The 72,089-nt window shown below is 46.1% G+C and overlaps 2 protein-coding genes across 2 annotated transcripts in view; one reads left to right on the forward strand and one right to left on the reverse strand.

Annotated features, from left to right (window-relative positions):
* Positions 1 to 15,243: 15,243 nt before the first annotated feature.
* Positions 15,244 to 55,665, reverse strand: TBC1D10A (TBC1 domain family member 10A). The gene is made up of 9 exons (XM_056859602.1): positions 55,427 to 55,665; positions 33,907 to 34,006; positions 27,996 to 28,103; positions 26,376 to 26,482; positions 24,692 to 24,806; positions 21,991 to 22,056; positions 19,824 to 20,013; positions 17,456 to 17,610; positions 15,244 to 15,652 (listed from the first exon to the last, which is right to left on the reverse strand). The coding sequence occupies exons 1-9, from the start codon at positions 55,663 to 55,665 to the stop codon at positions 15,260 to 15,262; spliced, it is 1,473 nt and encodes a 490-aa protein (XP_056715580.1). The 3' UTR covers positions 15,244 to 15,259.
* A 9,488-nt stretch (positions 55,666 to 65,153) lies between these two features.
* The window catches only part of TMEM233 (transmembrane protein 233), a 16,847-nt gene continuing 9,911 nt past the window's right edge, over positions 65,154 to 72,089 (forward strand). Inside the window, exon 1 of the mRNA XM_056859741.1 lies at positions 65,154 to 65,354. Coding sequence (XP_056715719.1) covers positions 65,154 to 65,354 — 201 coding nt within the window. The remainder of the gene's footprint in view (positions 65,355 to 72,089) is intronic.

Genomic DNA, 72,089 nt, shown 5'->3' on the forward strand with positions numbered 1-72,089 from the left:
CTAGGCATATATTTTCCGTATCCTAAATGCAGGTGGATGTTCAATGGATGTTCATATTACTGAAGAACAAGATGAAATGCTGGGATACAATCGTTTCGGAGTCTTCTTCAGTCCCACATATTTCACCATAAGTGTATGTGTTCACTTCAATGAAGAAGCTGTGCACCTGGTCTGCTTTAAAATTCTTAAGACTACTGTACTACAGATCTTTATGAAAATTGAATATAGCAAGACCATGTATTCTTATGAGGAACTGTTTAATCTTCATTGAAGTGAACACATACACTTATGGTGAAATATGTGGGACTGAAGAAGACTCCGAAACGATCTTTTTTCAGCATTCCATCTTGTTCTTCAGTAATATGAACATCCATTGAACATCTACCTGCATTTAGGATATGAAAAATATATGCCGAGATTGCTGTATATGCTTATGGCAATTTATGTACATAGCACTTCACTGATGTGATTTGTCACTTCTGTATATAGCACTTTGCTGTTATTGTTTGTTTGGTTTTCCAATACAAACTGTTTTTGCAGATATCTCAGCATGTTCTTGTACTAATTTCCTAACCTCCAGGTCCTGGCTGGAGATCTCCTGCTATTACAACTGATCTCCAGCCGATAGAGATCAGTTCCCCTGGAGGAAATGGCCGCTTTGGCAACTGGACTCTATGATAATGAAGTCCCTCCCCAAACCCCGCCCTCCTCAGGCTCCGCTTCTAAAACCTCCCACCGGTTGCAAAGAGGGACCTGGCAACCCTATATACTAGTCATGATGCATACTTATTCTCTCCAGGATCGGAGGAGCATGCCAAATATATTAAGCGCTGTGGAACACAGGCAGGACGGTGCTGCTGCAGTCGTCTTGTTTGTGGGCTTCCTAGAGGCACCTGGTTGGCCTCTGTGTGAACAGACTGCTGGACTTGATGGGCCTTGGTCTGATCCAGCAGGGCTTTTCTTATGTTCTTAATGCACTTTCCGCATGATTCCACTGGATCAGAGCAAAGAGCCGCCTAATCCAGTGTCCAGTTTCCCGAGGGGCTGTGGCTCAGTGGTAGAGCATCTGCTTGGCATGCAGAAGGCCCCAGGTTCAATCCCTGGCATCTCCAGTTAAATAAAGGGTGTAGGCAAGGAGGTGATGTGAAAGACCCCTGCCTGAGACCCTGGAGAGCCGCTGCTGGGCTGAGTAGACAGTACTGACTTCGATGGACCAAGGGGTCTGATTCAGTAGAAGGCAGCTTCGTGTGTTCATGAGAGTGGCCAACCACATGATCCAGGAAAGGCGAGATTGCCTCCGCCCAGCAACTGGCATATGGTGGGTACACTGCCTCTGGACATGGAAGTTCCATTCAACCATTGTGGCTAAAAGCTATCGATGCCCCTGTCGAGCAAATATTAGGCTGTGATCCTGTGCAACTCTTTCTTGGGATTAAGCTCAACTGAATTAAATAAGACTTGACATCTTTGTAAACAGGGTCCAGCGGCTGCGTTGTTAGTCCCGTTTCATTACTTTATTTTTATTTACATTATAGTCTGGGATTCAAGACAGATTACACCGAAAAGGCAATACAATCAACAAGCTGGGAAATCCAACAGTCAATGCAGTAGGATTTCACTGTTAGAAATTGACACGTCTGGGTTTTAAACCCAGGTATACTAGTGGCCTCTACATCTTGTGGCATCTAATTCCATAAGTGTATTATTCATTGCATGAATGTTTGTTTGTTTGTATATAAAGCCCATTGGCAAAGTTGTGTTAAAGAGAGCAATTTCTTTTTAAGCCCCCTAAGGGCATAGGAAGGCACTGGCAAACCACCTCTGTTAGTCTCTTGCCATGAAAACCCCAAAAAGGGGTCGCCATAAGTCAGCTGCGACTTGACGGCACTTTACACATACACGCAAGGGCATAGTGCTTCTGAATATGTACTGTTTTATTCTGATGGGATGCAATTGTTTTTTGTGTAAGCCACCATGAAAATGCTGAAGCTTTGAGCATGTGTAGAGTGCTTTTTTACCAACATCTTTTTATAGAATGTAGGGCAATGCCAAGGAAAATACTGAATAGCTGTGTGTGTGTGTGTGTGTGTGTGTGTGTGCGTGTGCCTTTTACGTCTTACTTCCTGTTTTGGCAGCTGATGTAAGAGGATGAAATTTTCATCCACCCTGTAAGATTCTGGCCAGAAGACAATCTGTTATGATTAGGAATGAGTTGGAATTATTACTGGACATGGAGAAAGAATCCTGTATATGGTCAGGGTTTAAATCCTAGTATTTAGGAGTGCAGCCTCAAACTAAGGCCCCGTGTTGGCAAGCTTACCAGCTGGCCAGACTCTTACTGGTGGAATCAACATGCCATCCTTTCAAGCCGGCTGCCAAAACTGGAGGCTGTTGAGGCAGAAACAAACATTTGTCTTCAGTAATTTTATTGTGATAAGATGCATTTAAAAACAAGGAGAGGATTCCTTCCCTTTGGATCAGACCATTTCCCCCTGGCCTATGTGAAGCTATTTAGCCTATATGAGAATTCCATTGTAAGGTATGGTGTTTGGATGGAACCTCCACTAGCAGAGGCAGAATACCTTGAAATACTAGATGCTAGGGACAAGCAACAAGGGGAAACTATCCATCTTCATGTCCCCCTTGCAGGTACCTAAGAAGCAGGATGTTGGACTTTACAAACCTTCATCAGATCAGTTCTTGTTCTGACACCTAGAAGGAGGTACAGCACCCCGGTATGCCTTGGAACAAGTCCCATGGGAAAGGAAGGCCTGTTTTTCCCAGAAAGTCTTGGCAGAAGTGACAGGGAGTCAGTTGGGGACAGGATAGAACATGCTCTGCAGGGGAGATAGAGTAGAAGGCCTGCACATTGGAGTCATGTGGATGTTCACTCTGATCCACATTCCTGGTCTCATTTGCACAAGCCAACTCTGGGTGCCTCTGACTTTTTCTAACTAGCAAGGTTCTCAAGTAATTCACTCTCGGGATGTTTCCTTTGAAGCACAAACTTGAGAGGCAACTGATTACAAATGCCGCAGCAGTTCTGAAAATGGTAACAGCATATGTTCCTGTCCCACCACTAAAATGCACAGCAGCGTGACCCATAAAATATATTTTTCTGTTCCTCTTTCCCCTGTTAAATGATCAGATCTGGCCTTGATCGTGCACCAGCGGAGACTGTTATCTACAGAGACTCTTGGCAGCTTCTCCTATCCCCCTTCCTCTCCCTCCCTTTTTGTTTCAATAAATCATGTTTACAAGACTTGTTGCTATGCTGCAGGGATCTAGTTTTGTTCACGTCATCAGATATGTATACCCTGAAAGTGCACTGGTAGAAGAAAATCACAGTGAATTATGCTCATGGGTGGTCAGTGTAGAACAAGTCCCATGGGAAAGGAAGGCCTGTTTTTCCAAGAAAGTCCTGGCAGAAGTGACAGCTTCCAAAGCTTCCAAAGAAGTGCACAGTAGCCATATAGTAAAATCAAATAATATAAATAATGATGGGTAGCCATGTTCGTCTGTCACTAGCAGTAGAAAAGAGCAAGAGTCCAGTGTGTGTGTGTGTGTGTGTGTAAAGTGCCGTCAAGTCACAGCTGACTTATGGCGACCCCTTTTTTGGGGTTTTCATGGCAAGAGGTGGTTTGCCAGTGCCTTCCTCTGCACAGCAACCCTGGTATTTCTTGGTGGTCTCCCATCCAAATACTAACCAGGGCTGACCCTGCTTAGCTTCTGAGATCTGATGAGATCAGGCTAGCCTGGGCCATCCAGGTCAAGGCAAGAGTCCAATAGCACACCTTAAAGACTAACAAAATTTCTGGCAGGGTACCAGCTTTCATGCACTGAAATTTTGTTAGTCTTTAAGGTGCTACTGGACTCTTGCTCTTTCCTGCTAATAATATAAAAGAGAGTACCGTAGTTTCAGATGTTCTGTTCTGTATACAACTGCCAGCTAGCTCTCGGCTTCTCAAGACTGCATCTCCAGATTAAACAAGCGTCTTGTGGCCCATTCAAAACTCACAGATTTATTGCAACATGCGCTTTCCTGGACTGGAACCCACTTAATCAGATGTGTGCATGCTCTGGTTCAGCCACAAAAGCCTCTCATGCCACAACAAATCTCTCAGTCTTTATGACACACCATAAAACTACTTATAGGCTTCACTGCAGCAGTTATCCCTGCGGTATCTGTCATCTGCCGATGTTTCCATTGCAAGAGAGGGAGAAGATTGTAAAGTAGAGGATAATCCCAATGGCGATCAATTTTTTTTTGTACAGGTTGAGACCACTGGATCGACTCTGCAAGTGAGTGTCACCCACTGAGGCTGTCTAGTCACACACTGCTTTAACTCCTGTGTAAAACTGGTACATCTCATACAAAAAGCCACCTTGTTATGTGGCCGGAGAGCTTGGAAAATTTCTGCCACGCAGCAGTATTTTGTGGAAAATTACAGACAGCTATAACCAGGTACTCATAAAGAGTTGTGCAATTGTGTTTCTAAGTACTACTATCTGTTGTCATCTCAGTTAATTCAGGTTTTAGGTTTATAAAAGAATCTGCAAGTACCATTTGCTCCCGAGTTAACGATCACAACAATCTTTTACAACCAGATCTTCAGCACAGCTCTCCACCAGTTCATATCTACATTTAAACGTATACCAGGGTCTTTGACTCACATTAACTACCTAGGGTTGCCATCTCTGGGCGGGGAAATACCTAGAGATTTTGGGGGTGAAGCCCAGGAATGGGGAGGGTCCTCACCAGGGTACAAAACTATACAGTCCATCATCCAAAGCAGCCGTTTTCTCCAGGAGAACTGATCTCTGTCATCTGAAGATCAACCCTAATAATGGGAGGTCTCCAGGCCCCACCTGGAGGTTGGCAACTCTAATTGCTCCCTCAAAGAATCTTGGGATTTGTAGTTTGGTGAGTATGTTGAAAGATTTGTTAGAAACCCATCGTGTCCTTCAAGGAACCTTTGTCTGCTTATTATATTTATCCTAATCTTTCTCCAAGGAGGTTACACCCGAGTTTGAGGTTGCAATCATGAGGACACATTCCTGAGAGTAAGCCCCAATGAATAACATGGGACTTACTTCTGAGTAGACCTACCTTGGCTTGTTGCCTAAACCTAGTGTTTTCATACCCTGAAAGCAATGATATTAAGCATCAATTTGTCAAACACTTTTAATAGGGCTCTAAGATGCTACATATCAATGTATTTATTTAAAATATTTATATTCTACTTCTTCAATGCACAAAATGGCTTATAAAAATCACGTGTTAGTCTGTTGCTGCAAAATAAAATTAAACTCCGCTGGCACCTTCAAGACTAACAGTCTATTCTAGGATAAACTTTCATGAGTCAAATTTTGTTAGTCTTTAAAATGCCACTGGATTTCTGTTTTATTTCAAAGGAAAAAAACATACTTTCCTATTTTTTACCCATAGGTCACAGAAGACATGTACGGGCATGTCTATTTAAGTGTTGGGAAAGGAAGCTTTTTCTACAATGATGCGTCCCACCTCACAATTAGCGCAGGTATCTCCTGCCTATTAATCAAGGCACCTTTTAGGGTTGCCAACAACCTGGAGGGGAAAAAATGTCCTGCCCCTTTAATGTGTGAAATGGGCCACTGAACCCTCACCTGGTAAATATCATACCATTAAGCCTCTGTTAAAAGGGCAGGACATATTTTTTCCAAGTAGTTGGCAACCCTAGCATCTTTCAATGGATTGTTTTAGCCAGTTAATCAATTAACATCACAGACTAATGCTGCAATCCTAAAAACACTTTCCTGGGAGTAAATCTCTTGGAGTAGATCCCGGTTAGGGTGGCATAGCAGTTTTTTTCTTTTAATTCTCCTTACCCCAAGCCTCTAAATCCTCCAGCATCCATTATTTGGAATAGAAACAAAAATTCACATCAAAGTTTATAAGTAAATGTTTGCACGCCTGCTGAAGTGAGGAGGAAGCACGTTGTCTATGTGGGTTATGCAACTCATTTGTTATTTATTATCTTATCTCCTCCCTTGAATTACTGAATCAGTAATTTGCTAGAGCTGTTGTTGCTGGAATGTTTCCAGCTGTTCTGTATTTATTTATCCATTGCCTTTATTTCCTGGCCTTTCTCATAGCGGTTCAGGGAGGCTTAAACCCATTTGTTCCTCAAGACTGATTAGGAGACAGGTTAAAGAGAGACAGCTGCTTGCTCAAGGCTTCCCAGTAAGAATGATAGCTAAGTAGGGGTCTGAACCCAGCCTACCCCAGTGCAGGTCACCCTCAGCCAATAGTAGGGTTGCCAGATCCCTCTTTGCCACCAGCAGGAGGTTTTGGGGGTGGGGTTTGGAGAGGGGAGGGACTTCAACGCCATAGAGTCCAGTTGCCAAAGCGGCCATTTTCTCCAGAGGAACTGATCTGTATTGGCTGGAGAGCAGCTGTAATAGCAGGAGATCTCCAGCTACTACCTGGAGGTTGGCAACCCTAGCCAATAGTCCCAAAGGGTTACCGACTTCTCAACAAGCCTCTGTGGGTATAGGCGCCCCTGCACGTCATATCTTGATCTGCAGCAGTAAGGAGGTGGCAAAACTAAAAACAAACGCCGTTTTATTTTTGACCAACCCAAACCATACAAAGCATGATGCAAGCTTCTAAGTTCTGCAGAACTCTTCATCAGACTGGGAGAGGGGTCTTAAGGCTTTTTTTTACTGTAAGTGGAAAATGTGGAACAGGTATGCAGATTTATTCCCTGACCTGGATAACCCCAGGCTAGCCTGATCTCCTCAGATCTCAGAAGCTAAGCAAGGTTGGCACTGGTTAGTATTTGGATGAGCAACCTTCAAGGAACACCAGGGTTGAGGCGGAGGCAGGAAGTGCCAAACCACCTCCAAATGTCTCTTGCCTTGAAAAATCTATGGAGTCACCATGAGTCAGCTGTGACTTGACAGCACCAAAAAAAAAGCAGATATATAATGGTGCTGGGATCAGGCTGTATCCTTGACCTTCCCAGAGAAAGAGGAAGGGAAAGGGAAGAGCAGCCCATTGAAAATATGAAAACAAGCAGCTGATCAAAGGTTTCTCTAGCACTAGGCAGGAAACACATCCCTCAGTAGGCTAAGAACAGAGAGAAGATGTTGGCATGCCTATCCAGTATATGAGACTGGCTTGCAATGCCAGTGAGCTCTGGTGTTTCCTAAGCATTGCTACTGCTCTGCAACTTGGCAGAGGGGACTTGGGTGTGTCCACACTGGCACCCTATGCAACATGTACTTACCAGAAGTAAGCTCCAATGAACACAGTGGGACTTACTTCAGAGCAAATACACATACGATCAGACTGAAAACTTTGCACTAAGGAAATCTTAGGAAAACTGAATTACACCATCAGAATGCTACATATTTTGCATGTCTTATTTTGCATATTTTGCCTAACATTCTGGCCCTGCTAGTCATAGGGAGGGGCAGAGATCTATATATGGGGTGCTGAAGGTCCTCTTCTGGCTACTGGAAATCTTATTTAGGGTCCCACTTGATTTTCGGGATTCTCCATGAGTTTTAGGATGTTCAAGCACTTTATTTATTTGCATCATCTATAGTCTACCTTTCTGACTGGGACTAAAGGAGGATTGCACAGAGTAGAGTCAAGGGCTTGGGAGTTCAATTTTAAAAAAGAAAAAGCTAAAATACTCAGGAAATAGGATTCTACACTCAGTTGCACATTACGTGCTTCTCTGTATTCCTGTGGTTTTATGGCACATGCATAGCCATTCTCACAGAAAGGAATGTCAACTTTCCCTCTAAAGTCTAGTTTCTGCATCTTTAAGAATTGTGTAACAAGAGGATGTTCTTCCAGGAAAACTTCCTCCATCACTCCATGCCAAGAAAAATATGCACACATTGAATTTAGTTTAAAGGCACAGAAGCCTTCTAGAAGAAAAAAACCCTTGGCAATCTTACAAAACAAAACAAAAAACACAGTGCCAGCTTATTGTATAGCATCTTAACTGGGACAAACCTTCTAACCTCATTGTATTAATGAATGGATTCTTTGAATGGATTTTCTGCAACTGTATATAAGAATCCCAGGCAAGATATAGCCCACACCATAGAAATCCAGGGTTCAGAGTTCTGGGACACCCACAAACACCTGTCTTCCATCTCCCTATCAGGACTGAAATCCAAGCACAGTTCAAACAGCTAGTCCAGACTTAAGAAACTTTAAACTAATTATTTAAGAAACAAATGGAAAGGAAGACAACCTTGATTGTAAAGTGACCCCCCCCCCTCAAAAAAAATTGCTGTGCACAGAAAGTTTCTAAAATTTACTGTCCACTGGAGAGCCAGTGTAGTGTAGCAATTCGTGTCGGACTAGGATCTGGGAGAACCAGGTTTGAATCCCCACTCCGCCATGGAAACTCACTGGGTGACCTTGGGACAGTCACATACTCTCAGCCTAACCTACCCTCACATGGTTGCTGTTGTGAGAATAGAGAGGAGAGCTATATAAGTTACCTTAGGACTCCATTGGGGAGAAAGGTGGGCTTTAAATGAAGTAAATAAATAAAGTAAAATACACACTTGTAACTTTTATTTGAATGTAAGACTACCCCCCTCTTTGTCTTGATGGCACACCTGGAAAACCTAGTCTTCCTTCTAGGTAAACACAGCAGCAATCTAAATGAACTAGTGCTTGGAATGTTTTCTTTACTATGTTTGAACCTAGTTGGGGGGAATAAATAGGGGGGTATGACAGATTTCCTTAAAATTATGAATGGTATGGAGAAAGCAGATAAAGATAAACGTGTTGCCCTGTCTCATAAAGCTAGTCTCACCCAGTGCAAGTGACTGGCAGTAGGTTCAGGGAAGTCAGAAGAACATACTTCACAGAATGTATAACCAATCTGGGGAACACTCTAGCACAAGATGAGATAATGGCCATGGCTTTGAGGATTAAAAAAAAATAGATATTTATGCAATGTAGTTCTATCAAGTTATTCACTCTTTCAGCTTACCGGAACCTCCATGTACAGAGGCAGTATACCTCCCAAAACTAACAGATTCTGTGGTGGAACAAGGGAGAACTGTTGGATTTGTGCTCAGCTTCCCAAAGCTGTTGGACTGGTCACTGTTGGAAACAGCATGCTGGATCCTTGGTCTAATCAGCAGGGTTATTCCTAGGACCTGGCTTTCAGGTAGTAACCATGGTAACACCACGTTGACACTGAGAACAAAGTTTCTCCTAGCCCACATTCTTGGATTTGTCTTGTTCTCTAATTCCTGCCAATCATTAATCAGCTGGTGTAGGGGGTCAAACCAAGAGGAGTTACTTATTGGTTTTTCATGTCTTTTTTTGCGTTATCCTTTTCTGTGATTAACTTTCTGCTTTTTGATTGCTGTCATCATCTTGCATTCAGTCTACAACCATGTCAGAACAAACCCTGGCCCATACATGAAAGAGAATAAGGGGAAGAATGGATTGCGCCACTTTAGGATGCAGTTTTGGGACTCTGGTTTGGCATGTTCCTGCACATTTAAAAAACAAACACTCCCTGCAAATAAGCATAACATGGAAAGTAACTTTGGGGGTTACTGCACTTTGTATTCCCAGCAATGTATTAAGAGTTTGAAAATGTTGTAAAAAACATCGCTTTAAAAGGGTTTTTGGATACCACGGCTAATAAATGGTTGGAAGACGTCTTCACAGCTAAAGGGGCCAAACGAAGTGCGAACAGTATTCAAACTCTTAATACATTGGTGGGAATACCTACAAAGTGCGAACAGTATTTTTTATAACATTTTCAAACTCTTAATACATCGCTGGGAATACAAGTGCGGTAACAGCCTTTGTTTAGGATCACTCACATCTAGGGGTTGCCAGCCTCCTGCGTTGGTCCTGGAAATCTTCCAAATTACAGCTGATGTCGACTACAGAGACCTGTACCCCACAGAAAATGGCTGCTTTGGTTGTGAACTCTAGGGAGTTATTCCCTACTGAGGTCCCGCCTCAAGATACACCCCCAAATCTCCAGGAGTTTCCCCACCTGGAGATGGCAGCACTAGTCACGCCTTCAGTATAACCTAATAGGACTTCCGTACAGGAAATGGGATCATCCCATTTGAGTCCTGAGTTCCTTGGATGAAAGGCTGGAGACAAATATGAGAAATCAAGCAGGCCAGACTGACCTATTCACTTAGTGGAACCTTTCCTGGTAGGACACCATTCTACAGACATTAAACTCCTGGGTTACTTGGCTTAGATCTGGTGAGCTGTGACAATAGTGAACATTGGCAGCATAGTGGGAGTCTCATCTTGGCTTGCTGTTAAGCTATATTAGCTTCAGAATCTGCTCCTGTTCTGAATTGTGGAATTTCCATTCTCAACAAGAGAAGGGCATCAAATGAGAGCAAATGAATCAGGAGCTGCCTGCAGCATGCGAACAAAGGAGAAGCAAAATTAGTTGACACAGATGTCACTTGAGTATGCCGATGACCACATTCCCACTAGTAACTTGTTGCAGCGGGCAAAAAATTGCTTGCATAGTGGCTTGTCTGTAGCAGTTATTTCCCACCCACCCCCATCCAGCCGTTGCCAAATGGAAATCTAAGAAAAAACTTGGGTGGGGGGGAGTGACACAATTCTTTATCAAATGAACAACATATGCTGCAGATTTGGTTAGCAAACGTAATCGCTCAACACAGAACGCCGCAGTCATTTGCAGACTTTCTTCCTTTGAGGACCATTTTTGTGTTGGCTTGCCAAAGAATTCCTACATGTTGCTGAAGATTCTGGAGAACTTCCTAAGCTGCTGGGCCTCACCACTGCAAAATGAGAGTACTGTGGCTTCAGAGGGGAAGTGCCATAGGCTAAGATATATTTTTCCCTCAGGAAAGGTGACCTGTCTTCTTGATAACATATGAGAAACCCCAGGGTTTCAGAAACCACCGGTACAAAAACCATGGGGTCGACTGAAAGCTGACCACTGATTACACTAAGAAAATAACATAAAGACACTGAATTCTTTCTCACTGGGGTAACTAGAGACTTAGCAACCCAAACTGTAAAGCTTTGAGACTGGAAGGTAAGTGCTTTTTAAGTTATTGACTATGCTGTAATTTAATTGCTGTTGTATCTGTAACCCCGTTTCACTTTGTATCCAGAGCCTTCTATTCTATCTAGTTTGTCAGCTCTGAACATTAACCCGTTTTCCGTGTCAAAGCTTCTGGCAACAGATGCATGCTGAGCTCTACCGAGGTCTAACACCTGGAATTTTCCACCACAAATGTGCTGCAGCAAAGCTATAGCTCAGGACTCACAAGGCTGCAAAGAACCTCAAAGGCCATCTCGCCAATGGAAAAGTCCATCAACAGTATTTGCTTTTAGCTTACATCTTGGACTTTGCAAGGCTCATTTGCGACTGAAAATCACAAAGCACCTGGAAGCCTAGTGAACTTTTCTTGCGAGGCACAGCCTACTTTAGGAGATGCATGAAGTGTTCTCCACAGCTGGCAAAAAGACCAATATAGTATGCATGAGTACAGAGAAAGGCAGGGTGGGGTGTATGTGATTACCAAGCGAGGCCAGAAGCACAAGGAATTTAAGAGAGAGATGTGTTGCATTGCGCTGCAGAGCAAGGCCAAAAGGATAAGAGATCCCATCAGAATAGGTGTGACCCACTGCCAACTGGCAAAGCGAGATAAATAACACATATGAACACTTAAAGAAATAACTTTTTGTACTGAGCCAGCCACTCCTTGGTTACTTCTCTAGGGATGTTTTGCTTTGCCTTGGATTTCCTACTGCAGTACTGCTGTAGGGAATAGCTGCATGATGGCATTCTTCCATGTACCCTCTCACTTTGGTGCGATCTTTCCTAAACCTGGTGTACAGCATGGTGTAGTGGATCGGAGAGACCCAAGGTTCAAATCCCCTCTGCCGGAGAAGCTTGCCGGGTGATTTTGGCCCAGTCACTCACTCTCAATCTAATTTACCTCACAGGGTCATTTTGAGGGTAAAACGGGAGGGGAGAATGTTGGACGCCATTTGGGTCCCCGACTGGGGAGAAAAGCAGGTTATAAATGCAGTTCAAGTTGTCAGACCTGGAAGCATCTGCTCAAAGGCAGGAGCCAGCCACGGCCTCCCTCCCGGGTCAGGCAGGACAATCTATCAACCTACGGAGAGTGACAACAGAAAGCTGGACAGGTTACCCCTTGACAAGCAGGCCTTGTTTTAAGCAGCCTGAAGGAAAGAGGCAGATGTTAATATGGGCAGTTCATTATACTATTACAGTTCTGTTTTAGTAAAACATAATTTGAGTTGGTAAGTTGTGACTGCTTTAATTTTTGTTTCTATGTTTGAATCTGTAGGTTGTCCTAAGGGCCCAAAGGAACCAGACTATGAATCTACACTGAAAAATGGCCAACTCCTTGGCAATGCCATTGCTCCGGACTTGCACCACAAACAGCTTTAAACTTCTTTGCAAGGTTATTTTAAAAAATTCACTTGCCACAGGGGCATCTTGCGAGGGCCGTGGCTCAGTGGCAGAGCATCTGCTTGGCATGCAGAAGGTCTCAGGTTCAATCCCAGGCATCTCCAGTTAAAGGGACTAGGCAGGAAGGTGATGTGAAAGACTTCTGCCTGAGACCCTGGAAAGCCGCTGCCCGTCTGGGTAGACAATACTGACTTTGGTGGATCAAGGGCTGATTCAGTATAAGGCAGCTTCCTGTGTTCTGTGAGGTGCTGAGACTATGCTGCTATGCTGTCTGTCTAAAGAATTTTCCCCAGCATGGCCCATCCAGAGGTATGTGAACTTTATATTTTTATTGTAATTTTTACTGATCAGATTCTGCTAAAATTCTGTTAATATTTTGTTGGATGTTTCATACAATGTAACGTTTAAATATTCTGAGGTTAGCAATAAAAAGAGTCTAAATGATTCAATTAGATTGCCTCATCACTTTGGGTGGCTATTCCTAACAAGTGAGGTATAAATCCTATAGATTTAGTCACTGATAACAGTAACTGAGCTGCTTCAAGTTCTATATCTGCAAAGAAGTCAGTCAGTGACTTTCATCCCAGGGATGCTCCAAGGAGAAACATGCTGAGGGAAGTTAGTAGTGCTACACAGATTATTAGGAAATCTTCACGATGGATTCTTTGATAGCAAGGGAGGGTCACACACAGGGAGTAGTTGTCACAAAAGGCATCGCTTCAACCACAGAATTGTAATTATTCAAAGGAACCAGTTCAAGGCTAGCTAGGCTTCAGCCAACATCTGCCTCCTCACTGAGAAGACAGTAAAAACCCTTCAAGACAGGCCATTCAGAAACCACACGCTGCTTACATAATTCTCGTTTATTTCGCCTTTTGTACAAAACTATTACAGCTATTGATTTGTCTTTTTAAAAAGAACCTGAACACAGACACCCCACCTGTCAGTCACGACCTGGCAACAGGTAGAGAAAGAACAGTCTCCCGCCTCCTTTTCGTTCCCTGTGTCAAGAGTGCAGCAGTCAGAAACCGCAACAGCGAGCAATACTGTACCCCACCCCGGTTCTGGATATTCATTCCAGCCATGAACAGGGGCCGGGGAGGAGGAGAACCAATCTCCCTGAGCCTCCTTAATACACCTCAAAAAAGGATCCCAAGACTTCGCTCAATATATTTGGGATGTAAATGTTGGCTACCGCTGCCATCGCAAAAACAACGGGGAAATCCTAACCTGAGCCTGCAGTGGGCTAGAGGGAAGGTGGATTGCAGCAAAGCATTACATTCAGCAGCCTGCAGCTTTAGTTAACAAGCACAGCTTCACAAGCTGCAACAAGGGGTGTCGTTTCCCTCCGGCCTGTCAGGGTTTGGATTTACATTTATCAAGGATGTGATTTGGGGGGGGGGGAGAGGGTCAACTCAATACTGCTGCTGCCTTCTGAAGACTGGAAGAGCAGAACCTTGCAGTGGATTGGCAAAGGAAGTTACATTAGTGTCCTATAAATGGGCTGTCCTATTCCTGGAGAAATCCTAGAAATCCTGGAGAAATGGGCTGTCCTATTTCTGGAGAAAATCTAGCACCGGATGTAGAGTTGAAGCCAAGGTTACGTCAAGTATGCCTTGCCCCGACTCAAAAATCACCCGTAACGTGGTACACGTATCAGATTCCTGCGACAATTATTTTTACAAAGGAAACGGGTCTGTGCGGGGCTCATGGATCCAGCATCTGAAGTCTAATACAGCAGGGCTCACTCAAGACTTCAGGCAAGAAAGCCAGGCTAGACAGCGGTGCCGCTAATCCGTTCTCTCAACTCCGCCGTCAGCTGAAATAAACCAGCTGGTTCCTTGTCTAAGAGACGAGGATCTTAATTGGTTGTTTTGGCAAAAATAAGGGAGGAAGACATCAAACAGCACAAATATTCCTATGTGTAGGGCAGAAATGCCTAAGTAGCTGAGGAAATGAAGGAGCCTCCAGGCCCGATGGATTCCAACTAAGAGCAAGGAATATAAAACATACCGGTAAGACAAAGGAAGGGCATTACTGGCTCACCTGGAGAGTCTAAAAAGGAAGAAAAGAGCCAGCAGGAAATCTCACCTGTGTGGTACCAGGAGAATAAGAACAGCAACAGAGAGCAGCACGGCTGCCCTTGGACTCGGGATAGGAATGCAAGAACAAGAGTTCCATCAGCAGCCCTGATTCCTCTAACTAAAGGACCTTCAATGGCAAACCAGCCCAGAGGTCAAGGAATGGATGTGGTCTGTCCAACTGAGAAGCGGACCTACCGTTAGTGGAGACGGCCCACAATTCGACCTCTGCCGGTTCCCAGAATTCCTTGTGGAATGTGCATTAAATACTCTCGCCATTCAGACTGGGCTAAGCAGGACTGGGCTAAGCAGGACTTCCAAAGGTGGTAGGGTGGGTATGCGGCAAACAAAAAAAAAAAAGTGCTGTATCTGCATGATTCATGCCGATCAAACCCTGGACTACCACCAGTGAAGACAATGGAAGGGGGCGGCCGCAAGGTTCTCTCTTACTAACGAAATATCAAAAGCCTGTTTGGCCCTTGCCTGTTGGCCCCTGGGGTGCAAAGCTGCACAAAATTAAGACCCGTGGAATGGGAGCCCTTAGCTTACCTTACCCCCAAGTGGCCCTCAAGGCACTGCCTGCCCCCCACTTCCCAGTCACCCACCCACTACCTTGGCTGAGAAGCCTGGCTGCAGGGGCCACTCAGACCCAGCTGCTTTGGACCAGGAGGCCGGAATGTGCAGCCGTCATGTTTACAGGTAGGTGTCCTCGCTCTCCTGCGAACTGAGGCTCTCCTTGGACTGGTGGAGGGAAGAGGGCTCCGGCTCCAGGGAACTCTGAGTCCCGTTCTCTTCAGGGATGGGCCCGTTGGCCAGGTGGCCCTTTCCTCGGTCCCGTTTCTTGTCTCCCTTTGGCAATTTGCTCTTGCGGCCCTTGGGCAAGGGCACGGAGTCAGGGGGGAGGATGATGGAGGGAGAGGGCTCCAAGGCCTTGCGGGGGTAAGGCTCCGAGTCACTGATGGCTTTGGCGCCGTGGAAACGCGGAGGGGATTTGCACTGCAAATCCCCGTGGGTCTCCTTCCATTTCTTCAGCTGGATAAGGTGCTCTCGCTCTATGTGGCGCTCAGTCACTGGCAACTCTATGATCTGAAAGAGTAGGAGTAAAAAAAACCAATGTACTTTCCCTAAGGAACTCCAAAACAAGGTACACTATAATGTGATCAGGATATCCATGTCCTCAAACTTAAGGGCATTTATTCTTCCTCTGCCTCGCTCCCCCCAAAACCGACTGGTTCAGCTTTTGCCCCAAGGCCCAGTCAAGACATCCAGACCCACTTGCTTTCATTTGAAAACCACGGGCTTTGACTGCTGCTCTGAGAAGAGAGCAAACAACCAGATTTGGTCAAAGAAGTGTATGAACTGCTACTCTTGAACCGCTTGTTTTTGTGAACGTGCTTTACCCCACACTCCTGCTTTCTCGTATTTCATTGTAGAGAGAGCAACTCCTCCTCCCAATGCAGAAATTCCGCAATCGCATAGATTGACCTGATTCACACAGTGTCTGTGTACAATGCATGAGCTAGCAGCACTATACTCAGGGAATTCAGATGACAGACATCTGAAATTAAACAAGAGTGTTTTAAAGGATGAAGCGGGTTAAAGCCACCCAAGTGCTTTGCCTCCAGAAAGTGCCGGTTTAACTCTCTAATATCGCCAGCGAAAGGAATTAAGGCAGCAAGCGATGGGAAAGACCCTTCTCTGCCTGAGATCCTTGAGAGCCATTGGCAACCCAAGACAACAATATTGATCAAGCTGCACCAGTGGCCCGATCCTGTGTAAGGCAGCTTTGCAGATTCATAAGCTGTTTTTCAAAATATTTCCCAGGGCACGGCTTCACTGTGTCTTTGTCCTGGGAACACAGGTTAATACTGCACAATAATTAAGCCAAAATCTACAACCATCTTGTAGTGCAGAGACAACCAGGAAAGGTTTATTATTACTTTGTATTCAGAACTAGGGCACATGTGAACATTGACCAAATATTTTTAGCATGCTTGTTATGCAAAGGCAATGCCAGCAGAGGGAAGCATTGAACTGAACCAAGCAAATTTTCCCCTCCTCCCTGTCCTTTTCTCCTCTTCTTTGTTCCCATTCCCCAGAGAATGTGGGATTCTCTGGGTCAATGTTGGTCTCTTGAGAATCATCTTAGACCATCCTCACTATTGAGGAAAATTATTTTATGAGGTAGGTCATGGAGTTAGGATGTCATCTGTTAACTTACATTGGATAATTGGTTTTAAATTGTATGTTTTAATCTCATATTGTAATATATTGTTATCTATTATGTTGGAAGCATCTGTCTTTGAACTTTATATCACCAAAATCTCAATATGGATTTTAAAAAAAGAGATCTCCAGCCCAATACCTCACAGTTAGAAGGATTTTAGCACTTGCGTTTTCCTTCCCTACTATACAAGAACACACAAGATGTAAAATAGTTTAAAGTCAGCATGCTCCAAATTTGCAGAGTTGTGGATTTGACCTTGCCAATTAAAATGAAGCCCTGTCACCCAATGCTTAATGTTACTAATTAAGCCTGTGCTTCAAGCTGGCAGCCCAGCCCTAAAAGAAGACAACACACATCGACAGAAACAGCCAACTCCCATTCTTAATGGGTCAGAGAGCACCAGTGAATGAAGCAAGCTGCACTTGAACACATGAAGCTGCCTTATACTGAATCAGACCCTTGGTCCATCAATGTCAGTATTGTCTACTTGGACTGGCAGCGGCTCTCCAGGATCTCAGGCAGAGGAGGTCTTTCACATCACCCACTTGCCTGGTCCCTTTAACTGGAGATGCTGGGAATTGAACCTGGGATCTTCTGCATGCCAAGCAGATGCTCTACCACTGAGCCATGGCCCCTCTGCTGCACACACACACCCATTTTACCTCTTGCACAAGGAAGGCCTCCTGCATGATCTTGGGGTTCAGTGCCCGCAGCCGCTCCATAGTCTCATACTGCCCCTGACACGATTTGAGCTCCTCAGAAGAACCCAGAGTGTGTTTCAGCAGCACGAGGCCCACCCGGAAAACGATCTTAACCCCTGGAAGAGCAAAGGGGGCAGAGGCAAAGTAGAGCAGGAGACGATTCGCAAGTCAGCCAGCCCGGAGTTTCTCAACTGGGACGACATTTATAAATCTATTACAATATTTATAACGAACTTTGGGGGAAGAAATTCCGTTATTGTGGGACAGATGGGCCAATTGTAGTTTCAGCTCAAGACCTGGGTTAAATTCTTGTTCAGCGACAAAACTCATCAGAGCCAATCTTGAGCCAGTCACACTCTCACAACCTACTCTGTTCCACATGGCTGTTGGAGAAAAAAAATGAGCCCTGAGATGCAGAGGTTACAGCATCAGTAGGTTTGCCAACCTCTAGGTACTAGCTGGAGATCTCCTGATATTACAACTGGTCTTCAGCTGATAGAGATCAGTTCACCTGGAGAAAATGGCCGCTTTGGCAACTGGACTCTATGGCATTGAAATCCCTCCCCTCCCCAAACCCCGTCCTCCTCAGGCTCTGCCCCAAAAACCTCCTGCTGGTGGCGAAGAAGGACCAAGCAACCCTAAGCATCAGACTGGTATCCAGGGGAACCAGGCCTGAATCCCCACTCTGCCAAGGAAGCTTGCTGTGTGACCTTGGGCCCGTCACACACTCTCAGCCTAACCTACCTCATTTTGTTATTGTTTCGGTTTTTTTTTTTTGCCATCAAGTCACAGCTAACTTATGGAAACCCTGTATAGTTTTCAAAGCCAGAGAAGTTCAGAGGTGGTTTGTCATTGTCCACCTCTGAACTGCAACCCTGGACTTCACTGGTGCTCTGCCATCCAAATACTAACCAGGGCTGACGCTGCTTAGCTTCCAAACTCTGATGAGATCGGGCTGTCCTGGGCTAAGCAAGTGAGAGCACGGTAAGAGGTATAAATACCTAAATAAATTCAATATGTTTTAAAATGTGTCTTACATCCCAGGTTAGACGAGAAGATACGATGCTTGTCACTAGGTGGCAGCCTTTAGGCATGAAAGGCTCACCCCAACCCAAAATGGAGGAGGAACTCCCACATCCTGCATCAACAGCAGCATGTCCAACATCTGCTGTCACAAGGGCCTCAGTGCTTATATGACCTACCAAATGGTTTACCATGCTGTTGGCTAAGCAGAGAAGCACCCCAGCACTTACTAGAGGAAGGCTATCAGCCTAACCTATTTTACAAGGATAAAAGGTTTAAGACACAGAAGAGTTCCAGATGTCAGAGTCACAGAGGGGCCCCTTGGAAGGACTCTGCAGCTGCACTGACTCATTCACAAAGCAGGGAAAAATGGGGGGGGGAAGGAACATTGCCAGCCCCTCTCACTTTCAGGGAAAGGAACACCGCAGCTTCTGGGCCCCTGATTAAAAGCCCTGCCTCCTCCTTCTTGCACTGGGCTTCTGGGAAGCAGCGAAGCTTTCCCTTATGCTTCGTCTCCCTCCAGCCAGAGGATGCAGCAACAGGTCACCAGCATGGAGAGCAGAAGACTTTTCCTCTCAAGCAGGGAACAAAGAAGCCGGAGTCAGGCTAGGTCTGCCAGAGGACTTACACACTCCAAAAGATTGAGCTAGAGAGGAGGGCAGGAGGGCCCTGACCATGGCATTCCTCTCTCCAACTCATCAGGTCCCCAAAGAGTTTGTAGCATGATGTTATTATGGGATTATAGAATCACAGAGGTGAAAGGGACCACACGGGTCATTTGGTCCAACCCCCTGCACAATGCAGGAAATTCATAGCTACCTACCCCCCACACCCCCAGTGACCCCTACTCCATGCCCAGAAAATGGGGGGGGGGGGGAGAATGCCAGAATCCTTGGCTGATCTGGCCTGGAGGGAAATTGCTTCCTGACCCTGAAGTGGCAATCAGAGATGCCAGTGAGATGCAGCAAAGGGATTCCAGGACAAAGGCAACCTTTCTTTGGGAGCATCAGCTACTTCCCATGCTTCCATGGGGGGCTAAGTCAGACCAAGGACAGGAGAAGCACAACAGCACCAGGGGGATACGGATCCTGGGATTGGAAGCGCCTTGAGGGGACACAAACACTTCCCTTGTGGACACCAACGGAGGCTAATTCCCTGCCTGGCACTGCTGGGGAATTGAAAGCACAAAGTCCCTGGAGTTGGGCCCTCCAGATGAAGCCTGCGTGCATTTCTTCAATTACAGCCATCTGTTCACAGCCACTAAGCAACACTTGTTCAAGCCAGAGGCAGAAGGGCCAGCCCCTACCTTCACAGAAAAACATATCCCAGACACGTAACACAGAGCTCCACGGCAAGGTCCTGGAGAACGCACACATGAACCACTCTGTCATGTACAGGATGGGGTCGATCTTCTGCTTGCTCAGGTGTTTGTAAGCCATAGGTGAGACCCTGTTCAGCAGTGAGAAGAGGATCTCCCCGTCCAGCTGGATAGCCTCCTGCATGGAGAGGGGGAAGGAAACTGGTCAGGCTGGGAGGGGGGGCGGGGAGAGAGGCAGCAAGGCAGCCAGGGATTCTTTGGCTTCCAGGCCCTATTCCAGCAGGGGGGATTTCTTTCTTTTATCCCTTAGAAGCTCCTTGATCTTGAGCAGCGTAATTTTAAATCTAATGTTTGAGGGATAAAAGAACTGAAATAAATCTTGCCACTGACAATGTAGCCTTGGGATCCCTGTCACTTCATAAAAAAGCCATTATGTCAGACACAGAGGCATTAGACTTATATGTTAAAAGGGGAGAGAGATAACGTGATCTAAATTCCTCATAAAAGCGGCATGTAGGGGGGGATTCCCTTCACCTCTTGCCTTTATCAAGGTGGAGTTGCCTCTCCACTATTCACATAATCGAGAAGGAAGTAGAATTTTTTCTCTATTTCCATAGTCATGGTGGCACAATTTGGATGACTTCTACTGCCCAAATCTGATTCATCCCATGTAATGTGTAGTTTGGCCCTGAGTATAAAAGAAACACCAAAGCCAGGGCTTTGCTCCCTCCAGCACTCTTCCCAAAAAAGAGATTACCCCAGAGACCCTTGAGATGTTGTGGGGGCTTCGAGGTGGAGAAGGGCACTCATTTCCTGGAGGGGGGGCATGACCAGAGGTAGTAGGGCATACAGTCCTCTTGATTGGCTTCCTCACTATGGCCAGGCATTTATCATGATTGGAGATGGACCCGGCGACTCCAAGCTGTAGGCCTCAGCAGGTGCACCCCCATTCCGGTTCTTGATAACAGCTCTGCCTACTACAGTCAACTGTGGAGAGTACCTTCTTTCTCCCAGTTTCACCCACCGTGCTTGTCCAGGGGCACATGGCTCAGACTCTGAAGCAGTAGAGGGGGACTGAGCAGGCTGGCAGGCAGCTTAAGCAACTGGTGGAGCTGCGAGTCACCAGGGGGATTTTTTGTCATGATCATAGGCTCCCGTATGATCTGTGGCTCTTTTGCCCTCATTACTGAAGGAATGTGCTTGAGACAGAAGGATCACTCCCTCCTCCACCCAGTTAAATCAGGGAGAAAAGCGAGTTTATTTTGCTCATGATCATTTGGTCTTGGCAGCCAGAAATTAGGATCTGGTGCTGGATTGGTTCACCAACTAAATTACTGCTTTCAGGGGCAGGATAGGTTAAAATTCCAGTTCTCTCTCTTTCTCTCTCACAAACAAGGAACAAACTGCTTGAAAGCTTTCCTCAGGGATTCTTTGATAGAACTGTGGGCCTTGGTGTGACTGAGCAGGCCACTTACATTCTTATTGTCTATATCACTTAAATTCATTCAGTGTCTTTACTTCTGCTTAAGAATATATGTCTTCACTGTTGACTTTGCAAATTTTATACATATCAATGGATGAGAGATTTCAATAAAAATAGATCACACAGTTCTGCCCACGTTGGAGTTAGAATACATGAAGTACACGGCTGATCATTAAAGAGCTGCAGCTCTTGGCCCATCAATACAATTTTATCACTTAATGCATATCTTAGCTGCTGTCAGTCACTGTAGCAGCTACAGGCAAAGATCTCCCTTTAATTCCTTTCCTTGCTCCACATTACAGACAAGGAGATCAGGGCTGTGTTTTTCTGTCTGTATATTCACTCTGTTTTTAATTGTTTTAATGATGTGTGTTGGGAGTGATGATTTTAATGGTTTTAAAGTGTGGTTTTATCATGCATGTTTTACATTGTTAGCCACCTTGGTCATCCTTGTAAGGGTAGAAAGGCAGGATACAAATTTTGAAGAATTTTTTTTTGAAGCAGGGCTTGGGGGCCCCACATCTCCAAGACCTCTCTGTAAATGCCAGTTGTAAGAGGCCCATCACCAAAAGAATTTCATTCCCAGTCCACAGAGAAAGAGTATTTACAGCCTATCCTAAAGGAAAAGAAAGAGCCCCCGTGACTCAACATCCTTGAGTTCCGGTCACTTACCAACTTCTCGCTGTAGTAGCCAGGAAGATACTTCTCGCAGATCTGCACAAGGCACCAGAAAGCTTGCTGAAAGGAGGAGGAAGAGATGGAAGTCACTGTATGAGAAGGAACTGAACGAAGCAGCGTGGTTGGATTGTGCATTTATGGCGATTGTTGTGCAGACATGTTTCTTCTTCCAGGAAAGAGAAACAAATGGAGAAACTCTTACAGAAGCTACTCTAACAACTGGAATCAAAATGGTTCATAATGGCCATTTTTGCATGGTAATTAGCAGCAAGTTCCAGGCTGAATTGCCCCAAATTTTTCACGCTGAACCGTCATTCTGGAAGTGACTGCGAAGCCGACGCATACCTGCTTCGCATTACTAAAGAGCCCATTTAATGCGACCTTTGGTGTTTGCTGCGAAGAATCCCCCTGAAGGAACCATGCAAAATAACAGTGGCGGTTTAGCTGTGCACATGCTAATGGCTATACAAACAGGAACAAAGGAGCAGGCGAGTGGGGTGTGTGTGGAATTTCTCCTTTTGCATCGGGACTGTGAATAGGCATTTTTAAAGTCACATTTTAAAAAAAGAGCTTTGAGGGAGCATCAAAATTGACCATGCAAAAATGGCCAATGATTCTTCCCACTGCCTGCCCAGATTGTATCTGATGCTCAGAAGTGTGACAGTTCCAAGAACTTGGTGCACTGAAATCTCAGCAAACAGGAACAAAACGCATCTACAAACCCCAGTTTCTTCCCATCCCCTCAACAGTAAAAGCTGCAGAAAAGAGCAAGAGTCTAGTAGCACCTTAAAGACTAACACAATTTCTGGCAGGGTATGAGGCTTTCGTGAGCCACAGCTCACTTCTTCAGTAAAAGCTGTAACAGACGGATTTTTCCTTCTATACAGTTCCCCAGAGACATTATAGATATTTGTTTTCTTGCAAGGAACATACTTCCAATCAGGCAACAGCATGAAGCCTCAGGACTGTCACATGTGTATATATACATATATTGGGGAGCTGCACCCATTAATGAAAAACCGGCTCTACACACAGCTGGAGCTATTTTAACCACACCCTGGCACATAAGAAATGCACAGGGAACCACTTCAGCTTGCTTTGTAGGACTGTCTCTATGCACCAGATATTCTGCCCATTCTCTGGGAGCTCCACCCAGCGCATTCAATACAACCACCGGCCAAGCCCAGGTAAGGGTTGCAGTTCAGACATCCTCTGAAGACGGCGCCCAGATAAAGAGGGCATATAAGGACTCGGCTGGCTGAGGAACACAAACACAGCACTCAGGAACAGTTTAAGTAAAGGATTGAGAAAGAAACACGGCTCATAGAAAGAGCTACCAAAAAGGACTCGAAACTCAAGAACAGATGGGAACAACCGTATTGGAATCACTGCACGATTGGGATCTTTCCAACTCCCGATACAACTCTGGCACTTTTTGTACAGCTTACACCTGGATCCAATACTGGTAAAAACATTGTGACCTTTATTATTCTGCTTTTCTTCCATCATGGAAATTCAGGGGGCATAAGTGTCCCTAAGAGATCTCCCATCCAACTACTGACCAGAACCACTTAGCTTCAGCATAAATTAACGTGGAAGCCTGCTACATTAAAGTTAGTGGAACTTATTTCCAAGTAACGCAACTCGGAGAATGATCTCCCCTTACAGAGCAAAATATGATGAGGGAAGAGTATGTAGAGTGGTCTCAAAGGCCCCACCTTAAGGAAGGTCCTATAGCCTTGGTGAAAAAAGTCAGCTTTACAAAGGTAACACTGCTAGGGCTAACAAGAAAACGTATACTAGCTGCCTACCAAGGAGATATTTTATGACAGCAGATAGAACGCCCGTGTCCAGCAAATTCAACAAGTAATGCCCTGAGGCAACCATGAGCAGTCACATTTCAGCGCACAGAAGAAGAGGAAGAAGAGCTGGTTTTTATATGCTGACTTTCTCTACCACTTAAGGAAGAATCAAACCGGCTTACAATCACCTTCCCTTCCCCTCCCCACAACAGACATCCAGTGAGGTAGGCGGGACTGACAGAGCTGTGACTAGCCCAAGGTCACCAAGCTGTGTAGGAGTGGGGAAACAAATCCAGTTCACCAGATTAGCCTCTGCCGCTCATGTGGAGGAGTGGGGAATCAAACTCTGTTCTCCAGATCAGACTCCACCACTCCAAACCACTGCTCTTAACCACTACACCACGCTGGCTCTCTATAATGGGGAGACCTGAAGATGTAGTTCACATGCACTACATGCACAAACATGAAGCTGCCTTATACCAAATCAGACCAGAGGTGCATCTAATCCTGTTCTATCTATTGTGACTGGCTGCAGTTCTATGGGTCTCACGCATGAGCTTGTCCCAGCCCTGGTAGCAGAGATTTTTTAACAACAGATACCAGGACTTAATCTGGGACTTTCCTCATACAACGCATGTGCTCCATAAATGAGCTCTACCTACTAGTGGCAGGTCTCCAGCATCTCTCTGCATTTTAGCAAACGTAAACAATAAGCCCGGACTGTGACCATAATGGGTGGGAAATCTCTCCCAATTGAACGGGGCCTGGACAAGAGTACAGCGTCCCCAGATCACCACTGAGAGATTCCAGCCTCCTTCCCAGCTTCCAAGGGACGTCTGAGGTTCAAAAACCCAGGGGTCCCCACACAGCTGCAGGACAGAGTTCTCACCTACCTCTGCAGGCATATGCATCAGCAAGACGGCAGCAATCGGAGCCTGAGCCTGGCAGTAGCCCTCCTCCGGCCGGTACAGCGTGTAGGCCTTCAGGACACGGAACAGGTCTTGTTGCCTGCCACAAAGAAAACACAACATTCAAACCACACTGGCTCTCATTATAAAGTACTAGTGCCAAGATGCTGCAGGACTTGACCAGATTACATCTGCTCCTAGTCTCAGTACCCGATCTCTTCCTGCTTACTCTGCCAGGATTTAGTGGACATGATGTAAGATCCTGCTCCCTCACCTGCAGAGGGCTTATACCTGTAGTGGTGGTGGGGGGAGATGACTGCCTAGCCCCACAGCTGTATTTGAGATAGTCAGATATCTGGACTTCATGCAACTAAGGTTGAGATCTCTTTCCTCATCATTTTCCCATGCTCCCCCCTTTTGTATCTGACCAGGACATGGGCTGGTAGTGGACATCTTCCTACGTATTTAGTCCTCTTCCATCCAGGGGTGACCAAGTCTCCTAACGTCCACCCCGTTAGCAGCCTCAGTGCATTTACTGAAGTACATATATTTGCACTCAAACTTCCCAACCAGGCCCCACCAAAGCATTTTACAAGATGTAAAAAACACCAACAATGAGCCAGCACCAAACAAGGTAGAAATAACAAGTGCAATAATAGGGATTATAGCTATCAAATATACTGAAGGTATATGACAAAATAGTGGTACCTATAATAAAATATATAAGTGTATATATTCAAAACATAAATAACTGTTGGTTTAATACTATACATACTTTCAATGTTTAACACAATTTCCACTAGTAGATATAGTAGTAGCTATAGCAGTATAGTGTAATAACACTACGTCAATAATATGCCACCTTTTTTAAGCCTGTAAAAAGTCCATCAGTGGTATGTGTGTGTGTGTGTGTGGGGGGGGGGCAATGACAGGCACAAGGGAAAATGAAATTGATGTAGGTAGGGGATGAACAAAAATCAGTACATTCCCAACCCACACAGTGGGCAAATCTATTTTGGACCTCAATCTTTCCAGAAACATTGGACCTAAGCAAGTTTTGAAAAGAGTAGAACAAAGCAGGGGAAAGTATGGAAGTGAATGATTGGGAGACAACTGGTGACAAGGTTATGTAGATACTCCCCCTCAAAAAAAGCCCTGCAGTTTGAGACTCAAATGAAGCAAGACACCTATGTAAATGCAACCGGGAAGACAGCAGACCATGCCCATTCATTCCCTAAGTGGTGAGAAAAATTGTGTTCTTATGCATACTACCCCCCCCCCCCACATTCTCAGACATGTACAGACCTGCCGCTCTTTATGCACAGGGCAGGTTAAAGGACATTTTCTGCCAAGTGCCTATCAGCCATTGAACTCACCTTTCTTAGTTCCCACCAGCAAGCCATTGTGCTAAGGGTGGCATTTGCACAAAGCCAATGCAATGCACCACTAGGAAACCAGTGACAAACACCTAAAGACAAAACTCTTTGAAGCATGTCCGGTGCTTGATCACCAGGCCACCAAGGGAGATGGAATTCCGTAGGAGAGCGCACAATGTGCTACGTGACGGCTTCAAAAACAAGGATCGCTTGTGATTTCAGTTCAGATAAGAGCCCTGAAAGTTCCACTAACACACAAAGACACAAAAGCAGAGCAGAGCCATCCTGCCTACCCGTGGCCTCCACGCGCAACAAACATTTCATGGAATGGAAACTGCCTATGGAGATCTCGTTCAATTACATCCAGCCACTTGGGATCCCCTGGGGCCTCATCCAGCTCCTGTGAAAAGACAGAACAATTACTGTCGGGGTTTTGAGATTCCTACATCCAGAATAGCAAGAGAAATACCAAGTCACAAGGACATTATATCTATATCTTTAAAAAAATTATTCGCCTTTGGAAGGTCAAGATCAAAATGGGAACCACAGTTGACTTCTACAGCCTCTTAGGCACAGCAGTCTGCAGACTACTAAAGACTCTCCAAAATTAAGAGGCGGTTCACACTGAAATTTGGATTTCAGAAGCACAGAACTCACTGCATACCTGGAAAAAAAGCAAACATGCAGCCAATTTGATACTAGGGATGTTGCCCCATACACTGAAGTGGCAAAACTTCAGCCAACCAATGGGAAATAACCCTTTCACGTGTAAAAAACACACACATACAAACAGAATTTACACATCAGGAAGACAGGTTCTAAGAATTCACAGGGAGTTTTTAACAAAGCAACAGTCATCTCCTACTTCCAGTCCGGTGCAAGTCCATTCTACCACCTCATTCTGCTGCATGTGCAGATAGGGCCTTAGACTTGGAAGGGTGATGAGGCAAGGAACTGATAAACAGGCACCGGGTTAAGAATGTGTCAGGTACCAAATTAGTTTAGGTCAAGATTCCACTGGGATCCACAGATACAAAGAGAACTCATTCTATGCCAAAAAAAAAAAAAAAAAAAAGGGCATCATCTCGCTCTAGCATTCATTACTCAAAGGTGCAGTGCTTCAGATGGAGGAAATTTCATTTAGCTGTATTGGCTGGCATCTGCTGAGGGATTAATACTCCATGGATATGTCCAGCCCCCCTCCCAACAGAAACTTCCAAGACCCTGATAACTACCACATCTTGTACTGGTGGTGAAAGTAACAGCTGACTTATGGAGATCCAGCAGAATTTTCAAGAAAAGACATTCGGAGGTTGTTTGCCATTGCCTGCCTCCGTGTGGCCTGAGAGAGTTCTGAGAGAACTGTGACTGGCCCAAGGTCACCCAGCAGGCTTCATGTGGAGGAGTGGGGAATTGAACCCAGTTCTCCAGATTAGTCTGCCACTCTTAACCACTACATTACAATGGCTCCCTGGCCAGTGTGGTGTAGTGGTTAAGAGCGGTGGACTCTGATCTGGAGAACCGGGTTTGATTCCCCACTCCTCCACATGAGCGGCAGACTCTAATCTGGTGAACCAAGTTGGTTTCCCCACTCCTACACATGAAGCCAGCTAGGTGACCTTGGGCTAGTCACACACTCTCAGCCTCACCTACCTCACAGAGTGTCTATTGTGGGGAGGGGAAGGGAAGGTGATTGTAAGCCGGTTTGATTCTCCCTTAAGTGGTAGAGAAAGTCGGCATATAAAAACCAACTCCTCCTCTTCTTCTTCTTCATCTTGTCCTAGTGAACTCCAAAAACCAATTCAGTGTTTTGGGAAACAATACTTTTCAAGTATCCTGAGCTTACAGTCACTGAGTGACCAGCACCCTTGTATGGAGAGCACAGTGTTTCCTTCAACTCCACTCAGTCTTACATCAAACTTGCCAGGATTCTGCTCCAACTTGACTTTGCCTCCTGAGAGGTACTGCCATGCCCGACCCCGCAAAGATGGTGGGATCCCCTTCTGGCATCTCAGCCGGATCTGAAAAGACAGAAAACCAAGATTAAGTTGCAAGAGTTTCATAGCTCCCTTCTCCCACAGTGCGCATGGGGCATTGTGCCCAGGAGAAAACTCAGTCCACCTTGTTGCCACCCAAACCTCTGGCTGAATAAAAAGAGCAGAAGGCCAACCTGCCCCTGACTTAACCTTAGCTTTCCATCCCAACTATAATACCTGCTTACATTCATCTCTTATAACTGCTGCCTCTTCCCCCACCCAACTGCCAAACACACAGTTTAGAATTTAAGCTCGTTGACAGCAATGACTCAACTTTTGCTTTACTTATGCTGAGAAGCACCATGTGCACCAAAGGCAAATTTTACAGGATACCTCAATATAGAGCAAGTGAGCATACAGGATCCAGATGCATTTGATATAATGCACAAAAACCAAGATTTATCATCACTAACTTAAGATTTCTGAATAGTTTAAAAAATGTGTTTCCCTGGAGGCGAGATTACACTCAAAACTCATCAGAATCCTCCACATAAACCCTCTAAACCGTTTGAGAGTGTCTACCTTTTCTTGCCTGATTTTCATCTCAACCCCTTATATCATATGAACCCTTGTACTTTTTAGGACTCAAATCACTTCTTGGTGAATGGCTTCGGGCAAGTTATTTCTCCCATTCCCAATTCTCCCCATCTGTAAAATGGGAGTGATACTTTTAGATTACTCTATGGCATTACATGCTGCTGAGGTCCTTCCGCTCCCCAAACCCTTCCCTCCCCAGGTTCCACCCCAGAATCTCCAGGAATTTTCCCACGCAAAGGTGGCAACTCTAGTGCTTAGCCAGATAAAACACCACAACCCATGTTTTCAAGCAGAAATAGCAGCCATGTGGAGGCCTGATCAAGATTAGTCCCTTTGCAGCTATATCTATTTGAGAAGGATCCAGTCCCGGATCTCCTGGCATCCTGCCTAGCTAAGTCTCATGCCCTTGGCACACTGTACTTTTAAAACTTCCTGAAATTATCTTAATCTGGCCGCTGCTGGGTGCACTGAGTAGTTTGCAAGCCCAATCTAGCTACGCCAAAAGCAACTCTTAACAGAGTCCCTCCGCGAATTCAAAAACAGATGCTCAGTGGGGCAGGAAATGTTGGAGGATGGAGAGGAGGGGGGATAAAGCCAGGCTGATGCTGCATTCGAAGCATCAGCAATTGCTAGAAAAGCATAAAAGAGATGTTATGGTCCAGAGCAGACTGAGGAGTCAGCGGTCTTCGCAAAGGTGGGGCTTATTTCAACAGTTCACGGTCAGCTGGAGCCTACAGCGGACGGTCACCTCTTCCTCCCCCCTCCTACGAGCCTGTGGAAACGACCACTTTTGCTGCTCATGCCAAAGGCTGTTTTGAAGGCAGGCTTCCGCCTTTCCCACAACTGACTCCTCCCAGGCAACCTAAAAGGGTACTTGTGGTGCCAAAGGAATGGAGAGCAGCACAGAGCACCACGCTCTGAGGGAAGGGAAAGCCTGCGGGTCACTAGATGTTTGGAAGGTCTCTGGCAGGAACATCCAGTTTTGCCCCACCCTAGGGTCAACTAAAGGCAGGTCACAGAGCTTCCAATTAGGCCGGCAGTGTGACAGGGACCAGGATACTCTCTCGCCAGGCAGAAGGTCCATTTTGCACCTGTGGCATCTCAAACCAAAATGGAGGTCTGCAGGAAACTTCAGATGTTCACCAGACTTCTGCTGACGCCTCTTTTCAGTAGGGGGTAATGAGAGTCCAAGTTACAGAGGGGTCTCCAGAATGAGACATGCTTATTTTAAATAACAGGGGTTTGTATACTCTGGTTATAAGTATCATTTTTCCTGCATTCTGCACCTAACTGAAACTCCTTCTATGTAAGAAACAGCCGGATTCTGCTGCCCAAGCAAATCATGTTTGCATAATTCTGCCTCTGCTAGGGATGGGCGCAAAGTCTTTTTCCATCCTTGATTCTCTGATAAACAGGAGGGACAGCATTTGACTGTACCACTCTGAAGCCACTCCACACCCCAATTAAGACCAGTGGTTTGGAGTGGTGGAGTCTGATCTGGAGAACCAGGTTTGATTCCCCACTCCTCCACATGAGTGGCGGAGGCTAATCTGGTGAACTGGATTTGTTTTCCCACTCCTGACTGTCATACTTTGGACATATTATGAGAAGACAAGAGTCACTGGAAAAGACAATGATGTTAGGAAAAGTTGAAGGCAGCAGGAAATGAGGAAGATTCAACAAGAGATGGATTGACTCTATAAAGGAAGCCATGGTCCTCAATTTGCAAGATCTGAGCAAGGCTGTTAAGGATAGGACACTTCGGAGGACGTTGATTCATAGAGTCGCCATGAGTCGGAAATGACTTGACTGCACTTAACACAAACAGCCAGCTGGGTGACCGTGGGCTAGTCACAGCTGTCTCAGTCCCACCTACCTCACAGGGTGTCGGTTGTGGGGAGGGGAAGGGAAGGTGATTGTAAGCCAGTTTGATTCTGCCTTAAGTGGTAGAGAAAGTCTGCATATTAAAACCAACCTTCTTCTTCTTCTTCAGTTCCTTTGGAATGTTCTTAATTGGGGAAGATTGTATATGCAAAATTGATTAAAGTAGATTGTATGCTACTGCAGGTCAGATTCCCCCCTGCCATTTGCCACGGCTTCTCCACAAAGTTCAGAATGGCATAGTACCATCCGCTTTAGTGAAGCCAAAGAGATTATGGCTATTTTCAGATCAGTCATCCCCTGCTCCAGCAGATTGTGCCCCATATCAGGGGATGGGGGGGGGGGAGCTACATAGAGAGCCAGGAATCTCCAGAATACTAACTGTGCAGCGTTATGCAGCCCAGAGACTTCACAGACAGGAAGGAAACAGAGGTAGGGGGAGCTCAACCGGATTCCGCTTGTGATAGCTTGAATGTTATTGACGCAGAACTCCTATGGATTAGGAGGAGTCACATGGATTCCAGATCCATTTTTGCAGGGGTGGGAGGGGGAAGAGGGAGGAGAACGTAGCCAAAAAAAATCACAACAGTACAACCCCCTTGGTAACTTATTGGAACCTAGGCACCTGACACATTAAGCTTGTACATTTAAGCTACCCTGCTATCACAGAGTTAAGGCCACAGTGGGCTATCAGGTGACTCAAAGTAAACCGGCCTAGTTACGCTTATCTTATTGTATTTAATCAATTTTTCCAAGGGAGTTCTTAGTAGGAAAGACACCTCAAAACAAGCTGGAGAAACTTAAGTATAATGTGATGGCCATTTCTCTTATGCCTGTTATCTTGTACCATTCACAAGTCACCATTATAGAATCATACAGTGACATCTATCCAGCACCAGAGCCAACCCTATTACTGTTTATAGCCTTTAGTCATATGAGTAAGGGAAGTACAGCAGCCAAGAGACCAGAGAATGAACCAGGTAGTCCTTGCCATACATTCAGTAGGTCTTTCTTATCGTACACCCAGGAGAAGGAGAAGAGTTGGATTTTATATGCCAACCTTCTCTACCAGTTAAGAAAGAATCAAGCCAGCTTACAATCACCTTCCCTTCCCCTCCCCACAACAGACACCCTGGGAGGGAGGGAGGGCTAAGAGAGCTCTAAGAGAACTGTGACTAGCCCAAGGTCACCCAGCAGGCTTTATGTGGAGGAGTGGGGAATCAAACCCAGTTCTCCAGATTAGAGTCCACTGCTCCAAACCACCGCTCTTAACCACTGCACCATGCTGCTGTACCATACAGGGGGATTCCAAAGATTATTGAGGTGGTCAAAACGGCTGTATAAAGTGCCATTATCTACCCTGAATGGAAGGAGACACCAGTCACCATCTTGACAAGGACAGCAGGCTCTTGCTTGTATAGCTGAAATCAGAGGCTGGCATGCATGGGGAGGCTCTGTGGCTTAGTGGTAACTGGAAGAACAACTACTTTGCATGCTGAAGCTCCCAGGCTCAATCCCTGGCATCTCTGCTGCATGTCTGAGTAGACAAAACTGACCTTGATGAACCAATGGTCTGATTCAGTATAATGCAGTTTCATGTTCTACATTCAAAGGTAGTCATCTCAGGACAGACCAACGGTATAAACAGGCTTAGAATAAATAAGGAGGACATCCTGGAATCCCCCTTCCCTGGCCAGTATATAGAAGGGTTGTTGTTTCAGGATAATGATCACTGCTGAGAGGCTGTCTGGGTTCCTTTCCAAGTCTCAGCCACAGACACAACAATTTGCAGCAAGATCTGCAGAGCAGCTGATTTAGATCAAAGCAAGCAGGCTTCTGTGGAAGCGGGCAGAAAAGGCAACACAAGGCAAGCTCAGAGAACCACACCCTGACGTGAAGACTGGAAGCAGGGAGCCTGCTAGAGATGGGAGCAGCTAGGACTGCATTCCCTGTCTGGCTGCTCAAGCTACATTTTGAACGAGTGACAGAAATGGCAAAAGAGATATTGTAGCACAGAACTGGACCCTCGAGCATCCCTCTAACTGCATTTTCGTTTGAGAGGCACACATAGGAATAGAGAATAAAACTGCTGATACCATACTGCCCTTGTACAAATCTATGGTGAAACCACACTTGGAATACTGTGTACAGTTCTGGTCACCACACCTAAAAAAGGATATTACAGAGCTTGAGAAGGTGCAGAAAAGAGCAACCAAAATGATTAGGGGACTAGAGCAACTGTCCTATGGGGAGCGGTTAAGACGCTTAGGGCTGTTTAGCTTGGAAAGAAGGTGGCTGAGGGGAGACATGATAGAGGTCTATAAAATTATGCGTGGTTTGGAGAGAGTGGACAGGGAGAAGTTTTTCTCCCTCTCCCATAATACTAGAACACGGGGTCATCTGCTGAAGCTGGAGGGTGAGAGATTCAAAACAGATAAAAGGAAGTATTTCTTCACACAATGCATAGTTAAATTGTGGAACTCCCTGCCCCAGGATGTGGTGATGGCTGCCAGCTTGGAGGGCTTTAAGAGGGGAGTGGACATATTCATGGAGGAGAGGGGTATACATGGCTATTAGTTAGAATGGATACTAGTCATGCTGCATACCTATTTTCTCTAGTAACAGAGGAGCATGCCTATTATTTTGGGTGCTGTGGAACACAGGCAGGATGGTGCTGCTGCACTCGTCTTGTTTGTGGCTTCCTAGAGGCACCTGGTTGGCCACTGTGTGAACAGACTGCTGGACTTGATGGGCCTTGGTCTGATCCAGCAGGGCCTTTCTTATGTTCTCTCACTGTAAAGGTATACAGGACCAGTTTGCTTAGGAATTGCTTATTTCAGGGTTGGTTTTATAGCAAGCTGGAACTGAGGAATGGGCTGCAGTCCTGTGGACTCTACTTGATCTGCAGCGGCCCCAGGGAGAAGACTCCTCTTCTATCAGTCTTCTGTTGCCTTCGTTTTATACCTCAGGGCATCACGTACACATGAACACATGAAGCTGCCATATACTGAATCAGACCCTTGGTCCATCAAAGTCAGTAGTGTCTTCTCAGACCGGCAGTGGGTCTCCAGGGTCTCAGGCAGAGGTCTTTCGCATCACCTACTTGTCTAGTCCCTTTAACTGGAGATGCCGGGGATTGAACCTGGGACCTTCTGCATGCCAAGCAGATGCTCTACCACTGAGCAATGGCCCCTCCCCTCACCACATAACAAGCAGTAAAGCTAACATATGCAGAACATCTTGAGTGGAAAGAATGCCCATAAATGGCCTTACAGGCTAAAAAGTCATCCGTGCCTTCTGCTCCCACTCACTCCAGGTCCAAGAAGGAAAGAAGGGTGGCAGTGGCCAAATACTGGATGGGTGGGCTCACCTTTTTGTGCTTCTTAGCCATCCACTTGTCCCAGTTGTTGAGCATATCCAACCACTTGGATTCCCTCTCCCTTAGCTTCTCCAGTGGCACCTCCTCGAGCCTAGGAAAAAAAGATAACATGCCAATTTACTCAACTGGGAATTACCACCTTCCTTGAAACTAGCAATGCTTCCAGGAAAGGTAGGATTTTCATGGAAATAATGTTTGGTTTTGAGCCAGCCATGTTAATCAGCTAAAGGAGTTACTCAAGGAGTTATTGGGTGATAACGCATGGTCGCTTTAGCCTCCTTTATTCCCTGATTCAGCCAGGATTCAGCCAGGATCGAACGCACGTTCGGCAAAACGCATGCATTCGATACTGGCTGAATCCTGGCTGAAACAGGGAAGAAAGGAGGCTAAAGAGACCATGCGTTTTCGCCCACTATCCTTTTGGTCATCTCTTCCTATTTGGTGGTTTAGGCGGGTGTGTGTGTGTGGAAACACACCATGATAACTATGTTACCTAAAATCTTATTTTTATTTCAAACCATTATGTGAAGTTCAATACTTAAATCAGCGGCAACAAATTTTAAAACACAAGGAAACCTCTTACAGTAGCTACAAACATGCATAAAAATGTTTCTTTGAGAGGCCTACAGTGTCCGCATATTAAATTGTATTATAAGGCAACAATGTCAACTTAGCTGAAGGAACAACTTGTTCCAGGGAAAGCGTTTCTAGTTTAGGAATGAAAATGTAGATTTACTATGGTTTAAACAGAGAAATTTTATTTGTGAGATTCCTGCCCTTACTGAAGATTTCAAGATATGTAAATCCTAAACTCTCTTCCACTGACTTCAGTTTTTTGGAACAAGAAAATTACTAATCCTTTATATTGGGTGATATAATTTTTATAGAGTAGAGGATCTTTTAAGCAAAGGTGAAGTACTACCTTAAGAGGAAATAACTCACTTAGTAGACAACTGGGAAAGTCAATGGCAAACCACCCCGTAAACATAGTCTCCTAGTAAACGTTGTGATGTGACGTCACCCCATGGATCAGTAATGACCCGGTACTTGCACAGGGGACTACCTTTACCTTTAATGAAAGGTTTAAGACATCCCTTTTTCCGATTTCTACAAATCAGACATGTCATAAATAAGTTAAGGTAATATAAGGAAGTAAGAGCCAAATCTGAGTTTGATGTTCTGATAGGTAGTGGTTCCCTTAAGAGTTGTATTTCAGTGTTCTATAAATTATTGATAAAAAATGATCAAATCCTAGATATGTTCAAAATTGAATAAAATGTTACCTTTAGAATTACTGAAGGATTTGTGGGAATGGTTATGGGCATGTGTATATCGAACACTTATTTCAGATGACAAGGGAAAATTTTGTGAACACTATGTACTGCTGGTATATGACACCCTATAGATTATTTCGAAAATAACTGGGACTTATGGAGATCTAATTCGTTTGTCTGACTCGAGTGACCTGTTCCCCGGAGTTGTTTGAAATGCAGCTTTTTTGAACCAGATCTTTTTTGTATGCATTAGAATTAACACACACAAACACACACAGCTGCCTTATACTTAATCAGACAGACCCTTTGTCCATCAAGGTCAGTATTATCTATTTGGGCTGGCAGTGGATCTCCAGGTTCTCAGGCAGAAGTCTTTCACATCACCTACTGCCTGGGTCCTTCTATGTGAAGAAGCAAAGGGATTGAACCTGGGACCTTCTGCACGCCACACAGATGCTCTGCCACCGAGCCACAGCCATGACTTTACCATTTGATCTTGTGGTTGCTTTACTGTGTTACGTTAAAGATTGAATACCTGCCTCAGATAGAAAGCTTATCAAGAGCTTGTTAACCGCTCCAAGACAAGGCACAATATCAAGAGCTTGTTAACCGCTCCAAGACAAGGCACAACAATCTGCTTCTCCTTTTATGTTTTTTGAAATGTTGCAATGACTTTTGTATTCCCCCCCCTTAATATTTCATATTTTTTAAATGTTGGGCTCCTTCTTGCTCAAGCCAACAGTGGCGGCAAGCTCTAATTAATACCAGCCACACATCCTTGGCAGTGAGACATGCTCCTTCCTCGTCCTCACAGCGTACCAGTCCCCAATTATGTCAGCTTGTAGCTTCAGGAGATTCTACATTGAACAGGGGAAATAAGGTATATGCACACCCACCCAAATAGCATAGAATACCAGTAAGTGTACAAAAGGCCAAGGCAATGTGGCCGAAACTTCTGATAGACAAGATACACTTTTTCCCTAGAAGAACAAGAGTTGGTTTTTATATTGCGACTTTCTCTACCACTTAAGGGAGACTCAAACCGGCTTACAATCACCTTCTCCTCCCCACAACAGACACCCTGTGAGGTGAATGGGGCTGAGAGAGTGTGACTAACCCAAGGTCACCGAGCTGGCTTCGTGTATAGGAGCGGGGAAACAAATCCAGTTCACCCGATTAGCCTCCGCCGCTCATGTGGAGGAGTGGGGAATCAAACCCGGTTCTCCAGATCAGAATCTACCGCTCCAAACCACCGTTCTTAACCACTAATTTTTAAAAAGGCAAACTTTACAATTATCTGAAAAGGGTATCTTTCAGAGTAAATAAAAATGAACATTATTGGACACATTGATTCATAACAGTGACTCATGCAACTAGCAGACCCAGAAGACAAGCACTGGGAGCATCAGACAGACACAATCCCAGCTAATGCAGCAGACTGACCAGAAGGAAACACGGCCTGAACAGTACGTCACGCAGAGATGCAATGGACAGACCCCTCTGTAGGTGGGAACTTGGGCATTTATAGGAGCCTTTAGTTTCTCAGAGCACACTCATGTGACCCAACACACAGTTTGCACACTTCTGTACTGGGAACAGGAGTGGCCAGATGACGATGGCAATATAGAAGGTGGTTGAAGATTGTGTAGCTGAACATAAAACTAGATAGGATGGATGCCAGGAGAATTGTGAACTGATGCATTAAAAGCTCTAAGTGAATGAAACAGACTCACTGCACCTTCTAAACGTTTCCATGTAAGGCATTCCCCTCACAAAACTCAAGACAGCCTGTTCCATAAAGTGGGACGAACCACAGAAAAAACACACCAAAATGCAGGCCCTTAAGGAATTTAGAAAATGTGCACCTGCAAGTTTTTACATCAGCTCAGGAACAAGCAAGCAACACAAGGCTTAAGAAGTCCACTCTGGTTCTCTGCAGACCCCCCAAACCAGGAAAGGCTAAAACAGATTTTGCTCAGCTTCAGAAAACTTCCATAAAGCACAGTTTTACACACAAAATAACAAACAGAAATGTAAGATAAATGTGCAGCATCTAGAAATCATAAAATCAATTAAGAGTTTCCACAGTTTTGAAAGGGACTGGGTTTGTCACAAAATTAACCTTCATCTATGCTCTGATCGTCACATTTCCCACGCTGTCATGAATCAGGCATTCTCCATGAGCGGATCCATGAGTCACTCTCTTTACCCATTTACAACCCGGAACTGACAAGCTGCAAATGAAGCCATAATATTCTGCTAGATATTTAGGGTATGCTCCATCAAGTTCAGTCAAGGAAGTGCTCCTTCCCTGGAGGTTTTTAAGCAAAGGCTAGATGGCCATCTGTCAGCAATGCTGATTCTATGACCTTAGGCAGTTCATGAGAGGGAGAGCATCTTGGCCATGGAGTAGGGGTCACCAGGGGTGTGTGTGTGGGGGGAGATAGTTGTGAAATTCTTGTATTGTGCAGGTAGTTGGACTAGATGACCCTGGTGGTCCAACTCCATGATTTTAAGTTTAACAGTAATCCCCTTTACCGGGGGAACTCAAGGACCTGGGGGTGGGGGAAATCAGGCAACATGCATGCAGGATCTTAATAATTTTCAGTATCCTTGCCAAAGTACAATCCTTAGAATTCCTTGAGGGAAGCCATAGCTGGAATAAGACTGGTATAAGTCTACAGTGCAGATATGGACTCTCTGGGCTTCCTTGGCTCAGGGTTTCAGCCAGTCCACTTTTCCTCAAGCCCTGCCAATGCCACACACTGTTGTAACATTACACAACATGCATTGAAATATGCCCGAACTTTACCAATTTTCAGCAGAAGAAGAGTTAGTTGTTATATGCCAATTTTCTCAACCTTTTAAGGAGAATCCAACTGGCTTACAATCTTGTTCCCTTCCTCTCCCCACAATGGACACCTTGTGAGGTAGGTGGGGCTGAGAGAGCTTGAAGAGAACTGTGACTGGCCCAAGGTCACCCAGCTGGCTTCATGTGCAGGAGTGGGGAATCGAACCCGGTTCTCAGGATAAGAGTCCACCACTCTTAACCACTACACCACGATGGCAGCAAGCCCCGATGCACAGAGGAAGGGTAACAATCTTGGGGACAGGTAAGCAAAGCAACAGCTGGGACAAGGCAAACTGCAGCTTAAGGAATTCCACTGTTCAAGCTAGCACATCCAGATTGCTGTTCGCGAACCAGCTTAGGACCAAGTTTCAGAAGCTACACTGTGAGAATCCAAAAGGCAGAAGAGGAAAGAAAGCAGACCGAATGAAAGCGTCTGGTCTGTAGTTGGCAGCCAGCTCCCACTTTCGCTACCGGAAGTGTGCATTTATGGACTTGCTGGAACTGAAAAGCCAAAGCCACAACCCATTTCCTCTTCTCCTGGCCTCTTCTAAACCAGAGCAGCAGCAGAAAGGAGAGGTCAGCACACAGGCTGCAGTGAAGACCCAGGTCTAGGCACCAGAGTGCTCTGAGAAACAAGTCATAGGACAGCCGAAAGAAGCCAGCCTTGACCAGCATGCCCAGTGGTTCGCGGCCTTCTTTCAAGCAGGGCAAAGCATCTCTGTGCCCAAACGCCAACAGCAAAACACGTGACCTCAGATTCCACACAGAAACTTTTCCCCAAGGATGCCCAGAGCTTGCATGGGTTACAACTGCAACGGGTAGAGTTATCTTCACAAGGCCTGTGAGCCACAAGAACTGGCAGGGAGCTAAGAGAATTCCACAACCATTCAATCCGGCCCAAAATACCCGCTATATGAACACAAGTAAATGCAGTGGTGGCAGGAAGCCACATGGAGAAATTTAAAGTTCACCATTGGTGACCGGAATCCTTCCTCTGACTACACTTTCCACCCCTAGAAATCACTTCTGCCTGGCCATGTAGTTTTGCCAGGAGAAAAACAACTGGCTCACTATTATGTGATGTTTTGATTGGTCCCAGTAACAGCTACCAGTCATCTTTGTCTCACTTGGAAGACAACATCTCGGCAGAAAGACCAAATGAGTGAAGTATTCAGCTCCCCAGCTCTGGCCAGTCATGCTGTACTTTAAATCAGAAGATCAAAAACGTTCCCACAGGGCTATCATCCCACAACGTGTACAAAACAGAAGTGTTCAGCAGCACATTCTTATAATGGAATTGATCTGCAGCGGAACAGAATGGCCCCAAAGGACGCCTTCATATGGGAATGGGAACTGCACTGCCTGGTACCTTTGTAATCCTACAGTCTGCATTGCTCACATTATGCCAGTATGGAGATCTTGTCATCTCTCATTGTCATTTAATTTTGTATTCCTAGTCCTACTACATTTAGTCTTGTATACCTAGTTCTACTGCATTATTCGTTGTATATCTTTGTTCACATTGTCATTCAGTTTTGAACTTGTAGTCCTACTGCTTCGGTCATTTGATGCCAGCGTGGTGTAGTGGTTAAGAGCGGTGGTTTGGAGCGGTGGACTCTGATCTGAAGAACCTGATTTGATTCCCCACTCCTCCACATGAGCAGCGGAGGCTGATCTGATGAACGGGGTTGGTTTCCCCCCTTCAGCACATGAAGCCTGTTGGGTGACCTTGGGCTAATCATAGCTCTCTTAGAGCTCTCTCAGCCCCACCTACCTCACAGGGTGTCTGTTGTGGGGAGAGGAAGGAAAGGTGATTGTAAGCGGGTTTGATTTTTCCTTAAGTGGTAGAGAAAGTCAGCATATAAAAACCAACTCTTCTTCTGTACTGATTGATTACATTTTTCTCTTTCTTTACTCAGTAATCTGCCTTGAGTTTCAGTCAAAAAGGAGGGCTATAATACACACACACCAGTGCTATACAAGGAATTGGCAATCTGACTCAACTCACAAGTCTTCCACTGTCATTTTCTTAAGCCTCCTAGAGATATGTACTAAAAAAAAAACCTCTGCAAAACTAGAAGTTTTTCCATTACACAACTCCAACCCAGATTCCATTCAGCATGCCAGCAGATATGCAAGGAATAAGCCAAGCCCTGCCTACAAGGTTTTGCAGACACGGCAGCAACGTGTTGCCATTCTTGCCTCATACAACTCTCAAACGCTCAGCAGCCATACCATGCATTTTGCATTTTTACCTGACTTCCTCCAGCAAGGGAGGTAACAAAACCACAAGTCAAGAATTCCCTGGACTGAGGCTGGCTCTCCTCTCTGTACGGCAGCCTAGTTTTATGTACAGCTTATGCCATATGCCAGTGTGCTTTGGACAAATTTAAGAAGGCTTTCATGCACTCCTGCATCGTACATACTAAATCAAGCCTGAACAATGTAAGAGTACACTGCACACCAACTGCTGCTAGGGAAATCTTCAGCGTCCCACCAAAATGGCCAGGGAGAAGCTTTTCTCCCTCTCTCATAATACTAGAACGCGGGGTCATCTGCTGAAGCTGGAGGGTGAGAAATTCAAAAATGATAAAAGGAAGTATTTTTTCACACAACACATAGATAAATTGTGGAACTCCCTTCCCCAGGATGTGGTGATGGCTGCCAACTTGGAAGGCTTTAAGAGGGGAGTGGACATGTTCACGGAGGATAGGGGTATTCATAGCTACTAGTTAAAATGGATACTAGTCATGATGCATGCCTATTCTCTCCAGGAACAGAGGAGCATGCCAAATATATTAGGTGCTGTGGAACACAGGCAGGATGGTGCTGCTGCAGTTGTCTTGTTTGGGGGCTTCCTAGAGGCACCTGGTTGGCCACTGTGTGAACAGACTGCTGGACTTGATGGGCCTTGGTCTGATCCAGCATGGCTTTTATGTTCTTATGCCACTCTTAACTTTAGCCTCCCACCACGTCCACTAAGTACAGCCTAATGGGGACTCAAGTCAGCCACCAGCATAATTTTCTACCCCCCCCCCCAAAAAAAATTCCCCGTTGCATTATTTACCAAAATGGAAGGCAGCTCTCGAGCAAGCAGGGGCACTGAGAAAAAGCTCTTTAATTCCTTTCTATTCCTGTGAGAGCAACAGCAGCTTCGGCAGAGCCCTCCGCTTTACTGCATCTCAACTGCAAAAGTGCTTTAATCCCCACTGGCTCCCCCCATGTTAACAACAGAGATTCTATTATAGTTCTCCCGATACGTGTCAACAACTCACTCCCATTTGCCTGGGTCTTGGTGTATGTACACTGGATCCAGCTTATAAGGGGGGGGGACATTGTTTCCTCCCAAATTTCTGTTTATACTGAAGGGGGCTAAACAGCCCTTTGCTCAAACCCAAAACGAGTCAGTGGGAACAGACAATATTTGCTGGCCTTATAACACTTGTCTGGGTCAAACTGCAGCCACAATTACAAGTCAGCCAATGACCGGAACATATGCATGCCAAAGAACAATTTCTGAGATCAGACACTGTTCACAGAAAAGCCCCTATTGGCCTGTCACTGATGTTCACTCCTAAAACGACTGAGGGGCACTTAGGCAATGAATCCCAGTTTTGAGATTATGCCAGCTGTCATTGCTGATAAAGCAGCATGAGGCTTTGATCCTCTCTTTTCCATACAGGCTGACCAGCTGAGAGTTTACCTCTCAGCCTCTTGGCTGAGCCTACAAGGCCTGGGAAACTTCAGTCCAAGACCCTGGTTACATGCCTGGAGTGGAGCCAACTGCCTGAGGTTCCCAATGCCACCTGAACGGGCCTTTGTGTACTTCTACGCAAAGGCTAGATGATCTGTCAGGAATTCAGGGGCTGCTAGACAAGGCCCCTTTGTTTTCATAACTGGGCTGGGTGGAAAAAGCTGATGGTGGAATGCCACTGAGCTGCCCAAAGAGAAAGCAAGCATAAAACCTGCCACCTCTAGGCACACCTGTGCTCATTTCCTATATGTCAGTGGTTCCTCAATTGTAGATTGGGAGCTAAAAGTGAGTTGCAAATCTCTTTCAGGGGAGCTATGAGGCCAAGAAGAACAGGGTGAGCTGGGACAGAAATCTCAAAGGCAAAATTGGGTCTGATAATATTTGAAAAAGCCATTAGGAAGCCCCCTCTAGACAAATATAAGATAAGCCAGGAACGCCCCAAGGAGTTGAGTGGGTCTCTTCATTTCCTCCTGTATTCCCTTCCCCACATGATTTCCTCTTTCTCACCTCCAGGCAGCCCCCATATGCTCTCCTCTGCTTCTTTCTCTCCTTCCCACGCACTGAACTTCTTTATACTCCACCTTTCTCCCCAATGTGGATCCAAAACAACTTACATTTTTCTCCTGTCCTCCATTTTATTCTCACAACAATCCTCTGAGGTAGATGAGACTGAAAGATTCTGCCATGGAAGCTCGCCTGGGTGACTTTGGGCCAGTCAGTATTTATAACCCTAACCTACTGCACAGGGGTTTTTGTAGGATAAAGTGGCAGGGGAAGAAATAATGTAAGCCACTGAAGCTCCTTGAAGGAAGTGGGATATTAATGGGCATTTAGGAGAAGCCCTACTTCATTTGGCTGCCCCTGTTCTTCAGTCGATCACTGATTAGGGTCCAGGGAAACAGCAAAAACAAGAGCCCTAACTGTGTGGACACACAAGCTACCAAATTTACACAGACAGCTTTGAGTCACAGGCATCCACTCAAAATGAGGCTGCATCAAACAGAACCTATATAGCTCATTTTCCCCCCTCAGGACATTACCAAAAAAGGATACAAGTCTGGAAACAAGCAACGCTGTCAAACCAGACTGAAATTAAAACCGGGGTAACAGAGAGCACGTTCCTTCAAGATCTAGCATCCAGCTAGATCTTTGGACAGGGGAGTGGCTTCGACCTGAGCAGAGGATGCCGTCTTCCTGGAGCAGCCCGGGTCAGAGGGCAAACAGCAAGCCCAAGGAATTCTTGGAAATCCAGCTGACCTAACAGAAATTGAAGCAATGGGTTTCGAGAGCTGTAAACCTCAGGGTATTCGTCTTCCAGGAACTGTCAACATTTTTCCTGGCTGAAAGCTACTTTGGGATTTACAGCTTTTGAAAACCTACACTTCAGTTTCTTTTTTGTGTGTGTAAAGTGCCTTCAAGTCGCAGCCGATTATGGCAACCCCTTTTGGGGTTTTCATGGTAAGAGACTTACAGAGCTGGTTTGCCAGTGCCTTCCTCTGCACTGCACAACAACCCTGGTATTCCTTGGTGGTCTCCCATCCAAATACTAACCAAGGCTGACCCTGCTTAGCTTTTGAGATCTGACGAGATCAGGATAGCCTGGGCCATCCAGGTCAGGTCAGTTTCTTTTAGACCTGCTCAATTCCCATGGATTTACTAGCTCTTGGGATTTCATTCACACCAAACTGACCCTGGACTCCTGATGGAAAAGTTGACATTACTGCCTTATATCAAGCTGCCGTCAAAACTATATCCAGAGAATTCTTACGAACACCTCTGGAAAGGGGCTCAGGCTTCAGCACTGGCAAGCCTCCAATGAAAACAGCAGCCGTCGGTTTTTATTTAAACCATTTACAACACACCTCTCTGTGTGCTTGAAGCAGCTTTCAGCAAAACTACAGGCATTTGTTTTAAAACCAACCAATTCTAGTGCACCAGGAATCACTATGGTGGTGGTGTAAAGTACTGTCAAGTGGCAGCCGATTTATGGTGACCCCGTGGGGTTTTCTAGGCGAGAGATGAACAGAGGTGGTTTGCCATTGCCTGCCTCTGTGGAGCAACCCTGGACTTTCCTGGTGGTCTCCCATTCAAGTACCAACCAGGGCTGACCCTACAATCTGATGAGATCAGGCTAGCCTGGGCCACCCAGGGCAGGGCAGGAATCACCATAGTACCAACATAAAGAAAGCTATGCATCAGCACCAACAAACCCGTCCTCAAACTCACTTAACAAAAATCTTGCAGAACCAACAAGCCTCGCTTCTTCCTAAGGGCCAGGAAGACGGTAAACACAAACGCTGGTGGGGAGACCGTTCCATAACCTCATAGGCTGGGGCAATGACCATAAAGGCCCTGCTCCTTGCTACTGTGGATCCTCTGGTTATTCTCTCTATGAAGTTCAGGGGAGGGAAGGTATGAGCTAGCAAAAGGTAGAGAAGAGGAGAGAAAGAAGAGGAGGCTAATGTCCAAACAGGTTCCATGGGGGGGGGGGAGTTGTGAGTCAACATATGAGAGCTTTCCACAAACACAAACAAACACACACACACACACACCCATCTCCTGTCTGGACATAATCTCAGCAGCCATTTTGAAGCAGCAGATCAACTGCAACTGTTTAAAGAAGTTGAGGGTTCAGGTACTCATTTTCTGTACAATTAGCCTAGGAAAGCAGAAGCCAGAACCTGGAGAAGGCAGCACACTGGTGGTGGTGGGGAGGCATAAGATGCTTAGGAAATTAGCCACACAATCCTAAGCAGATCAACTCAGAATCATAGCGAAGTCTACTCAGTGAGGCTCACTCCCAAGAAAGTACAGGTTGCACTGTACAATTGTCAGTGGTCAGAGTGAGGGCAAACAAAGGAAGCTAGAGTAAAAAGAAAGATGAAGAGAGAATGGGATAGTTGTAGACTGGTAGACCTGTGAAGATGAAGGGTTTTTACGCATTCTCAGTTTCCTCACATCTAACTTCCTGTTTCTTGGGGGGGGGGGTTCAGTTCGCCATGTATTTTGCTCCCTCTAGTGATCAATTGATAGAACGCCAATTTTTATCAAGCACTAAAAGCTGCTGATTTAAACTGCAGGGGAAAACGCTTCATTTAAAGCTGTGTGATGTTGAATCGACCGTCAGAGGGAGCAAAATGTATGCAGAACTGAACCCCCCCCCCCAAGAAACAGGAAGTTAGATGTGAGGAATGCAAGAATGAATAAAAGCCCAAAGAATCGCATGATTTGAAACCAGGTGACCTAACAGCTTCTTGATGTGCAAGCTGGCCAGCTGCCTTTGCCTGTGACACTTTTTTTTTGTAGTGTTGTTACAGGGATGACACTAGAATGCCAGAGCAAAGCCCCAGACACCAAAATTTATAGTAGTAACACCTAGGAAAGTGACATATTTTCCCAGCACAGTGAATGAATGCCTGATATTAACTCAGACCATTAGTCTATGCAGCCCAGTGAGGTCTATTCTGACTGGGAACAGCAAGCGTCTTTTCCAGTTCTGCCCGGAATCCTTTGAACGAGATGCTACAGATTAAAGTATCCAAAGTGTGTGCTCTACAACAGAACTACGGCTACCCCCCAACCTGTACTTCCAAAATCACTACTTGATCTTTTCTTTTAGTCTTCATAAATCCATCCAACTATCAGCAGGTCTTGTCCAGGACATGAACCAGAGACCTTCTACATCCTAAGTGATCATTATACCTCAATCACATCTGTCAACTGTTGCCTAGACACTGGGTGCTAGCACTTAGGAAGAAGACTTTTTCTAGCCTAATCCTTTCCATGGGCAAAGGCACCCTCCATTTCCTCTTCCTCACATCCCAACTTTTTTCAGGTGCCTGTTTCTTTTCCAACTTTAAAACTGAGCTTTGCTACAGGTTAAAAGGTCCCCTGTGCAAGCACCGGGGTCATTCCTGACCCATGGGGTGACGTCGCATCCCAACGTTTCCTAGGCAGACTTTGTTTACGGGGAGGTTTGCCAGTGCCTTTCCCAGTCATCTTCCCTTACCCCCAGCAAGCTGGGTACTCATTTTACTGACCTCGGAAGGATGGAAGGCTGAGTCAACCTTGAGCCGGCTACCTGAAACCAACTTCCGTTGGGATCGAACTCAGGTCGTGAGCAGAGCTTGGACTGCAGTACTGCCGCTTACCACTCTGCGCCATGGGGCTCTTTGTTACAGGTTACTAAGCCCTTATTTTGCTCTCATTCCAACCAACATTCCTTCCTCAACCCTAATTTCCTAAACACCCTGCTCCCCCTGCCAGGCCTCAAGCGTCTGCTTTTAACCCGTGCTTAATAAGATGGGATCAATTTTCTATCAGCTTTTGACTGTACTGCAAAAATTTATAGTTTAGTTTAATATGCTGATCTCTGCTCCTTTTTGTGCTGCCTTTAGTCACTGGTCATTTTTTTTAAAGACTAATTACAGAGTTTACATCACTGGAAGAAAGCCGTTCATGGTTCAAAACTAGAGGCCTGCTCCCAATCCTCCTACAGTTTGTGTGCATGACCTCAAGTAAATCGCTTCTGCAACAACGTCCCAGTTCTCAATTTCCCTGCAGTTCAGCATTACTTAACCTCATAAAGATCCAGATGGCATTTTAATGCAAACCCTTATTTTGACCTAATTCTAAACGGAGTTTCACCCCCGTCCTCCATCCATGTTATAATACTTTTTAAAAGCAGATTCATTAGGAAAGTGCTCGCTTTTGTTCTATTTGCCAGCGAGGAAGAGGGGCTGGGCTAATAACTGAATCCAATTTAGAGACATTTTATTTACTTGACGAGCTGCACACGTATTGTCAAAGCACACGGGAAGGACAGATCCCCGTAAAAGCAATAATAATAATTAAAACGACAGCTGTTTAGAATCCGAGGGCTCATTCTGCCTCAGGGTTCAAGGAACAGAGGAGCACCTTACCCTGAGATTGATTTCAAAAATAGGGATCAAAATCTTTTGATAAAAATATTCATGATCCATTTCTGATCTGCAGGCTCAGGGTGATGCTGACTCCATTCTCTTCCAAAATCAGGCATGTTTCCCCTCAAGACTTGGAAGTATACCATTTGTGGAGCCCATGTGCTGAGTTTCATCACGGTAATATCCATGCACAGTGTGAAGACAGCCTCTTCTCTAGGTTTTGGTACAGAAGTGTAGCCTTGTCTTGAAGTCACAGTACACGATGGCTGGGGTTATTGGCTACTGGACAAACTATCAATCTGCATCAATGTTATTTTAAGCATCTTCTATCTATAAGAAAGCCTAGACAACAGGTAGCCTTCCCATTATGCATGGCCACTGCAGTGTTAGAACTGGCTGCACAAGTCCTAATTTGTCACTCTCTTGAGCATAGCTTTGGGCCACCATGGCAAGAAGGTGAACTAGGAGAGGTGCCATGCTCTCTGCTTTTAGAGAATGCAATGATACACTAAATACCACTATTGGGCACCTGCCTGCTCTCCCATGTCAAAAGTCTCTGGTATACTCTCCGCACAAGGACACTGGTCCTAAAAACATACCTGCGCCTAACAAAATAAGAAGCAAAACAAAGGGAATGTCACTTCTCCGGCATGAGCACAGTCCACTTGTCTCCCTTTGACACTGCATCTCCACTGTGGACCGCTTGCTTAAGTGGCATCCTTCACATAATTTTCAAAATTTGGGTGAGGCTAGGGCAGAATGTTGCTTTTTTAATTACCATGTACATAAAGCTCTAGTTATGGGGTTGTCTTTCCTGGAGTTTTCAAGGCAAGGCAGAAGAGACATGCATTTAAAGATGTTTTCAATACCTCATTCACAGTTTTTAATTCAGTCTCTTGTTAAGTTTCCCTGATGCTAATATCCTCCAACATTGCCCCAGGTGCTTATCCAGGCAGGATGCTTTTGGCTTCCACCCTGGCCACATCTGTTCTTTCCTAATCTCTGTTTTTCTTACTCTCCAGCCCCCTTTGTCATTATCTTTCCTGGAAACAAAATATATGGGACCAAAACAACATTCTAAGTGTGGACTCCAAAGCCCTTCCGGAGCAATGACAGGATGCTACAGGCGGTACTAAAATTAAAAAGGAAATTCTGCACAAGAAGCTGACAGCTGCAACTGGCAATAATTATACACATCAATCATATTTGCATTCACTTTTTAAAATAATTTATTCTGCAATTATTGGTTTGCTGCTATAAGAGACAAGGGGTTGCAGAGGGTCAGAGGTAACACACGCACACCCCAGCCACTGAATATTTTTAGTCAGCAACTCTTCTGGCATTGCCTAAAGATGCTTTCAAGCACACTTTTGCAACCATGTGGGCTAGAAGCTTGAGCATTAAATGAAAGCTGACTTCTGGAGAACACCTGGAGAATCATACCATTAGCAGGGCACTGGATATTGGTTTTGGAGAGAAGACACACACAGTGATCAGGCACTGAATTTGAAATAGTCTTGAGATCAGGGCACAAGCTTTGGAATGAAGTGATAAGAATATAAGCATGTCCCTAATAGCACATAACCCATCAGATGTCAGGACACCCAGGGAGCTCAGGATTGTTACTAGCCACCTGCTCACAGTGAGTAAGAATTGCCATTGAGGGAGGGGAGCTGTTGTAAATGACACAGGAGCTGGCAGCTTGCTTGGTGTGTTTCCTTTCAGGCAGTTCATGTATCTTAAATGCTTACACTGGTATACATGGACAGATGGACTAATAAATGTTGTGAGAAAGAAGCAGCTGTGTATTCGCAGACCTATTCAACAGTGCAAGATAGCTAGAGTCACAGTGGTTTAACTAGATCCTGATTCATAAAGCCTACGGATTTTTCAAGGATGAAAATATGCTGCCAAGAGAGCAAAAATACAGCATCAAACTCTAACAATTGACATAGAATCATGAAAGTATCTGAGCTTAAAGCAACATAATATGTGTTTTCATTTGTACAGTACTTAAGGTTGGCCTTTTAAAATTAACTTCTAATCCAACTCCCATAAAACAGGGCCTAGATAGAAGAAGGCAATGGCAAACCACCTCTGTTAGTCTCTTGCCTTGAAAATCCCATTGGGGGTTGCCATAAATTGGCTGCGACAAAACTTTACACACACAGGGAAGATAATGCAAGACAAAAGTTGAGCTCTAGAGTTGCAGAAGCTAATTTTATACACAAATCAGTAAGATCCTTGCTGCCTCTGCCAGATCTTATCTGCCTCCTTCAATATTCCTCGGTCTCTTCCCACACCTCCAGAATATAACTGGAGACTCCATTTACATACTGAAGAACAAGCAAATATATTTTCTTGATAACTTCCTAGAACAACAAGCAGGTACCCTTGCAACAAATACAAGATAACCCAGTTAACATGACTCATTCTCCCACTCTCCCCAGAAATCACAGTGGAACCCTGCTAGATAGAAGAAGGCAATGTGGTGTAGTGGTTAAGAGCGATGGTTTGGAGCAGTGGAGTCTGATCTGGAGAACATGAGCGGCGGAGGCTAATCTGGTGAACTGGATTTGTTTCCCCACTCCTACACACGAAGCCATCTGGGTTACCATGGGCCAGTCACGCTCTCTCAGCCTCACCTACCTTACAGGGTGTCTGTTGTGGGGAGAGGAAGGTGATTGTAAGCCGGTTTGATTCTGCCCTAAGTGGTGGAGAAAGTCAGCCTATAAAAACCAACTCTTCTTCTTTCTGGCCATCAGTGATGCTCCTGGGATTCCCCAATGCATATCAGTTGTATAGTAGGCTACACCGGGGGAATCCTAGTAACTCTTTAGCCCCACCACTGACATTATGTCAGTCACTGATCATTCAGTAAAAAGGGGGATGGGACGGTAGAGAGCTACATGGGTCCTCCCTATTCTAAGAGTTGCAGACAGCACTGTGCCTTCCTTTTTCAAGGCACAGTTGTGCCCCTCCTACTAGTGCGCACGCACACACACAGAGTTTGGGAATCACTGTCTGCTTTTAAGGAACACCACTGCAAAACCTAGGGAGTGCAGGAAAGGATTTCCAAAATCATTTTTCCGTGTCGTAAGCTTGCCTAAATACTCTGTGTGTGACTCACAACAAGAGACTCCTGTTCCTGTCCACATAGCAAAACGGCAGGAGAAAGGTGCTCTGGCACCAGCGAGATGGAGAGTAGTTAAGTGCTCTCCCTCTGGCTCCCACTTACCTCCTCGGCTACATATTCCAGCTTCTCCTCTTTTGTGTTACAAATTCTCTTAGGCTGACACAGCCTCCCACAGACAGCTACTCTAACTCCATCTCTACTCCACAGCCCTAAACAAGACATACGTCCTGGCAGCTTGCTACGTCAAGTGCCTAATATTGTGACCTCAAACAGAGAAGAATCTGATCATTCCTGCCTCTAAAGCCGCAAGACCTTTCAGCAGAACCTATTTAACAGGTTCGATCTATTTCCTCCTGTGGGCATCAAACGAATTCCCAGTCCTTGCAACAACTGCCACTGAGCAACTGAGTAGAACAACAAGTAGCTTTCAAACTATGTTTCCAGGAACTCCGAAACTCTGAAGAACTTAACTAGGAGCAAACAAGCAATAGCAAACAAACTTCCCTGAAAGAACTGGCCAAACATTTTCCCTGCAACTGCCCAAGTAAACAGTGAGCATGTTCTAGGGTTCCTCTTCAGACTACATGTGGGCCTGACAAAGTCTCCCAGGCCTGGTTTGGTACTCAGGACCTGGCGGTTCAGATTTTGAACACCTGGTGGTATCCCCAAAGTGGCAAAGGGCCCTGGACCCCAACAGGTCCTACATTCTTACTCTGCACAGAGCATCGAAGGAGGTCAGAGAGAGGGTGAACTCTCAGTCTGAACATCCCGCTTCTTCCACATTAAAGGCACCTTGCTCAAGGCACTCTAAAATTACAGCTGATGTTCTGCAAAACTCAAGGATTCACAGCAGACGCAGAGGGCCTCCCCAATGTGGAAACAGTTTCCAAAAAAGGATAAGTTAGTTTAAAAATCACTAGGAAGATGAATTTTTCTTGGCTGGGAAAAAACATATCTATTTTTGATTCCTGTGTGGTACTAATATACAGTCACCAAGAGTGTCCTCAAGTCACGTATGGGGAGAAAGAAGAGATAACAAAATGATGAACCTTTCTTCTGGAGCTATCCCAACTGCACCATTCTCATTTCCCCCATAATCTAATCCTTCATACACTCTGTGCTCCTTCGCTGTACAGTCACATCAATGCTTATCTAAACTTATTTAAAACAACAAAAACAAGAACTGTTTATTTTTGATTTAAGCAACAAGGCCACCCCACTCCCTCCCCCAAGCAACGCCTCACCCCTTTTGTGAAGTTCTTGTTATTGTCAATCCACCCACTCACACACTTAGCTGGAGTCTGTCCCCACCCTACTCCCAATACAGTCTTGTTAATTTCACTTCCTTACGTTTGACTTTTGAAACCGATGAGCATGGCTTGTAAAGCTGGGAGACACCTTCAGGGCCAAAGGACCCATATTTAAGCCTAACCTTCCACACATTTTAATTTCATCCTGCTTTTACGCAGCCATTCTGCCACTTCCTGCCTCCTGCAGGTACACAAACAGCAGAGCTCTCGCCTTCAAAACAAGGCACAGACTCACAAAGGTGGGTTACAGACGTTTCTTGACATCACAGGCAGGCAGGACCTGACCTCTCTGCTTAGCTTCACAGTCAAAAAGCCGGATCTTAAGAAAGTACAGCAGCTTTGCAAATACAACATGGTGAGGACAAATCACCTATAGGCAACCACGTATGGATGCATTTTTGAATAGAAAACAGCTGGTTCTTTTTGGGCTTGCTCTAGCCTTTTAAACCATCACTGTGCCACAAATCATTAGCATTCATATGTTAAGCAGTAGTGCAGAACAGGTGGCTAGTAAAACACATTTGCAGACTTACAGCTTGTGGACGTATCTGTCAGGCTGGGGGATAGCAGTGTTTTCCATTGGGCCTGGTTTTGAAGGTTCACGTGGGTAAGCTGGCATTTTCAAAGTTAAGAGAGGCAAGGTGCATTAGTAACGTGCTGCCTTTTTACCATCACTTACACTCACTACAGCAGCACCATACAACGGTTGCCCTGCCTCAACGCCTCTGTCCCATCACAGTTCGAGAGGATTTCACTTTCTCTATCACCACAATCTAGGGCAGGAGTAAAAACATACTTGAGCAATCATTTCCTCCTGGAACTGCTGGCTAGCTTTAGACTGACCCAAGGTCACACAATGAGTTTCATAGCTGAGCAGAACTTGAACCTGAGACTCGCCATCCCTAGCCCAACATGTCAATCAGTACACCATAGTCATCTGTTCAGTTAAAAAAAAAGAACTCTTGATCAACCAAACAGCAATTTTTAAAAAAATGCAAACTGAGATTGCAAGAATGTATTCCAAAAAACAACAACAAGATATTGTCGAAGGCTTTCACGGTCAGAGTTCATTGGTTCTTGTAGGTTATCCGGGCTGTGTAACCGTGGTCTTGGTATTTTCTTTCCTGACGTTTCGCCAGCAGCTGTGGCAGGCATCTTCAGAGGAATAACACTCAGAGGAGACACTGTCCTTCAGTGTTACTCCTCTGAAGATGCCTGCCACAGCTGCTGGTGAAACGTCAGGAAAGAAAATACAAAGACCACGGTTACACAGCCCGGATAACCTACAAGAACCAAACAACAACAAGATTTGGCTATCAAGCTCTATGCCCCAACTCCTAATTCCTAGTATTGTTTCTACCCATCCCCATAGAGCTCTTTGTGACTCTGAAAAAGGGCTACTGCCCCCAAAACATACACACAGTGCAAGCTACTAAGGTACTGCTATGGCACTACTACTAAGGCATTACTAAGGGGCTGTGGCTCAGTGGTAGAGCATCTGCTTGGCATGCAGAAGGTCCCAGGTTCAACAACCGGCATCTCCAGTTAAAGGGACTAGGCAGGTAGGTGATGTGAAAAACCTCTGCCTGTGTCCCTGGAGAGCCACTGCCAGTCTAAGTAGACAATACTGACTTTGATGGACCAAGGGTCTGATACAGTATAAGGCAGCTTCATGCATTCATGTGTGTTCGCTCTAGATCAGAAATCAGGGTGCCTCCTTGTCACCAGTCACAGCTCCTCTGGAATGTGAGATCAAGATGAACCTAGACTGGGCTTGCTGCCTACTTCCTCCATCCCCCCAGCTGGTGCCAAAGCTCCTGGGTCAGCCAGGTCCAGGAAGGAGAGAAACATTTCATATGGTGCTACTTCTGTGGCAACAGTCTTCTTTCTACACTCCTCAGCACAAAGAACAAGGGAGCCACCTTGGGATCTATAAGCTGGCAACACCCCCCTCCCACGACGGTCCAGGTGCTCCCCATTACAAGGCTGGAACCAAACCCACACTAATCTAAGGAACCCTTTTCCAGCACCAGAGCTCAGAAGATGCAAAACCACAAAAGAAAAAAACACCTCAGTCAGTGAAGAAGAGCTCCTTCTTACCCCACACTTTTGGATTATAGGTCTGCAAAGTGGGGGTGGGGGGGGGGGAGAGAAATGTGTCTTGCACCATGCAGACAGGAGCCAGGATGCCTCTGTAGCCTTCAGAACCTCCTGCTACAATAAACCTGGTAACTGTTACTGCTTGTGTGTGTTAAGTACCTTCAAGCTGCTTCCAATTTATGGCAACCTACAAATTAACTATCTCCAAAATGTTCTATCATTAACAGCCTTGCTCAAGTCTGAGGGCCGTGGCTTCCTTGATTGAATAAATTCATCTCATTTCGGGTCTTCCTCTTTTTCTGCTGCATTCAGCTTTTCCTAGCGTTATTGTCTTTTCCGATGAGTCTTGCCTTCTGATAATGTAACCAAAGTGTGATACCGCAGTGCCTTAAAAGTACTATAACACTTATTTGGGGATGATTCCAAATGGGTAGCCATATTAATCTGTAGCAGCAAAATAAAGACTAAAGGATTGTGGTGCAGTGGTTAAGAGTCTCAAACTAGCATCTGAGAGGCCCATGGTGCTCCATGGAAGCTCACTGGGTGACCTTGGGCCAGTCACACACTCTCAGAAGGGCTGTGGCTCAGTGGTAGAGCCTCTGCTTGGCACGCAGAAGGTCCCAGGTTCAGTCCCTGGCATCTCCAGTTAAAGGGACTAGGCAAGTGGGTGATGTGAAAGACCTCCTCTGCCTGAGACCCTGGAGAGCCGCTGCCAGTCTGAGTAGACGATGCTGACTTTGATGGACCAAGGGTCTGATTCAGTATAAGGCAGCTTCATGTGTTCATTTGTGAGGGGCTGTGGCTCAGTGGTAGAGCATCTGCATGGCATGCAGAAGGTCCCAGGTTCAGTCCTTGGCATCTCCAGTTAAAGGGACTAGGCAAGTGGGTGATGTGAAAGACCTCCTCTGCCTGAGACCCTGGAGAACTGCTGCCAGTCTGAGTAGCCGATGCTGACTTTGATGGACCAAGGGTCTGATTCGGTACAAGGCAGCTTCATGTGTTCATGAGTACCTCACAGGGTAGTTGTAAGGATAAAACGGAGGAGAGAATAATGTAAGTCACTTTGGGTCTCCACTGGGGAGAAAGGCAAAATACAAATGAATAATAAAACAGAACAGCAACAAAATTTATTCCAGCATAAGCATTTGTGAATCAGAGCTGGCTTCATCAAACAGCACTAAAGCTTATGCTGGAATTAATTTGGCTTGTCTTTCAAGTCCCACTGAATTCCGGCTCCATTTTCCTGACGCTGCAACAGCCCAACAAGGTTACACACACCCCTCCCCTGTGGAAACTCCCCAGGAAGAGAAGAGGCCAACAACACCCCCCCTCCGTTTGCCCTCCAAGCCCACAACTCCGGCCCAGCCCTCCACCCCCGGAAGGCCCCAAAGGATGCATGGGGGGGGGGAGCCCCAGGGCCCCTTGGCAACTGTCCAGGCTGACCACTCTGAAGGATGCAGCAACTGAAAGAGAAAAGCTCCCCGAGGCATGTGCAGAGCGCGGGGGGGGGGCTCCCCCTCCCCCCCAGTCACATAAGTGGAAAAGGTACAATTAAAATTTTAGTTGCATACAGTAATAATTACTTTTAAAAACACATTTATTTCCCAAAACTTTCAACTGTACCTTTTCTCCCACTTATGCATTTTTTGGGGAAAAAATTATTTATTTCTTATAAAAAATAAATGACAGCCTTATAGTTGTGGGTGCATCCCCCTTGGTCCCCTGGCAACCAATATTTTCACACCCAGTCCGCCACTGCCCCGAGGCATGTGCAGAGAGAGCGCGCGGGGGGGGGGCGTCTCCCCCTCCCCCCACTCACATAAGTGGAAAAAGGTACAATTAAAATTTTTATTTTTATTATTATATTATTTTTATTGTTATATTTTATTATTATTATTAAAATGATTGCATACAGCAATAATTACTTTTAAAAACACATTTATTTCCCAAAACTTTCAACTGTACCTTTTCTCCCACTTATGCATTTTTGGGGGGGGGGGGAAATATTTTTTATACAAAAATAAATGACAGCCTTATAGTTGTGGGTGCGCCCCCTTGGTCCCCTGCAACCGATATTTTCACACCCAGTCCGCCACTGCCCCGAGGCATGTGCAGAGAGAGCGCGCGCGGGGGGGGGGTGCGTCTCTCCCTCCCCCCCACTCACAGGGCCTCCCTGGCAGGAGCGTCGTCCTCGGACACCAGGAAGCCGAACTTGTCGACGCGCCGCTCCTCGCCGCCCACCGAGCTGCGCGACTCGCTGTCCCGCCGCAGCTGCGCGTCCATCTCGGCCGCCTCCGAGGCCGCGTCGGGCGGCGGCAGCGCCGCCATCCCCGCCGCGGAGGCCAACGCGACGCCTCCTCCTCCGGCTGCTGCTGCTGCTTGGCCGCCGCGGCTCTTGGCCATGACCCGGCCCCCCTCAGCCCCGGCAGCGGCGAAAGGGACGAAGCCCGCCCGGCGCCATCGCCGCCTCCGCCGACCCGGCCGCGCCGCTTCTGCCTCACCGCTGCCGACACGCCCATTGGCTGGGGCGGCTCCTCCGGGCCCGCCCCTCCGCGCCCATTGGCTGGCCCCGGGCGTGAGCGACGTGGCCGTCCCCGACTCAGACCAACGGGCGCCGCGTTTCACGCACGCCCTCCTCTCTGGGAGAGGCTGGCGGCCTGGGCAACGTTCTTTGGCCGGTGGGGGTGCCAATCAAGGTCTTAGCGCCTCCTCCTGAGCGTGCCTGTCGAGTCCGACGCGCGTGGTTTCGTCCCCCTCCCGCCCTCCAGCGCCTGGGGTGTCTGAACTTCGGCTCGTGGCGACCCTATGAATGAAAGGGTAACCAGAAAAAAGCCCACAAACAAGAAAATTGCCCACAAAAACAACCCCCATGGTCATAAAGGCACGCAAGAAAAAAGCCCACATGGGGAAAAGCCCACACAGAAAAATACTCACATTTGAATACTTAATATTACTTATTTGTTTCGTTTTTTAAAAATTACAGCCATAACATATTTTTACAACCCATAACATTAATTTCACAACTATTAACATTAACAATTACTTAATAAAAAATAACTAGATCAGAAAGAACCGTATTTTATTATTTCCAAATCATGAAAACCACTATTTGTGCTGGTATGATAATGCCTGATAATTATTCATTTTTTATTCTTACATTTCACATTAATTTGATTCACACTTCTGTAAAAGTGGGCTTTTTTCCGTGTGGGGTTTGGTTTTTTCTGTGTGTGGTTTTTTCCCATGTGGGCTTTTTTCTTGTGTGCATTCATGACCGTGGGTTTTTTTCTGTGGGCAATTTTCTTGTGGGCTTTTTTCTTGTGGGCTTTTTTCATAGAACTGAATGAAAGTCCTCCAAAATGTCCTATCTTTGACAGCCTTGCTCAGATCTTGCAAATTGAAGGCTGTGGCTTCCTTTATGGAGTCAATCCATCTCTTGTTGGGTCTTCCTCTTTTCCATTCTAGGAATGACAAAGTTGGGAAATTGAGTTCTATGGGGAGGGGAAGAAGCAGAAGAGTTGGTTTTTATATGCTGACTTTCTCTACCACTTAAGGGAGAATCAAACTGGCTTGCAATCACCTTCCCTTCCCCTCCCCACAACAGACACCCTGGGAGGTCCGTGGGGCTGAGAGAGCTCTAAGAGAACTGTGACTAGCCCAAGGCCACCCAGCTGTCTTCATGTGGAGGAGTAGGGAAACCAATCCAGTTCACCAGATTAGCTTCCGCCGCTCATGTGCAGGAGTGGGGAATCAAACACGGTTCTCCAGATCAGAGTCCACCTCTCCAAACCACCGCTCTTAACCACTACACCACGCTGTGAGGAGGGGAGGATTCCAAAGCTGAGAACGAATTGTGCTTGGCTGGTATACTTTGGAGCACAGAAATGTTGTAAACTCGAATTTATGCCTTTAATTCCGTCTTCTCCTGTTCATAATCTTTGCTCCTGTTTTCTTCTTGTTGCTATGTAGATGTTTCTGCAGAATGCGGTTTCACTTCATGCCTCTGATGTACTGGCCTCTAGCCCACAAAAGCTTTATGCTTTAAAAAACAAACATAAAAGAAAGTCTTTAAGGTGTTGCAAAATCCCACAACTAAAACCTCAGCTCGATCAGTGTAATATAAATTCTTCTGAGCATGTGCAGAGTATCCAGCAAGCAACCTGGGCCCTGCCCCTCCCATGCCACTTTACGCCAAACCCATAAGGGCTAGGGTTGGGAACAGGAAATTGTGTGGAAACAGACAGCTGAAGCTTGTCATGGGACAGAGGTAAATAACTACAATAACATTCAATTAAGCCTCTGTTCAAGGGACAGGGTTTTTCCCCCCCTCCAGGCACTTGGCAACCTAGTCTGCTCGTTCTCTCTCTCTGGATCTGATGCTGCATTTTTAGGCATAGCTCTTATGCATTTCACAACAGGCAGAAATCCATCAGGTGACATTTCTCTCTGCTTTCAACTCTCTTCCTTTATCTTTTTTCCTTCCCACATCTAAAGATGCTAATTACAGTGATAGTATTCACATTAATCTACGTATTGGGAAACTATGCTGTATCTCATATCAATTGTAACATTGGTTTGATGCTTTTTATATGTTTGTGAAGACAAAATACAATTCAAAATGCGCAGTGTTAAAAAAAAAAACCTCCCCCCCCCCTCCGTCTTTAACTTTAGACCGTCCCACTTGGGGGGAAAAACAAGCTCAGCTGGTTTTCCAAAAAAAGTAGTTATCTGCTGTCACCTGGTGGTCAAAAGGTGTCGTGAAGAGTCAGCTCATTTTGCGGGCTGCCAGCATCCACCCCATATGCCTAGCTTTGATTATGATAATATGTGCATAGTGGCATAAGCATGTAGACTCCAGCTAGTCAGTTCGAAGCAGAGTTACTATATATATATATATTAAACATCACACATGAATAGGAAAGAGGGTCAGTGAAGGAATACCAAACAAAACAGCAAAGTTTTCGCCTGCCAGCAGATGAATCTCCTGGAAGAGGCAATTCTTTTATTTTTAACAAACACAAACAAACATAAAAACATTAAAGTATAAACACAATATAACAATATACGTAGAGCTTACCATTCAAAGTTGCAACTCAATTATCAACTTATTTGAATTGCACTACTCTTTGTTCTCAACGTTTTTCCATATCGGATAACATATTTATTACTTGTTTTTAGACATATATTACCTAAATCTTTCTTATTCTGTTTTAATTTAGCTTAGTTCAATCCTGTTCCAATTTTTTGCTATATAATTTTTAAAAAAACACTCCATTTCCCCTGAAATTCTGAAATTGGTCTATTATGTATAAAATATATCAGTTTTGCCATAGTTGCATACTCAGTTTATTAATCCATTCATCTAAATCTGGGTATTTCTCTGCTTTCTATTTTGCCACATATATCTCACTTTGCCACATATATCACCATGTACTTAAATAGTTTGTTATGTGTTTTTGATATGTTGCTTGGTGAACTATTTAACATGTTTTTCAGATCCAACGCAAACTTGATTTTTAATATCTTTTGCATTTCATCATGTATCATTATCCAATACTTTTTTTGCTTTCCTACATTGTCCACCACATATGATACAATGTTGCATCTGTGCTGGGACATTTCCAACATTTCCCAATTAAAGTCTTTTTTTTGGCTTTCGCTATATCTTTAGGTGTGAAAACCATCTGAAAAACATTTTATACCAGTTTTCTCTTAATACTTGACATTCTGTAAACTTGATTTCTAAAATCCAAAGATTCTCCCACTGGAGGAGGAAATGCCATGATTTTGGGTCATTTATGCAGGGGAAATTTGTGTTTGGTTTACTGCACAGTTTTCTGCTCCAAATTCTCAAACATCATATGCATGAGGGATTCCCCCTGCAATTCCAGGAGTACCTTGTGATTAATTAGGCATCCCCAGTGAATCACGGAGCTTCTGAGTCCCTAACCCTGAAACCTCAGCCTTGTTGCACTTTACTTGGAGGGGGGGGGGTCAGCTCTTAAAGGGACTGTGTGTACTTTTGCTGGGTATTCCTCCCCACCTTTCTTCAACAGCTCCCCTGCCGGGAGCTGCCTTCCAACCTTTGTAGCTTTCTTCAGTGTCTTCCTGCACATTTCATGAACAGTTCCTGCCTCTGAAGTAGAGGGCTCTAGTCCATGAAATTTATGTTTATTTTATGTTTCCATTTATACCCTGCCCTTAATTCACCAGCCAAGGCCAGGCTCAGGGCAGGAATAACATTTTGTAATGCTGGAATAACATTTTTTTTGAGAAGTTGCATCCAAGTGGGGGCGATTCCTGGCTGTGCTCTCATCGCCGCTGCAAAGGCAGCGACATTCACAGCAGCAACAGAGCCCCCCGCATGGGGGTGTTCTCTGTTGTATCCCCCAGACCCATCATTGCCCCCTCTCATTGCCAAGTGTTTTTTTGCCAGCTTACAAAAATAATAGGCATATCACTATAGGCCGATGCAAAGCTGCATGGTATAGTTTGTCAGATCTGGTAAGCTAAGCAGGGTTGGTACTTGGATGGGAGACCACCAAGGAAGGCTCTACAGAGGAAGGCAACGGCAAACCACCTCTCCTTCTCACTTGCCTTGAAAGCCTCTTGCTAGGAAGGGTTGCCAGCTCCGGGTTGGAAAATACCTGGAGATTTTGGAGGCGGAGCCTGAGGAGGGCAGGATTTGGGGAGCGACTTCAATGCCACAGGTCCAAAAGCAGCCATTTTCTCCAGGTGAGCTGATCTCTATCAGCTGGAGATCAGTTGTAATAGCAGGAGATCTCCAGCCACCACCTGGAGGTTGGCAACACTATTGCTGGGATCCCCATAAGTTGGCTGCAATTACAGATGCACCCATGCCACTATAGAGAAAGGGTGCTGTAAAAATATATCTTCCGATTATTTTTTTAAAAAGCCCTCTGTGGCCAGGGATAAGGTGGGCATAACAGGAAATGGTGCTGCATGTGGCGCCAGATGTGGGTGGGAGGAGAGGAAGCCTGGCACCTTCCTCCCCACCTGGATCCCAAACACACTTTCAATAGGATCTTCCCCAGAACGTCGTACCACAGCATGTTTTTTCTGCACATGACATCATGTTGACTGGTTGTAGCCCCCAAACCTGCTGCTGGTTTTGGGAGGGGGGCATGGAGCCAGCTCTGAGAGCCAGGGAGGGACTGTCAGACTAGGATGTGGGAGACCCAGGTTTGAATGCCCACCCCTACCATAGGAGCTTGCTGGGTGACCTTGGCCCAGTCACACACTCCCAGCCTAACCTACCTCGCAGCGTTGTGAGGGTACAGTGGTGGAGAAGAGAAAGATGTAGGATGCTTTGAGTCTCCAATGGGAAGAAAGGCAGGGGGTAAATAGAGTAAAACAGATAAATGAAATAAAACCTTCCCATGGAAACAACCTCTAAAGTGCCACAAGACTCCTTGAAGACCTTGGGTCTTCTCTGATCTTCCCTTATTTATTGGTTTGTTACGTCACTCTTATAGCCCACCCTCCCCAGCAATGCCGGGCTCAGGGCAGCTCACATACCAATAAATATACAGTAAATATACAATACCACTACATAAGCTCATAAAAACCAATAAATTAAAACAGCCCTATAAAATAGTACAATCATATTTCTCCAGTGGCGCATTTAATTGTGATATAAGGCCACAGCCAGCCGGCAGGTTAGGGTTGCCACGTCCCTCTTCACTACCGGTGGGAGGTTTTGGGGGCAGAGCCTCAGGAGGTGGTATTTGGGAGGGGACTTCAATGCCATAGAGCCCAATGGCCAAAGCGGCCATTTCCTCCAGGAGAACTGACCTCTATCGGCTGGAGATCAGTTGTAAAAGCAGGAGCTCTCCAGATAGTACCTGGAAGTTGGCAACCCTACTGCAGGCAGTTCAGATGAAGTGCAGAGCCTGCAAATAGGTGACAACATCCAGGTATGGTGGAGTAGGGTAGGGAGGTCAGCACTGATAAGGGAAACCATAGCTGGCCTCAAGCATAGGCCTGGTGGGATAGTTCTGTTTTACAGGCCCTGCAGAACTCCATATGGCTCCGCAGGGTACTGGTCTCATTAGACTGTTCTGCTAGGCAGGGGCCAGGGCAGGAAAGGCCCTGGCCCTGGTTGAGGTCAGCTGGACACTCTTCAGGTTGGGGACCACCAGTAGATTAGTATTTGATGATTTTAGCAATCTCTGGGGAACATACCAAGAGAGGCGATCCCTCCTTCCCATCGCTCTGCCTCTGTTGTTTATGTGTCCCTTACTTGTTTATCTTTAACTTTTCTCCAACTCTAAGTATTCAATTTTCATCCCATTCTTCCTCCAAGGAGCGTACGTGGCTCTTCTTCATTTTATCCTCACAACAGTTTTGAAGGTTTTGAAGGTACCAGCATGGTGTAGTGGTTAAGAGTGGTGGTTTAGAGCGGTGGGCTCTGATCTGGAGAGCCAGGTTTGATTCCCTGCTCATCCACTTGAGCGGCAGACGCTAATCTGGTGAACCGGATTGGTTTCCCACTAGTACACATGAAGCCACCTTGGTGACCTCAGGCTAGTCACAGCTCTCTTAGAGCTCTCTTAGCCCCACCTACCTCACAGGGTGTCTGTTGTGGGGAGGGGAAGGGAAGGTGATTGTAAGCAGGTTTGATTCTTCCTTGTGGTAGAGAAAGTTGGCATATAAAAACCAACTCTTCTTCTTCTTACCCAGTAATCTTCATGGCAGAATGGGACTTGAAAGCCAGCTCTTCCGGGCCCTAGGCGGACACCCCAACCATCAAAACCTCTGTCCATGCTTCTCCAGATCTGCAAGCTCCCTTTGCAATATATCAGGATTTCCCAGACTGGTGAGAGTAAAAGGCCTATATCACCTCCCTCTGTAATGCAACAGAGCCATTCATTCTCTTCCTTGCACCAATCAGTAAATGGAGACAAATGGATGCCATTTAAAAATCGATCAATTTCCTGCTATCAGGCCACCGCCTTGGCTCTCAAAAGTGCTCTCAGCCACATACGTGAGCTCTCTCTGAAATCCCTTGATAAATGGGTTAGCAGTTTCTAGCAATGTATTGGATTGTGTATGTGGAAAACAAGGGCCTCTGCTCCGGGCGCCACCCTAAAACAGATGCAAAATGGACCTCATATTGGACATGATCCGTCCGAAAATGAAGCACATTTGTGTCCCGTTCATTCCAATGGGAGACAGCGCGATCCTAAGCGGGGGAGATGGGCTCAGAGAGCCAACTGACCCATGTGCTGGTATATGCCTAATATACCCTGGCGTAAAAACCAGTTATGCTGGTGCAGGGCCCCAGCACTCTGCTCTGCTCTTGAATCCGAAGGAGCAGTCATGCACTGACAGGTAAGAAAGGGACCATTCCTCCAAACTCTTTTCCCCCTTCCCCTCGTTCATGGCTGTGAGGCACCCCACAACGCAACCTCTTGTACCTCAGACGGACAGCCAGAGGGGGCAGCAAGAACCTCAGACCCCCACCCATCACCCCTGTGCACAAGGGGGTATGGTGCGGGGGGACTGGGCCAGAACAGCTTCTGGGGGAAGGGGACCTAGCTTTTGGCTTTGCACTGGACTGGTAGCTCAGGCAGTTGCCGGACTCCCCCTTGGACAGGACACTATGGACATGCTGAGTGGAATGGGTAACCACACCCTCCTCAAATCCATTCCCTTGCAGCAGCAGAGGCCAAGGTGGGCCCATCATTTGCTGTTGGTTTGGACAAGAGCGCCAGACAGGTGAGGGTGTTTTGCATAGCGTGAGCCGTTGCCCCGGGGTGGGCCGTTGCAGCAGAGGTCTACCTGTCAGCACCCACCAAGGAGCTCCTGTCTGTGATTTGTCATTTTAACTGGAGGTACCAGGGATTGAACCTGGGACTTCTGCATGCACAGCAGATGTTCTTCCACTAAGCCACAGCTACTCACTTGGTTTTTACAGGGTAGTGACCCAGACTGACCATTTGTCATATTGCAGGTGGCGATCCAACCGGGAGAGCTGTGGCTCCAACTGCTGACCCTCCACACTGTGCCCTGGCTGCTGAACAAGCCGGCCACCGGAAAGTGTCAATTGCGTTTGGAAGCCCCCGCAGGAGAGTCACACCCATTTCCCAAGAGGTTACACAGAGGTGGATTCTGGTTCTCTCCGTAGTATATTAGGCATGCCCTGACCTGGATGGCCCAGGCTCGTCAGATCTCGGAAGCTAAGCAGGGTCAGCCCTGGTTAGTATTTGGATGGGAGACCATGAAGGAAGTCCAGGGTCATTACACCAAGGCAGGCAATGACAAACCATAAGAACATAAGAAAGGCCCTGCTGGATCAGACCAAGGCCCATCAAGTCCAGCAGTCTGTTCACACAGTGGCCAACCAGGTGCCTCTAGGAAGCCCACAAACAAGACAACTGCAGCAGCACCATCCTACCTGTGTTCCACAGCACCTAATATAATAAGCATGCTCCTCTGATACTAGAGAGAATAGGTATGCAGCATGACTAGTATCCATTCTAACTAATAGCCATGAATACCCCTTTCCTCCATGAATATGTCCACTCCCCTCTTAAAGCCTTCCAAGTTGGCAGCCATCACCACATCCTGGGGCAGGGAGTTCCACAATTTAACTATGCGTTGTGTGAAGAAATACTTCCTTTTATCTGTTTTGAATCTGTCTGTAAATGACACTGGCATGTAACCTAAGAGATTTTGTTGAACATGTATAAATTTATTATAAGCTTTTTACACTTCATGTATTTTTATACACTCTAGGCATCTATGTGTCTTACATATATGCTTATGACTTTATTGTTAATGAGCAATAAACAATAACAAATACGATTAATCCGTCGACATCAAATGATAATTGTGACACTGAAAGAATGTTTGCCAGAAATTTGTTCCAGGGCTCAGTATATAAAGGACAGGACAGGACATAATGGGGGAGATCTTCTACTGAACCACCACATATACAAATGCATTGAGCGTATTAGGTACATTCTTAAGCCAGTTGCTGAAAAATGCAGATGTCAGACTGGAGAGAGGCACACAGCCCAATTCTGTGCTCACCAACTCTCAAATGTGCACAGAATCGCAGCTTTACCTGAGGGCAGCAGGCCAAACAGAGAGGCCCTGATTCTGCCCATTTCTATGAAGCTACTTTATTCCACATCAGAAGATGAGGGGAACTCTCGTAATAAATCACAGATCACTTGACAGAATACAGATATACATTGCATGGGGAAATGACCAAAAAAATCATCATGCGCATCAGACCTTTTGTTCCAGCTACGTCAGCGTAGATCAGGCTAGCCTGGGCCATCCAGGTCAGGGTAAGAAACTGTTAACCTGGTGCAATAGACCATGGGGGGGGGGTCACCTGGGGCAGCTGCCTGCTTGGGGCTTGGTCGGCTAATTTTCAAGAGGATCCTTTTGCATGGCCCGCGAATGATGTCATAAATATCCAAATGGCCCTTGGCGGAAAAAAGGTTCTCCACCCCTGGTGTAAATGAAGGCGAGAGAAAGAGAGAAAGAAAGAGAGAGAGAGAGAGAGAGAGAAAGAAAGAAAGAAAGAAAGAAAGAAAGAAAGAAAGAAAGAAAGAAAGAAAGAAAGAAAGAAATCAGGGAGGTTAGCCTATCTCTGGCGAGCCTCGCCCCACCCCGGAGAGCCGTCTCCCTCCCTCCCCCCCCCCAGTCCCGGGTCTTGGGAGCGAAACCTGAGCGCCTGGGCTGGGCCGGGCTCTCCCCTTGGCCGCGGTCCGATGCTTGGCAGGCGAGGCGAGGCAAGGCAAGGGGGCTGAGCGCAGCGCCTCCATGCGCAGCCCTCTCCTCCGCAGCGCGCCTCTCCGCCGCCCGCCCCGTCCAGCCCCGTCCAACCCCACTTTCCCCTCCGGCGGCCGCTCATGGAGGGCTCCTCGCCGCCCTCCTCCGCCCTCAAGCGGGGCCCGGGGGGAGCCGGGCTACAGCCGGCCGGCGAGGAGGAGGCGGCGGCGGGGCCCGAGGAAGAGGCGCCCGTGCCCAAGAACTACCTGTGGCTCAGCATCCTCTCCTGCTTCTGCCCCGCCTACCCCATCAACATCGTCGCCTTCGTCTTCTCCATTTGGGTGAGTGAGCCCCGCCGCCAGGGGGACCCCCGGAGCGGACCCCCGGCCTTGGGGGGGGGGAGGGAGGGAGGGGGCAGCCCGCCTCCGCCCTGCACCGTCCCCGGGTGGGATGTCCCAGTGGCTCCTCGACCCCCCCCCCGTCCCCGTGTCTTGCGTGTTGGCTCAGGAGTCCCGTTCGAGGAAATGCGGGGAGAAGCGCAGCCCTTGGTGCCTGGGAGGTTTCGCCTCGGACCTGCCGCTCCCTCGATGCGCGTTGTCCCCATCCCAGTTCTCAAAACTCAAAAATAAGCCCCCGTGGGGCGAAAACGCGCGGTCGCTTGAGCCTCCTTTCTTCCCTGTTCCAGCCAGGATCGAACGCACGAACGTTCGAAGAACGTTCAGCCAGGATCGAACGCACGAACGTTCGAAGAACGTTCAGCCAGGATCGAACGCACGAACGTTCTTCCCTGTTCCAGCCAGGATTCAGCCAGGATCGAACGCACGAACAGGGAAGAACGTCCGTGCGTTCGATCCTGGCTGAACGTTCTTCGAACGTTCGTGCGTTCGATCCTGGCTGAATCCTGGCTGGAACAGGGAAGAAAGGAGGCTCAAGCGACCGTGCGTTTTCGCCCATGGAGAGGTTTGAGGATGGGGACGATGCGCATCGAGAGAGCGGCGGGCCCGAGGCGAAACCTCCCAGGCATAAATGCTGAAAACCCACGCCGTACGCGAGTTTACTCGGAAGTAAACTCGGTGCTTGCAGTGGGGCTTCCTCCAGGGTCAACCTGCGCAGGCTGAGCGTTCTCCTCCGTTGCGTTGAGGATGCGGTCCAAGTTGGCTTCCCGTCCCTTATTTACAGTTTCTCGTTCAAACACAGGGATTAAAGGTACTTAAACGGCTCCCCGCTCCAAAAACCGGCTTTGGACCACCCAAAATCAGACATTCTTCAGACTGGGGACTCTTTTCTGCAAGGGGTCTTTCCCCGTTTTCCAGTCCAAAACCTGGCTAAGTTCTCCAAAACTGGGTGCCTGCACCCTCAAAATATGGCTTATTATTCTTATACGCCCAAGGAAGCAGGAGTTGTGAGTAACTCTGTTTAGGCTCTCAATGTAAGGAACTGAGAACCATCTTCAGTCTGGTTTGTCTACGCTTCATTTCTTTAGGTGAAACGTTGCTTTGCGCTGTCTTCTGTGGTTACATGCAAGTTTTGAGGTTTCTGGATCTCTCTTTCAGTGCGAAGCTTTACAATTGTGTGATGTGGGTGTTAAAAACTGCCACATGCGCGGATGATCTTATTTCTCTCTCTTAATTAAAAAAAAAAAAAAAAACAGTTTTGCCAATGGCATCTGGTGGATTACAGTGCCCTGTGCAAGTACCAGCTCACAGCTGGTAGGCAGGAATGTTAAGAAGTAGTGATGGCAGGAATGTTAAGAAGTAGTGATAGTATGACCCTGAGACATAGGATGCTCATGGCAGAATATGCGGATAGCACTTCCTACCCCTTTGGTACAGATAATAATAATAATAAACCAAATAATTGATTATTCCTGTAATTATATCCCTCAGTCTGCGCCCCCCCCCCACCAAAGAAAGACTGCCGGACCCCAACAAGTTATACAGCCAGCACCAGGACTGTTTTGTGTAGGTTTCTGAGGGGAAGTGCAATTGTCTACTCCCTCTCATTTCTCTCATGCCAGTGTCCTCGGGATGAACTGTGCATGAGAAAGGGATGAACTCTTCCTGCCCCCTCCCCCCAAACCTGGGCACTTTATCAGAAGCCCCCTTCCCTGGTGTAGTGGTTAAGAGCAGAGTTTTGGAGCGGTGGACTCTGATCTGGAGAGCCGGGTTTGATTCCCCACTCCTCCACGTGAGTGGAGGAGGCTAATCTGGTGAGCCGGGTTGGTTCCCCCACTCCTACACTTGAAGCCAGCTGGGTGACCTTGGGCTAGTCACAGCTCTCTCCGAACTCTCTCAGCCCCACCTACATCACAGGGTGTCTGTTGTGGGGAGGGGAAGGGAAGGTGATTGTAAGCCGGTTTGATTCTTCCTTAAGTGGCAGAGAAAGCCAGCATAAAAAAATCTTCTCCTTCTTCTTTATGTGGGTATGTTCCTTCAGAACAGCACTGAAGAGCTTAGACTTGGCAGAGAAGCAATCTCTTGCATTATTGATCTACTTTCCTTAGAGAGGGTTTCAGAAAGGGTGGGGGCATTGTCCTTAGAATCCTCCTCCTACAACTGTAGGATCTAACCCCTACAGCAGTTTTTTTTTTTTTGCTTTTTGTTTGTAAAAAATTCAGCACCATTGCATACAAAACCAATTTTTATTTTGTGGAACTTAGAGTTTTAGCAAGTTTACAAAGTCTTGCTTGCAGACTTCACTACCATGCAGGTAATTGACCTGGGGGTTATACCTAAGATCACATTTTTTAAAAATTCTGCAATAATCAATCAATAATTGATTACAGTCCTGGACCAGCAGAATAAAATATACGTTAACAGAGTGGTAATAAGAATATATAGCTTCCCACTTCCTTTGTCGTATTCCCAACTTTGGATGTCATTTACACTCCTCATTCTATTTATAAATGTGCTGTGAAAACAAGGGAGAATAAAATCCACTTTTTGAACCTCTCTTTAGTTCTGTGAGTGTGCAAAAAGGGCAACTGAAGGGACTAGTCAGCATTTAGGGTCCCTGAATGCCCCTTGAACTCTGGGATGATCCTGCACGTCATTCCCAGAGACAGATTAGTTGTGGAACATCTATAAAAGAAGTTGGGCTGGAGGATCTTTTCAACTTTTTGAATATAGGCATGCCTTCCAAAGATTCCTGGACAGATCTGACTGGCTCAAGACTGAGATACATCACACACCACTGATTGTTACCCCCAAACTTCCCCTTCCTCTTCTTTTGTGCAACTGAATCATCAAGAGAGGGTGTCCTTTTGCTCCAGATGAATGAACTAACCTTGAGTGAGCACCTACCATCCACTGGTTCTCTGCTTGCAGTCACTAACAGGATTAAATCCATCCATAAACTATCACTGAAATGGGGAGGGGAGACCCTGCCCCTTGAATCAGTCTCATTAATAACGTTGGTCATGAGTTTTAAAAGGCTGACCGTATGAAATTGCTTTGTATTTGATGCAGACCAAAATTCACCTCTGTTAAACTGCTGATTCTGGGGTCCTCTGTACCCTGGAAGTATCCTTTGCAGTGTAGGGAAACTTTAGCCTTTCACCATTCAAATAGCAGGCCTGGTTCACATATGCAGGAAAACAAGGTACTGATGAGGTGGGTGAACATACTATGACCTCTTTTGCTATATTCCCATTTCCTTCAGATTAAAAAAAAAACCTCATACAAAGATAAAACTAGTTCTCCAGGGAGAAAAGTTATGTCGTCGTCCGTCCCCCCACCCCCCCGCAATCTTGCTTGCTGCACTGTCTGCAGGGAAATTTTAACGTAGGGAGACTTTCCAACATGCAATCCTTTGCCTGCAGTCAGAAGTGACACCATCCATTATATTGCTTAATATTCTGTTTTGTTCTCCAGTTTGCTAACCAGGCCAAGGGAACAGAAAAAGGAGCAAACTGCCTGCACTAAGTCATTGTTAAGAGTGTTGTTCCCAGCACCCACAAGCTGTGCACAGTGCCTAGTGCCATTTCCATTTAAATGGATTTTCTGCCCCTTCCTCTGTTCCAAAGGGCTGCTGACTGGTGCTGTTGGTACCAGCTGAGAGCACTGGTTTCAATCGATCCGGCGTTTCCTTCTTGCAACACCCGAGCATCTGGTTGGTGGAAAAGGAACTTTCCACTGATGTCGGTGTTTGGAAGAAGGATCACAAAGCCCCTTTGCTTTGAAGGCCAATAAGTTTCTTACGGCAGAAGCTTTTGTGGAATAGAAGCAGAGTCCACTTTGGTAGATGTTTGAAGCATTTGTTCTCTGTTGGCGGAGAGAAACAGAGAGAAAAACATACCCACACACAAGTGCAGAGGGGAAAAATGTAAAGTGGGGAGGACACAAAAGGTCGTGAAATATAGGGGGTATGGTCAGTCAGTCTGGGTCACTACCTTGTAAAAACCAAGTGAGTAGCTGTGGCTTAGTGGCAGAGCATCTGCTCTGCATGCAGAAGTCCCGAGTTCAATCCCTGGTCCCTCCAGTTAAAATGACAAGATGGTACATGATGTGATAACCTCTGCTTGAGACCCTGGAGAGCTTCTAATCTTGATCGACCAAGGGACTCGTATGCTAAAGATCCCTTTTTCAGACCAGCTGTGTCCCTGCCCTCTTCAGTCAGTGGACTGCTTGGTACATATCCTTTTGCATTGTCCTTATGTATACCAACTTAGGCTAAAATGGATTATACCATGTTTTAACAAATGGTCCACATCTTCCTGATAAACTTTGGAGCAAAAGATTCAGTTCCTCTTAGAGGACTCAGACCTTCAGCTTACTTATTTTGTTGCTCGTTTTTTGGAGGCTGCAGAGAAGAGACGAAGAACGGGACGGGGGGAGAAAGAAGATGAAGGGACTGACTCAGTATAAGGCTGCTTCTCGTGTTCAGTACAAGATCGCCAACCCTTTTGCTATTGTGAATAAAGAGCACCTTGATCTGTCCACAGTTGTCACAGAAGTACTGTGCTGTGACAATGATTCTCCTTTTTCCAGTTTATTTGCCTTTCTACCCATGTATATAGCTGATGCATCTGGTAAAGAGGGCCTCTAGGCCACTCAGAGCTTCTACCACAATAAACTTGATAGTCTTTAAGATTCCACAAGACACCGAGCTGGGGGGTTGTTATTTTTTTGCCACTGCTGAATACTGTAATGCTGCTACCTGTCTGGAATCTGTATACCAAAGATGCTGTACAATCAGCATCAAAGGTGAGTGAGATGCAGCTAGACAAAGAATGATTCTGCAGTGATAGAGACAGCCTGCCATAAACTTAAGAAGACTAGACAAATGTTGTACCTTTTGTTTGGGAGACATTTTCCTCTGTGGTTTGAGCCAAGCATGGCACCGTTGCCCACCTGGAGTTTATTTCAATGTTTGCTCTGGTGTGGCAGTTTTCTCTCTCTGGACAGTATCTCTGCTTCACTGTTTACAGTGATTCATTGTTTTAATTCAGCTGTTCTCTGCTTATGCTTTCCTTTGAGTTGTGGCGGGTTGTTTTAAAGTTAATTGTAATGGGTGTTCTTATTCTGTGTTGTGTTTGATGAAGGCTTAGATGGAATTGTAATCTGTCTGTACCTTTTTTTTTTTTTACCAGGTAAGAAATAAATCAATAGAACCAGGGAATGAGCATCTTGGTTTCCCTCCAACCCTACACTGGTTTTGTGTCCTGAAACTGCCTCGGGGAGCAGCTGTTTGCATGTAATTTTTACATGTAAATTACATAATTTTAGCAACAAATAGCAGCTCCCCAGGGTGGTGTTTCAGGATGTGAAAATGTCATGCGGGTGGGGGCGGGGGATGAGGCTGAATCCAGTTTCCGTGCATGTTGCCATTGAGATCAGAATGAGGCCTCTGTTTGTCTGTGATGCACAAACTCCCTTGCACATCTGATACAAATGTGCGACTTGGACTTTTAAGTCAATTGCTGAGAAGACCTGAGTTCAAATCCCTCCTTTACCATGAAGCAAACTGGGTGACCTTGGCCCAGGCACTGTTGCTCCCAGCCTGTCGTCCTGAACAAAACCCTTGTGAGGATAAAATAGGTGGGGAAGAACCACTACTACTGTGAGACCCTTGGAGGAAAGGAGGGATAAAAATGTGATCTTGAGGCTGCCCCTGACCCAGCATCCCAACGGTCTTGCAAACACATCATCCCACTTTTCAGCTCCATCTCCAGCAGTGCCCATCAGACCGTCTCACATCCCTCCTCCATGAGATCATGCTTTTGTTTACTTGGCAGGCTGAGGACAAAGAAGTTTTGAGGTTCCCTGGCTGCAGCTTGTGCTGCCCAACCAATACAGATTGCTGCGTTCCTCTGAGGCCTAGAGAACTCCTTTACATTTTGTAGGACAGGAGGCTACAAGGCCCAGGTGAGAAGCCCCAGCAAGCTGGCCTGCTAGGCTATTATTTTTCTCCCCCTGCTGTCAATGTAGACGGTTCCCATAGCTCTTCTGTCTTTGATGGTTCAGGCAAAGCCATTCTCTCTAGGGCTGCTTTGGAGGGTGGACTCTATGGCATTATACCCTGCTGTGGTCCTTCCTCTCCTCAAGCCCTTCCCTCCCCAAGCTCCACCTCCAAATCTCCAGGAATTTCCCAACCTTGAGTTAATAACCCTGCCTCCCTTACCTGGATTGACCTATCCTTGGCAGTGGAACTGGTGGCATCTCAGTTTCTCCACCCTAGCCAAAAACAACCCCCCCCACACACACACACTGCTAACTTTCTTGTGACCTCTTACACAATTCAGATCCCCACCGGGACATGAGATATTAATGCAGCAACCTGGACTCTATTAATGCTTCCCAAGTTTAACCGTTTTGCAGGAGGCGCATCAGGCTGTGGGCAGATGCGGTTGAATCCTTCCTGCAGGAAAAAAAAGTGCCCTTGTTATTGATTACAAATGTAAAAGACAGGAGCGGGGGTGGCTGATGGGGAGAGAAGTGGAGAAGAAGGACTTTGGTTGCAAAAGAGGCCGTTTTGCAAAACTTAATGGACTGCGGTGTGGTGGATTACCAGGGGCAGGAGGAGAAATGGACAGATCTTTATCAGCTCTGGGAGATTCGAAGTGGTTTGGGCCTTTG

Source organism: Euleptes europaea, chromosome 13, assembly GCF_029931775.1.
Source record: "Euleptes europaea isolate rEulEur1 chromosome 13, rEulEur1.hap1, whole genome shotgun sequence".
NCBI classification, from domain to species: domain Eukaryota; kingdom Metazoa; phylum Chordata; class Lepidosauria; order Squamata; family Sphaerodactylidae; genus Euleptes; species Euleptes europaea.

Coding starts and splice junctions, on each gene's coding strand:
- TBC1D10A (XM_056859602.1), bottom strand. CDS start 55,665: ATGGCCAAGAGCCGCGGCGGCCAAGCAGCAGCAGCAGCCGGAGGAGGA. Junction 17,611..19,823: donor GGATATGTTTTTCTGTGAAG/GTAGGGGCTGGC, acceptor TTGCTCTTCCAG/GGGTTAAGATCGTTTTCCGG. Junction 15,653..17,455: donor AGGCCTTCCTTGTGCAAGAG/GTAAAATGGGTG, acceptor CTACTCTTTCAG/ATCATAGAGTTGCCAGTGAC.